General features: G+C 32.0%; 10 protein-coding genes across 10 annotated transcripts in view; 6 read left to right on the top strand and 4 right to left on the bottom strand.

Moving 5' to 3' along the window:
- The window catches only part of HELRODRAFT_98055 (hypothetical protein), a 29,631-nt gene extending 27,123 nt beyond the window's left edge, over positions 1–2,508 (bottom strand). The window contains exon 1 of the mRNA XM_009015317.1: positions 2,279–2,508. Within this exon, the coding sequence (XP_009013565.1) occupies positions 2,279–2,454 (176 nt within the window). The 5' untranslated portion in view covers positions 2,455–2,508. The remainder of the gene's footprint in view (positions 1–2,278) is intronic.
- Positions 2,509–9,291: 6,783 nt separating this feature from the next.
- On the bottom strand, positions 9,292–10,370 carry HELRODRAFT_169513 (hypothetical protein; the record flags this gene model as incomplete). Its single annotated transcript, XM_009015316.1, has 3 exons — positions 9,292–9,478; positions 9,820–9,895; positions 10,268–10,370. 3 exons carry the CDS (start codon positions 10,368–10,370, stop codon positions 9,292–9,294), a joined length of 366 nt encoding a protein of 121 aa, XP_009013564.1.
- Positions 10,371–14,683: 4,313 nt separating this feature from the next.
- On the top strand, positions 14,684–15,100 carry HELRODRAFT_169512 (hypothetical protein; the record flags this gene model as incomplete). Its single annotated transcript, XM_009015315.1, has 2 exons — positions 14,684–14,807; positions 14,901–15,100. 2 exons carry the CDS (start codon positions 14,684–14,686, stop codon positions 15,098–15,100), a joined length of 324 nt encoding a protein of 107 aa, XP_009013563.1.
- Positions 15,101–15,345: 245 nt separating this feature from the next.
- HELRODRAFT_169511 (hypothetical protein) lies at positions 15,346–15,690 on the top strand (the record flags this gene model as incomplete). The annotated part of the gene is made up of 1 exon (XM_009015314.1): positions 15,346–15,690. The coding sequence occupies one exon, from the start codon at positions 15,346–15,348 to the stop codon at positions 15,688–15,690; it is 345 nt and encodes a 114-aa protein (XP_009013562.1).
- A 4,812-nt stretch (positions 15,691–20,502) lies between these two features.
- On the top strand, positions 20,503–21,147 carry HELRODRAFT_74904 (hypothetical protein; the record flags this gene model as incomplete). The annotated part of the gene is made up of 1 exon (XM_009015313.1): positions 20,503–21,147. A coding segment is annotated over one exon (645 nt), but the record flags the coding sequence as incomplete, so codon positions are not given.
- Positions 21,148–21,411: 264 nt separating this feature from the next.
- Positions 21,412–21,972, top strand: HELRODRAFT_151403 (hypothetical protein; the record flags this gene model as incomplete). The annotated part of the gene is made up of 1 exon (XM_009015312.1): positions 21,412–21,972. A coding segment is annotated over one exon (561 nt), but the record flags the coding sequence as incomplete, so codon positions are not given.
- Positions 21,973–24,070: 2,098 nt separating this feature from the next.
- On the top strand, positions 24,071–27,013 carry HELRODRAFT_110162 (hypothetical protein). The gene is made up of 5 exons (XM_009015311.1): positions 24,071–24,115; positions 24,248–24,427; positions 24,832–24,961; positions 25,854–25,963; positions 26,245–27,013. Exons 1-5 carry the CDS (start codon positions 24,098–24,100, stop codon positions 26,335–26,337), a joined length of 531 nt encoding a protein of 176 aa, XP_009013559.1. The 5' UTR covers positions 24,071–24,097; the 3' UTR covers positions 26,338–27,013.
- A 13,089-nt stretch (positions 27,014–40,102) lies between these two features.
- On the top strand, positions 40,103–40,405 carry HELRODRAFT_169508 (hypothetical protein; the record flags this gene model as incomplete). The annotated part of the gene is made up of 1 exon (XM_009015310.1): positions 40,103–40,405. One exon carries the CDS (start codon positions 40,103–40,105, stop codon positions 40,403–40,405), a length of 303 nt encoding a protein of 100 aa, XP_009013558.1.
- A 7,788-nt stretch (positions 40,406–48,193) lies between these two features.
- On the bottom strand, positions 48,194–50,652 carry HELRODRAFT_169507 (hypothetical protein; the record flags this gene model as incomplete). The annotated part of the gene is made up of 3 exons (XM_009015309.1): positions 48,194–48,490; positions 48,653–48,790; positions 50,638–50,652. 3 exons carry the CDS (start codon positions 50,650–50,652, stop codon positions 48,194–48,196), a joined length of 450 nt encoding a protein of 149 aa, XP_009013557.1.
- Positions 50,653–55,927: 5,275 nt separating this feature from the next.
- HELRODRAFT_74701 (hypothetical protein) lies at positions 55,928–56,254 on the bottom strand (the record flags this gene model as incomplete). The annotated part of the gene is made up of 1 exon (XM_009015308.1): positions 55,928–56,254. A coding segment is annotated over one exon (327 nt), but the record flags the coding sequence as incomplete, so codon positions are not given.
- Between the last annotated feature and the right edge of the window lie 9,394 nt (positions 56,255–65,648).

The raw sequence follows: 65,648 nt of genomic DNA, 5'->3' as shown, positions 1-65,648 counted from the left end.
TAGTGTAGAGTAGTAGTAGTAGTAGTAGTAGAAGTAGTAGTAGTAGTAACAGTAATAGTAGTAGTAGTAGTAGTAGTAGTAATAGTAGTATAGTAGTAGTAGTGGTAGTAGAAGTAGTAATAGTAGTAAAAGTAGTAGTAATAGTAGTAAAAGTAGTAGTAATAGTAGTAGTAGTAGTAGTAGTAGTAGAAGTAGTAATAGTAGTAGAAGTAGTAGTTATAGTGGTGGTAGTAGTAGTATTATTATTATTAGTAGTAGTAGTAGTAGTATAACAAAATTTTAACAATAGTTTTCGAAATGTTGAAATCATGCGCCAACCCAGAAGCTCCATTTTTGTCAATCTAGAGACAGATGGATTTCAAGCCCAATCTCGCCTTTTCGAGTCCTTGCGACCAGATATCGCATTGCTACGAGACAGGACGATTGAAATCCCGAAATTAACAGTCCGTCACGAGACTATCTTATTTAATTTTAAAAAATAAAAACTATCTAAATACTCTTGTAGCTTGCAAAAAACTTTATTGACGATTTTAAACATTTACAAACAAAAAAATGAACTCATTAGAAAAGAATAAAATAATTGTTTGAATTATTTTTCTTTTATTTGAAACTTTTACATTTCAAAAATCTTTCCCCTAAATCAAAATCTTTGTAACTTTTTGAAGAAAATTTATCTGAAATGAAAAAAATCATAAAGACGTATCGTAGCACGGTGAAAAATTCGCCTATTGTCGTTGCATGTTATTATATTTTTGCAAAATTAAATGAATTTTTTGGTGTGCGTATATAAATTTATTGATATGTGATTTGACTGCTAGGAAATTTAACTATTTAAAAAATTGTTTTTTGATTAGAAAAATTGTAAAAATTTAATTAAAAACGTTATAGAATCATCTTTCTCCTTATCGTCCTAATCTGGATAGCATTGAAAATTCAAAATGCATCATTCATCAATCACATTCACACTGTTCTTTATTTGCTCATTTTCCTGTCTGACCGCAGAAAAAAAATTCACATTTCAGTAAGGGCATTTCTGTATCTTTATATCTGTTGGTTTATCTTCGTATGACGCGAGCCACATGGTGAATGGCGTAAGTCACGTGACGTATGATATATATATATATATATATATATATATCACGTGACGTATGACGTAGACAAACTTGAATGATGTTCACGACGCACGTGACCACGCATGGCAATTATGCGGTCCACATTCTGGAGTATTGTAGATGTCAAACAATGGAGCCGACCGGGTTGCACATTCCAATACGTTATTTCATTCGTCACGTGATCACATTTGTCAAACAAAATCATGTCAATGGTGATGATGAGGATTATTGCAAAGATGATTATTATTATGAAGATGTTGTTAATGATGGAAAGGTAGAAAAATATGATAATTTGAAAGCGGATGGGGAAAGAATGGATTCGAAAAATGAGGATGATGAAGATGGAGATTAACATATTAATTGATTGCATCAGACAGAGTAGATGCATAGAGGAAAAAATGATTAATTTAATATTGAGAATAAATCAGCGATGACCGTGCAGTCATCACTGGAATAGAAACCAGACAGCCAGGATGAGGAAATGAAAGCGACGATGAGGGAAGCAACTGTCGGGTGATTTTGGTGCGGTTGATGCAATTAGACCTGATGAATGGCAATTAAAGAGCATTAAAAAAGGGTAATTATCGTCTGTTAGTTAGTGCACCGCGCCTAATTAAGATGGATTCTTTAACGAGTTTATCTCCGTTTTATATGCAACGCAATTTTTCAATTTATAACTTTATATTTATGAAATTGATACACGTTTTTATACATAAAGTTAAATGTTTTAGGATTAGGATAGATATGGATATGTATGTGTGCGTGCGTGCGTGCATGTGTGTGCATGTTGGGATATATGTGTTTTAAACCTCAAAGCCAGGCAAACAGTGTGAATGTGAGTAAAAAATACACAACCCAAAATAACACTTCAGAAAGCCACTCCCAACTGGTTGAGCCATGGAACAAATGATATCGAATTAAATCAAATAAATTATGGGTTACATAAAGTAATTTAACTCATCTATAAAATCTATGTTTCAGACAATCAATTTGCTAATTTCAAACACCTATGAAGATTAATTATTGAAATCAAATTCGCTATTCATGTGTCTACTTTTATGTTATTTGTCTACTCGAATACATTTTTAATCTGCACGTATCAATCAATCATCATTCCTCACATAAGCATCTTCCTCACATAAGCATTCACCACAAAAAGTTGAAACCTGAAGTTACTGCAGGGATGGATGATCCAACTTCCAGCTTCCTTCTGTCTCTGCTTTTCCTTCATCAGGGCAGTCCTGTTGCCGAACAGCTTCATGGCCAGTTTGTTGTCTGAAACTTGGAAGAACGACGAGATGTGATCTCTCAGAGTGTAAGGGGCAAATTGCTGAGGGGCCATGTGTGGCAGGTGTGGAGTTTGAGGGGGCGAGTGTTGAGGTGCTTGGTGGTAGTGGTAGTTGTAGTATGGTTGGCTGGGAACTTGCTGGAATCGATAGTCGAACGATGACATTTTTTTTTAAATTTTCTCTCCAACTAATGAAGGCAACTTTAAGACAGTTTGATGAAAGGCTATTCAACACACTATATCATTTTGTATTGTAATTTATTATCGTTAATTTATAACGTTAAACATTCGAATATTTCAATTATTTCGTTATATTAACGATAATTTCAAATGGTTGACATTTTGTTTTCAATAATATTTTCTACCGATGATAGATGGAATCATTTTAGTGTTTCACCCTGGTTACTGCAACTTTAAAAATGTTCTGCCCTGGTAATCCGCAACAACATACAGCGCGCGCCTCTGCTCCTATATGCTTCTTTTATATTAAACAGATGTGCATGCATTCACATAAACCTAAATTTACAGCATTTATCTAACAATCTACATTCATTTATTAAAGAAGTAGTTCTTTCATCTTTTCATCTACTCCTCCTTCCATCAATCTATCTGTTTATCCATCTATCTATCCATAAATTCATCCATCTATCCATCAACCCATCCATCCATCAATCTGCGTGATGTTACCAGATGAAATTAAATTAATAAACCCGATTAAAAGTCCGAGCCAGTGTTGAGATCGTTTCGAAAATTTTCTTCAAAAGAAGAAAACACACGTGCTTCAAAGAAGTCGAGAGAGATAAAAAGGAGGAGTGGGAGGAAAAAAAGATGAAGGAGAAAAAAGTGAGGGTACGCAAGTGTTGAAGTTCAAACGATTATAATTTCAAACAGAACTGCAGGTTTGTATGTTTGTTTTGGATTGGAGTACTTAACATAAATGAATGAATACTCGCTTGAAGATGAATGGTAATGTTGGCGTGTGTGTGTGTATGTGTGTGTGTGTGTGCGTGTGTGTGTGTTTCCATCCTTCGTCCTGTCATCGTGTGAATGTCCTGTTGTTGTTGTTGTTGGCCCAGGTTGAAACGTTCACATCTTGTTTTAGTATTTGCATCGAAAGTGACATGTGACAAGTGTCAACGAGTAGAAAATTAATTGGTTAGAAGAATTTGAAACTGACTCATTTTAAAATGTTTCAAACAAACTTCGTTCACTTATTTAAAAGTTTGAAATTAAAATTTCAATTCAATTGTATGCGTCGTTGTCATCACCAAAACTAAAACTTGTGACGTAGATTGAAACTAATGTAAAATTCTTTTTTTTTATTTTATTAGAAATAAGAATATTTAGCTTTTCCATTTATAAAAAAATTAACTCAATACAAAAACTTTATTTACTTTCAAAATTACAAAATAATCATCAGTGTCAGGCATCAGAAAGCACAACCAACTTCATACTCGCTATCAAGCACACAACACACTCGCCAACACACTGTGCATTAAACACTATATAAATGACTCCTAAACATGCAATTCATATCATACAAGCCTGTTGCAAATATTTCCATACTACGTATGATTATGATCCTGTTAAATCAATGGATCATTATATACTGCAAACGATATTTTTATATGTGAATATATTCCATCTATTTGTTTTTATATGTGAATTTATTCCATCTATTTGTTTATTTTATTCTTATTTGTTCATTAATTTACTCACTTAATTTTTTCCAATAATTTTTTTATGCTTATGTTGGTTCATTCATATGTTTCTGTATTTGTTTATTCGTGTTTTTATGTTTATATACATGTTCGTTTATTTGCATATTTGTTTTAGAAAACATAGCAATGCTTTCGACATTTCGTACAATACGTACTTTATTGACAGCTGCATCAATCATTCCACTCATCCATCCATCCACACACACACACATACACACACACACAGATATATATTTATTTATATTATAAAGAAATTTATATCAGTGTGTGTGTGTTTGTGTGTGTGTGTGTTGTGTATGTGTGTGTTTGTGAATTTATGTGTTTGTGGGTGGGTGTGTGTGTTGAATATGCATCAATGAATGCCCTAATATGAATTTCAACCATACAATGCAATCTGCAATGGAGTAGCAGACAGACATGTCACAGTTTACTAAGTTTGATCAATTTTACGTCATTCAACTGAACAATGAAACAAACCTGCCAATCCTCAAACTCAAATATAGCGAGGAGAACATATCTTGTCTGCGAAAATAATTCGTCTAGGTAAAAAAATTGGTTAGTTTATTTATTTTCTCTTAGTTCTATTTCGATTTTTGATAAAGAGAGAGAGAGAGTGAGTGAGAGAGAGAGGCAGTTTGACTGCTACTATTATTATATACTAATACAGATCATTTATTAAGCGCCAATTAATTATGTATTCCATATCAACGAGTTAAACAACTATAACAAAAGTGGTACCCTAAAAAATAGAAATAAAAAGCTAAACTTGAAACCAAACAAAGCTGAAAATGCTGTGATGTTTCTCAATAATTGTTTTCAAACCGCAAACTCAATTCTTCTGATTTATATATATATATATATATATATATATATATATATATTATTTTTACAATATTCTATAAATTCTACCGAATGTTTGGCGTAACTTCTAATTCTCGAGAGAGATGGAGCAGTCGCTGCTCGCGATCTTGTTCGATTATTAGATTACGTCGGTTGGTCGCAGAACTTCGAGTAAATGTTGGTAATAGACCATAATTTTTACAATATTCTATAAATTCTACCGAATGTTTGGCGTCAATATTCTATAAATTCTACCGAATGTTTGGCGTCAATATTCTATAAATTCTACCGAATGTTTGACATATATATATATATATATATATGTCTAATATATATATATATATATGTATAATATATATATATATATATATGTCTAATATATATGTATATTTCTAATATATATGTATATTGCAGTGCTAGGAACAAAATTGTTCGCATCGTCCTATATGCAAGAACGTTTGCATTACCTCAGATATGCATTTTTGTTGATTAAAAAATCGGCCGCATACTCCAATGAATTTTTATTTCGCCAAAAGTGTTTGTGAAGCATTTTCCGGGGCACAGCGGTTAAACTTTTACAAAAATTTTGCAAAAATTTGTTCAAATGATTCTCATAATTTCCACATCATCTGATTCCTCAAGAGTTGTGTTGATTATTTTCAATTTTTCGAAGCGCACAAAAGCATTTGTCACACTGCTGATGCTTGTTCCATGTTTGGACGCTCTTCCAGATTAATTTTCAAACATTTTTTAAAAACATTTAGAGTTTGTCTGAAATAGTATTAATATTTGCATAACAAAATTTTTGATAGTTATGTTTCAACTATATCATCATTCTTTCACATGCGTAACGAATGAAGTTGATATTTCCAATTAATTATATTTGATGCTGGTAATGGCAAAAACTTATTTTAAAAATGTTTAAAGAGAATCCAATCAATCGATTGAAGAAACGTTAAACAACGAGGATAAAAGCAACCGACTGCAATGCAGTGATGCCATTCTATTTTTTTTTAACTCATAAATTGTTCTCAGCATCACAGACTGTCCTTGTTCTTATGCTTATGTTTCTTCTTCATAGTGGCCACCAATTAATTTCTAACTTCTTTGAAGTTTGTTGTTGATTATCTTCAATTTCGCTGGCTATTTATATTTCCATGCATAAATGTCTTTGTGTTTTCGTTTTCTGGTTTAAAGATATTTGTTGAGATGTTGTTATTCACCTACCTTTCAAGTATTTCTTTGTTCTTTTGAAAAGCGAATATAAAAAATTTATTTAAATACTCAGGTAAATTAATATAAATTATGATATTCTTGTAGAATCAGGTCAAACCATTTTTAAAAACTTCCATTAACATTTTAATTGAAATATTATAACGATTTATATCGCAGTTGTTAATATAAAACAACAATGAAATATCAATAAAGACCGCTTATGTATCATATTATAGATAAATGTGTGGGTGTAGGTTTAGATGTTCCTGTGTACGTGTGGTGTGGTGTGGTGTGTGTGTGTGGTTTATGTGTGCGGTGTGGTGCGTGTGATGTGGCGTGTGTGTGGCGTGTGGTGTATGCGCGCGCGTGTACTTGAAAAACTGGCGTCGTTTTTGGTTCAGCCGACGAAATTGATGCTGGTTGTTCGAGAATGTGTTGTTGATGGGTTGACATCCATCTCACAACTGGAGCCCTCCCTACCTGCTCTGCACATTCATTATTTCTCGTTAACATCTGTTCGTCTGAACTGTTGATTAATTTTAACAACATATACCGAACACTTATATAACCAATAACCATTCCAATATATTTCTTAAGTTGATTGAATGAAAAGAGAGTAGTTGATGAATATAAATTTGTCTGAATTAATTTCGCTTCAAATTTGTTTTTTATATTTTCACATAGTACAGGTTTAGGTGCTAATTTTACATGTTACGGTTATACATTACAGTTACATGTTTCAATTTTATTACACGTTACGTTATTCCACTCCAACTGCAGCACTAATTACAAAGGGGAAATAACATCCACCACACAACACACGCTAACATGAGCCGAGCAGAGCACTGCGAGTTGAATCCACAACTTAAAAGATTTACACTGCCTGAATTCATCGAGTAATAAAATCTTCGGCTGACAAATTGAAACTAGACTCAAGGATGACGATGACGATGTTTGGCATGGATACAACCACCCCTACTGATGATTAAGATGATGACGACAATCGTAATGATTATGACGACAATCAAAATTCCGAAAATTATGACGTAGATGGTAATGGAGGTGGCAAACGTAGAGGAACTGTAATAACGATGATGACGTTGAACATAGTAACAGCCAACAGTGACGTCACTAGCATGGATGAAATCTGCAATGATAAACATTTCAATATTTGCAAACTCGACGCATCTTACGATAAATTTTATCATCCCATTCATCTACTTGCTGCTGTTATTATCGTTGTACAAATGTTTCGATGGCGGAATAATAATGTTGTAGAGTACGTAGTAGTACCGCGCAGGCGTGTTGTAAGGTTGGCTGGCTGGCACTGCTGCAATATTAACGATGTTTGCAGTTCGGGTATTTGAATTTTCGAATTTACGGCTGCTCATTATTTTTTTACTATTTATATCGTTATTATTATTATTGTTATTATTAATTTTATTATTATTCTCATTGTTGGCTGCCATAACTCTTAAATAACGTCTTATATAACAATCATTTTCAGTATAATTTATATCTCCTTTTCTAGTTAGTTAAGTTCTGATAGCATAAATTAACTACAATAATTATTGTGTTATTTTCATTATTTTATTATTAATTTTCGGCCCTTAGTTATAACAGTTGTGATTGTAGAAAGCTTTTCCTAATTCCTTTTAGTCGGGCCAGCATGGTTTGCCTGCCTGACAGCGGCCACATTGTTGCGCTGATGATGCTGCTCAGTCTTCGACGAAGTGAGCTAGCTTGCAATCTGTCTGTGAGCGTTTCAATCGATTTATCGTTTTAATTTTCATTTGTGTGGATTGACATCTTATGCTATTAGTAGTTGAGAAAATGAGTTGTTGAAATAGAGAGAGAGAGAGTGAGAAAGAGAGAGAGAAAGAGAGAGAGTAAGAGTGGGAGAGAGAGAGAGAGAGAGAAAGAAGGAGAGAGAGAAGTAATGTAAAAACGGTTGCCATTAAAATGTTAGGTTATAATAGCTTATACCAGGAAAATTACATATAAAAAATGAAGACTAGATTCATTGACATGGAAAAAATGATACAAAATGATGAATAAAATGCATAACATGATGAAGGTATGAAGATGAAGATGAAGTTAAGGATGAAGACGGAATCAATAAATTCATACTGCAACAGTTTTTAGGGTAGCAGCAAGATGTGAAACATCATCAATGAACATGAACAAGTTCGATTAGCTTCGTTGTTACAATATCACATTAATTAATGTACGAATTAATACCATATTCGTACCTACCACCTGAATTGAAGAAATTTAGACTTAGCCTTCCTCATCATCAACGCCGCCTAGATCCGCTATTAAAAACAGCAGCATTCAGTGCTAATCAAATACCGCTAATATAATCGTTATGCAAACCATATAATGACTTATGTATGTGATCGTGATGTAAATATGCATTGCTGCGGTTAACTAGGTAATTGAACATTTCATTAAAAATTATTCCTTAATATTAGTTTTCTATATTTCAAACTTTCAAAAGATCCCGATTACGCCAGCCCATTATTAAATTATTGAGTTAAAAAAAACCACGCGTTTAAAATGACAATTACATAATTTTGGTGAATTTATTTTTAAATATTTTACGAACAAAATGTTTATTAAAAATAAATTATTTTTGTTATTTTATTTTATAAACATTTTACGCTTAGTAGGTACGTAATCAAAAAAGAATTTTCAAATTTAAAGAACTAATTTAATTAAAATTTTTGAGTGAGTACAGAAAGGTTAAAAAACGGTAAATCGAGAAAAGAGAATGAAAAGAGATGAGAGAGAGAGGGAGAGAGAAAGAGAGAGAGAGGGAGAGAGAAGGAGGGGAAAGAGAAGGTATTTTGGCTGGAATTCAATTAATTAATGTCAATGGACATGAATGTTTGATAAGATGAGACTTATCAATCTAAAGATTTTTATAGGCTAGTAGAATTTATTCAATCAAAAATAGCTTTCTCTTTTTGTCTATAAAATACAAATTCGGAGCATCATTCATCTAGTTATTATTTATTTCGTCAATATAATCATTTATTTTAGGTAATATAAATAAATTAATTTACTAAATTACAATTCCATTCCACATGAATGCTTCAATTTTTACACAATTTTACATCTCGTTTTTATCGCAGCTCTCCCCAGTGAACAATAAAAAATGGGACCTATATAGGTCACAGGTGGGCTGACATATAGGCCTCATATGGGCTGCCCACGTGGGACCGGTAACAAAATGACCGCCCAATTCGCGTGGGACCCATGTGGGAAAATAAGAGAATGTAAAAAGGGCTTTACATGGGCTAAATAAGAGAATGTAAACGGGCTTTACGTGGGCTAAATGGGCTTAAAAGTATGCACACACACGCACACATGTTGCATTTTTTGAAGTATATTTTATTTTGATAAAACTTCCACAACAAAAAATACTAAATGTTCAATGTTCAAAAAAATAATTAAATGAGAAAGTCAGGTTATAAATACTAAAAATAAAATGTTATAGTATAAAAAATTTCATTTATGCACAATTATCATTTTCATCTTCTTCATCTGATGCCTCATCTGAAAAATTTCCTTCATTTGTTCTTACAGATGAATTTGATTTGTTCAACCGAAATGCCTTTTTACCATCTGTCTTGAGCACCAGTCAACCATTTTGCCACTGCTAACTCCACATTTCTTTTCATGACCTCTCCAATTGAAGCATTTTTTGACTAATCCTGTTATAAGAATAAAAAAATTATTTTACAAAAATTATTAACATAAATTTATTCCGAAAAGATGTAAGGCTGAGTTGGCCAGGAGTCAGCTATCCGAGATGAACCTGCAGTAGTTATGATAAACATGGAGTACTCCATATGTTTATTGTAGCTACTGCAGGTTCATCTCCAGGTTCATGTTCTCCAAAGCTGAGTCCCTTGGTAGACTCTACCACGGGATTCAGCCTTGGAGAAATGTGGGGATTACAATGGCTGGAACCGGGCAAGACAAAAAAATAACTTTAATAAAAAAAGATTAATGAATACTAAGGAAAAAAATATTAAAATTGAAGTAAAACGAATTGAAGAAAATGGTTTTTAAATTATACTTACTGTATACAATCTCGAATAATTTTGAACTTCCAAATGGCATTTTCCCTTTTTTCCCAACCATGTTGAATCCAAAGGCTACATCATTTTTCATTATGTGAGACATCACTCTTCTTATTACTTCATCCAAACTCAGAAAAAATTTTCAATAATGCATTTTGTGCTCTTTGGCTAATTTTATATTGTACAGCCCATGTAGCTAGATGCTCTTTGAAAGTTCTTAGGTTGCTAGATGATGAAGTGCTGGTTGATAAGCTTGAAATTTCTGTATTATTAGAACTTTCACTATATTATACATAAACAAACTGGAACTTTCATCATTAGCACCATCAGAATCTTGAAATTTTAATATTTTTGATGGCAGACTAAAAGATTCTTCTAGCTGATCGTTGTACCTTTCATAATTTTCATTAGCATCAATATTATTGATGTTCCTAGTAGTGCAATCTTGCTCATTATTTTGATCAACTAATGATGCTACATTTGTTTCTTCCATAGGAATTTTATTAAAAAAATCTTCCACCTTCCTCTTTATGTGTCTTGTCTAGATAAAGTACGCTTGTTATAATCATTCGAAGAATCCATTTTTTATTTATTCTTTTGTCTAAGTTATGATACTATAAAATAAAATAAATTAAAATATTATTTATACAATAAATTAAAATATTAACAAAGTTGAAACTATGTTATAATCATTCAAAGAATCTATTTTTTATTTATTCTTTTGTCTAAGTTATGATACTATAAAATAAATTAAAATATTATACAATAAATTAAAATATTAACAAAGTTATGTTAACACAACAAAGAACAAATCAAAGGGGCATTCAGATCACAAAAAAATTATTTAATTTATTAAATCATTACCTTTCTATCAGTATTCAGCACGCCAAGACAGTTGAAAAAAATTGAATAAAATAACTGATAAATTATATAATTATAATTTCTTAATACTGATATATCAACTTTAACGCGATGAAAAGGAACAAAGGAACACGATCAAAATTTCCGAGTTAGTATTGAAAAGTAAACATAAAGCGTGGCAAAATTAAGCGATGTCCTAAAATTTAAAAGAAATAAAACAGCAGTCATAAAAATAGACCCAATTAAGTTGATAAAAACATAAGTATAAAACATTTCATAGTATACCATAACATACAAAAAACATTTAGCTTTGAATCATCACATATTTTAATTTTTGACTACTAGCCCAGATAGCCCATAAGGGACCCATGGTTGTCCAATATAATTTTTAGAAACCTTGTCCATTTTATTAATTATTGAAAAAAAGCATTATATTTAGAATTTTTATTCAAAATGTTCATTAAATATTACAATGGAATAATAAAATGTCACAAAATTTTGAATTTTATATAGTTGCGAAAGCCTACACAACCCTTATTGAGCCTTTGTGGAGCACATACACATAAAACCCGCATTGGGCCCACAAAACACCCATGTGGGTAATCATTTGCCCATGAAGCCCATATTGGACCAATAATCTCATGTTCACAGGGTCATTACCGCCTTCACAATCAACATTACATTAGAAATTACCTAGCGCATAAAACGCTTGCTCGGGTACTTCACAAATGACTTTATATAATCATCGTCGTCGTCATCACCATCGTCATCACGATAACCAATATATTTTGAATTTATGATGTTTTGATACTTTCTATCACTATATATCATTTTTTAAAGTTTGTAAGTTTTCTTTACTTTTTATTTTAAATATTCTAAAACATTTAAAAAACTGCAAGCTCGTTGGCCTAATTTCAAAGCCTTTGTTGATACTGATACTGATTGAACATTTACCATAAGGAAAAAAGGAAAAAAATTCTTTGGAATACAATAATAATATTTGTTAACTTTTTCATAAAAGTGGATTAAATATTTGTTTGAGTTTCTGGTTGTGTATTTTGAATGTTTTATCAAAGCAAAGATAGAAAAACATCGAAGAAGCATGTTCAAAACGTGAAGTGTGTGTTTAATCAATCAAACCCGTCAGCTCTTCGCATGCCCATAAAATATTGACTCCTCTTCTCTGTCTGCTAAACTATTTTTAAAAAAGTATTTTTTTTATCTATATTTTTTTTTGTTCTCTTATATCGAATATTGTAACGTTTATCGATCTTTGCTTGAACATTATGCGATCTTTCATCAATTCATCATTTCAACTAACGTTGTATGAACATTCATAGCCTAATATAAAGTTTTTATATATGAATGTATGTGATTTAAAAATTGTAAATAAAATAAACTGACCACGTTTAAAGAACTTGTTTTATAGCATCAGATCCGATAAACAAAACAATTGTTCAACAGGTAAAATAAAATTTGTTAGTGCAACTCGCCTGTTCGTCACACACAACTTACGTGTTCATTAAAGATCATTTGTTCAGTGATTGGAAAGCAACAAAACAAAAAATTATTAACAAGAAAAATAATCAATCACTTGACATTTTGATTGTCAATGAAATTTCAAATATAACATGACATGATCTCTAAAACGTTAAAAACAGTCATAAGGCAATTCTTGTCGAATAAATTAAGTAACTAAAATTGAAGTAAAGTGCTTTATAACATGATTATTCGTAAAAACTTCAATTTTTTGTAAATTCAAAAAATTAGTTTTCAAAGCTTTTCATCGAATGTATGATCGTGTCTGAAAGCTATGGGAAGCTTGAAGCAGCCAAGATCTTTGTCGAAAACCTGCAAAGTTAGAAGTTTTGTAGTCATGAACTGAACATCCTGGCACTTTATTTCATATTTAATTTTTTTACACATGTTTTTTTAATCATAAACAATTTTGCTTATGTGACTGAATTGATTTGTAACAAATTTTTACATTTTGATTACATCCATTACATTTCAGTAAAAGTTTTGAAGTTTTCAAAGTGGCTTAACATCTACTGACCTTCACTTTCTCCAGACGAAACTCAACTTTAACACATCCAGTAAACTCGTGCGAGGCAATGTCAAGGTCGTAGAATTCGATGCAAAGGGACAAAAACCTTTCAACGTAAGGCAGACCGAGACATAACGGTGGAGGGTTTTTAGCTGTTAAGATTATTAAGAATTGAATATATAATAGTCGGTACGTACATAATAAATTATTTTTAAATATATATCTTATTTGTCTTGATACATTAAAATGTATTCTAATTCCGTTATTGTAATCAAAAATTAATCAATCAATTGTAGTAGATTATGCCTATTTGACTGGAATTTACATAAGTACAATAGTTGTGGCGATTTCGTTGATGTGGAGCATAATTAATAAAGCAGCTTACATGTTCATAACAAATTATTCGTTCAACAACACGATAAAAATTATTTGCTAAAAATAATCAATTATTTGACATTTAGATATTAAATAAAATTCCAAATGCAACACGGTTTCTAAAATGAATAAAAACAGTAATAAGGCAATTCTTTTGAAGTAAGTCAAGTAACGACAGCGCGATTCAGGCATTAAGCACCTGCAATGACTCCATCATTTCGGCAATGTTAACAAGTCCAACAGTTTTAACATTATCGACCGAAAACTTTCTTACTTTTCGTTTGTCTCACTCATTTCATTGCTTCTAATATTATTTATTACAAAATGCGATTCAAAGTTATTTTTCTTCAGTTAGCGGCAGCACTGTTGAACGAGCAATACATAACTTAATGGATACACATACATACACGCAGTTCATGCCGAGAAAGTACAATGAAACTTCATCTGTCGATTTTTAGACTCACAATATATTAATGCAGATAGGTTGCTTAACAGCATCTTCGACATCAGTAGTCTTATTTTTAATTTTTACGTCGTCGGCAAATTTTAAAACAGATTTGTAATAGATTATCAGTGTTTTAAGTAACACATTGTAAAACGTAATAACATCATAAGATCTGTGTGCAGTTAAGAGCGTGACAGATGAACTCCGTAATCAAATATTATCATATCAATTTTCAATTTATCAATTTCAATTTTTAATTTATCGAATTCAATTTTCAAACTGCCCCACAAAAAACTGAAACAAATCAGTGACAATGTGGATAATAAATTATATTCAAATGCAATATGCACCCCAAAGCAATTTCCATGGTTACTACATTTTTATTAATTAAACTACAGCAATCATGCTCTAGGACATTGTTAAGATACCATTTTTCTATCATTTCTTGTCTTAAATGATAAAATAAACATTTGCGCTGATTTTTACCGAAATATTTTTATTGGGGGTGCATTTTGCACCCCTAATAAACCATACTTGGTTTATTGGGGGTGCAAAAAAAATTATTATTGCTAATAAATTTTGTTAATTATGATGAAATAATATTTTACTAACATTTAGCTATCAGTTGAACCTTTTTTTGAATGTCAGTCATTTCGTTTTATTTGCATTTCATCTAACACTACGTGACATGGCTAGTTATTCAACAGCTGAAGCTCTTAGACTGATTATGCAGGAAGATACAGAAAGTGAAGAAGACAATGTTACAGAAAATGATGCCAGTAGTGAAGATGGAGATTATTTGCTAGGATTAGGTGCTGATTTTGATACTGAAGATCATGAGTAAGATGAATCGGAAGATGCCATTACATCTGATGAAGAGTCGGTAAATCAACTTTCTACAACAGTGACTAAAAGAGGTAAAGGTATAGCAAGTGGAGAAAGAGGAGGTAGAAGCAGATCATGTCGTGGAAGGGACACACGCGGTACATCCGATTCAGCACAACAAACAGCTGTAGATCAGTCCGTTGTTAGTATTAATACAATTGTGGATCGAAAAGGCAGACAAAACCACCTGCAATCCACCGACGGCAAGTTCAGGACATAATTCGGCAACAAACGGGCGTCACTTTTGATGGACGTAAAAATTTAATAAAAGAAGTGTTTCAATTGTATTTATCTCGAGAGATTCAGTCTGTAGTTATTAGAAAAACAAACAGAGAAGCAGAACGATGTTATGCCAAATGGAACTCTACTTATCCAGATAAACAAAAGCGCTGGAAAGAGTTTGACTGGACCGTTTTGTTTTTTAACATGCTTGACTTAGCTGCTATTGCTAGTTTTGTGATCTAGATGTGCAACAACACTGATTGGAATAAATCTTCTAAGGCTATACGTCGTCGCCAATTTATCATAAGTCTCGGGGAGTCTCTTGTTGAGCCACTAATTAGGAAACATTTGGACAATTCCGTTCGGCTCAGAAAGCCAATCATGGATGCAATCCCACTTCTAGAGTTGGACCTTGGAAAAAGAAGAATCAAGAGACCAACTAAAGAAAAGAGGACACAAGGACGTTGTCCTCTGTGCCCGCGCGAGTGTGACAGGAAAACTCGTATGTTCTGCAATGGATGTTTCAGGCACGCTTGTCCGGCACATTCTATGAACATTTCAAAAATACTTTGTGAAATTTGTTCATAACAATCTTGTAAATTATTTATAACTTAAATTTGAAAAAAGAACATCATTTGCATTTGATTTATAACAATTTAAAATGACAATATAGTTAAAATTTTACTTATATGAAGTTTTTGGGAGTCTCTCATTACTAACATCTTTTTTAGTTGATCGTTTGAGAAAATATAATATGCATATTCTAGTTTTAAAACGTATTTTATCTTTATTAAAAAAAATTTGAGTTTGTTACAATTGTTTTACATACGAATATTGACTGGGGTGCAAATTGCACTCCAAGGTCCGGGAACGTAACCTTTTAGCAAGGACCCATTGAGGGTTAAACAGTGCATGTATGTTTTCCAACCAAAATCATCCAACCGACATACACATGTTAACGAAAACACGACATCATAAAACAAATCTTACCAACCTGAAATTTCTCTGGAGAAAACGACTCTTCCATTAACAATGACATCCACTTCTATTCCATACACATCGGGCAGGTATGCAACAGAAATACATACTAATAGGTGATGATTTATTTTCATGTCGTTATTTTAAATAGACTATTATTAACATAATTCAATATCATTCTTAAGTTTAATTAATTGTGAATTGCTCAACACATTTTGAAAAAAATTATTCTATAAAGACGATATGATACATCTTTAAAACACAAATCTAACAAAGTTTTTAAATAAACCAGAAAAACTGTGAAAAGTAAATACAAAATGAAATGACCATCTGCCTTATAGTGTACACAACACTGGCATTTGTTGTTAGCACATGAGCAGACAGAGCGTTGCGGAATGTTTGAATGAATGGCCTCGAACAACTTCTCAAACATCTCGATTGTTCTCTGCTTGGCTTTATTGTATCCTGTATAGGCTTTATTGTATCCTGTATAATTTAAACTTTTGTATAAAAACACACACACAGACACACAAAAATTATTATTTGTTCATTAACTTTCATTTAGAACTTCATTGGTGTGAAAAATGTTTTTCCAAAGAAAAAAATGTCAAATTCATGAAATGGAAGAAAACTCATATAAAACAAAAATTGTAACCTCCAGTTAGGTCATCTTTTAGATTTTTCTTGAAACTATCAGTGTAGTTGTTACTGGTCCTGCCGTCATCAAAAGCATGATTGTAGGCAAACGTGTCGTCAAATTGTTCAAAAGCTGCAGCTTGTTTTATTAGAAAATGATTCAAAGATAAAAAATATTGAAGATTCGTTAATAAATATTATTATAACAATCAGTTTATTTCTATTATTCCAATTAAATTATTATAGGTTCCATAAAACAATGAAATTAATAAAAAAAAGTTTTATTATAGAAAAAAGATTAGTCTTAAAGTTCTAATTAAATTAACTGTAGGTAAAAGTATGAATGAAATCATATTAAATTTTGAAGAAACATAAAAAAATTTGCAACCATTACTCTATTATTTACTAACCACTAGCAACAAAGAACAGCATTGATGAACAAAACACCAGCAACAGCATGCAAATGTTAGTTTTAATATTATAGTTCATTGTTGGTTAAGTTTTAATTTGAAATTATAAAGAAGAGAAATACTACAGGTGATATTTACAATTTACTGAAATGTATGAATATCTTTAGACAAGTTTCTGTTTAATTAAAGATTATTTTGTATCTGTTGTTTATGTGTCACATGAGATGAATCAAGGAACATAACCAATCATCTGCCTGTTGATCATTTGCAATGAATGAATAAATAATAGAAAAAATTATATAAAATAAATACTACAAATACTAATATGCTTTTTATATACTACAACAATACTGAAACACATTAGTGTAAATGTAAAGTAAACTCTAGCTAGATTAACAATCCTTCGCATTTTTTTATGCTTCCTCTCTTAGTTTCCATTTAAAACCAAAAATAGAAGGCAATGTAATTTTAAATATTTTAGTTAAAGTTAACAAAGAGGTTAAGAAGATAAGAAAGAAAAAACGAAAGAGTATAAGAAACTAAAAGTAATTAATCCTGTAGAAATAAACTAATCAATAATAAATGTAAGTAGATAAATACATTTATCTTATGTTTTATAATATACACTACTACAATTATTATACAAACAGATACACAAATATACAAACACATGCATGTCATACATACATATATTAATACATACATACATAACATACATACAGCATACATAAACTCCCTGTAAATATGAGATATCATTTAAACGACATTTTAATTTCGGAGCGCAGATTGCGACGTGAAGAACGTCCTGCATCGCAAGAAAACATCTGCTTTGAGAGTGGGGAATCCCGAGCTTTTTTCAAACTGGTCGGCGCGTTCATTAGAATTCAGTGACGACAGTAATAAAATGTTAGCCATATATAAACGTATATATAGAATAAAAATATAAATAATAAATATAAATAGATATATAAATATATTATATATTTATATGTTGAATATATATTATATATATATGTTTGACTATATACATTTTACATGTGTTTATCCCTCATATACCTAAAATACATGATGTACGTTTATTCAAATGTAGAAAAGTATTTTATGCTTATTTATAGTTACTGTATTACCATTTAAAAATGAATTACTGAGTTTTATCAGAAAACAATTTTTAACAAATTATTAGCATTTAGTTACATGAAGGACAGCCTTAATGAAACATATTTCGCTAGTTCAATGTTCATACAGAAAAGTATTTTATGCTTATATATAGTTACTGTATTACCATTTAAAAATGAATTACTGAGTTTTATCAGAAAACAATTTTTAACAAATTATTACCATTTAGTTACATGAAGGACAGCCTTAATGAAACATATTTCGCTAGTTCAATGTTCATAGAGCCGGGTTTAAGACGAGGCAACTGTCCAGAGGTTTTCGGGTCACAAATCCTAACGAATAAAACTAACAATCCTCAAAATAAATAAAAGCATTCGTGGGGCTATATAGGAAAAAAACTGCGATATAATTCTGATAGGTAATCGAGCTGCTGATGAATCTCCGGTAGGGACGAAACACGTGTCCATCTTGTCCAAACGAATACTATCCTTTTCTTCTTTTCACTTCTGCTCTTCCTGGTTTGGTGTTCTCTTACATTAGCTCATAACACCAGGATCGCCATCCCTTCCATGGTTTATGCGTTATGTAATTGTCGAATTGAATTATATTGACATATTTTATTAAAACATTTATAAAGCACCAATTAAATCAATATCTCAAAGGCGCATCTCAAAGGCAATATCTCATATTTAATCCACGATCACAAAAATAACAGCAATATATCCACGAAACAAAAATCAACATCACTCATCGAACCTGTTGAATAAGTTTCAATCCCAATAACTACACCTTCAAATAAACTCTTCTCTAAATAAATGCCTTCATACTAACAATCATTCACCAAATAATAGAACCAGTTAAATAAGTAATATTAACTATAACCTCATTCTAAAGAGAATCAAACATCGAGACCAAAGTGATATATACATATTGCATAAAAGTCATCTGCGGATCAGGTATGTAGCTGCACAGCCTGGTAAACATTTAAACTTGATGACCATGGTTATAATATATATATATATATATATATATATATATATATATATTATAACCATGTTGATGACTGATATTAATTTTGAACTTTTCTATTGTCAGCCATTGTTATTATTTGAGCAGAGGAGAAACATGTTCAAACTTTGCAGCACCAAAAACCAATTAACCTCACTGATTCTGTTTTGTCTGCAATATTGTGATTGATTTGCCAGGAAGGCCATAAAAATACTTTTGCAGTAATCTACCCGCGAATGAAAACATATGCGTGTCAAACCCGTCAAACCGTGTCAAACTGAGTTAATAGCGCATTTGTAATTTAAATCCGTTTTTCGTCTTATGATTACTAATCTTTCCATAATAAATTTATCTAATTGGATTGATATGACATAAGAGTTGGCTGCCAAGTAGTCCATTGTTCCTAACGAAGATTCCTCGCTCATTGGTTCGTCTGCCTCTCTTGCAAGATGGAGATTCCTTTGGAAGATCGCGGGGAATTAAATCCAGACAGAACTGATATTATTGAGGTTCTTTATTTTATTAAAATTAATTAATATAATAATTATAATAATGAATGTAATGTAAGAAAGAATCAGGGAGATGTTAAATTTAAAATTAAACTATTTAACTTTAAATTTTAAAGTTAAATATTATGTGAACTGCAAAATTTGAACCTGTTGTTAACATGGAAAAATGATTCATATGGTTTGTTATGCATCAATTGAATTTAATTAATATAGAGTCCAAAATGACATGCAAGTGTTGAAAGTCAGTTTATAAAAGATTTCTAGAAGAAATATTCTTCATGGATTTGCTGTTTTTTAATCAGCTGTCTTTTTTCCTAACCCTAACTAACACAACTAAAAAACTTTTACTCACTGCTACTACATTGTTAAACTTTTTTCACTTTTATTCAAAACAATGAATAAATTTTGAGAAACATTTTATTCCATGGTTATTTTAATTCTGCTTTATTTAATTAACTAATTTTTGTTATATCTTTTGATGATAAACATGTGAAATAATTTTTATAAACTTTTTAAAAATTGTATTTCTTACTTTTTCATTCTTTTTTTTTAATTCAACACTTGGTTAAATGAATTCATATTTCTAAGATGAAAACCATAGTGTGAACTTATGTTAGTCATCATCATTAATAAACATTTCTTATTACTACATTTTATAAGATAATATAAATTTATTTTCTACTTTTCTACAGCTCTCCAACGTAAAAGTTAAGTATGTCAACCTGAAGTTTGAAAAAGTTGGTCTGAAGATGTACGACTACACGTGCGACATCAAGCTGATCGTCGGCAGTGACACGTTCAAAGCCCACAAAGACGTCCTCGCAAAATCAAGTGACTACTTTCTTGCCATGTTCTCCCACAACATGCAGGAGAAGCAGATGGATGTCCTGGAATTGAAGGAAATCAGCTCTCTCGGTTTCTCGGCCATGATTGAATATTTCTACCATGGCTATATAACGATTGATCATATTACAATCAATGGTATCTTGGAGGCTGCAAGATTTTTTCACATTGATTGGCTAATTCATGTCTGTAGACATTACATGATTCATTATTTAAGCATCTTAAATTATGAAAATGTTATCAACTTAGCTGACGTTTTTTGCATGGATGTTGCTTCTATTAAACACGAGATATTGCTTTTTTTTTCAAGCAGTTTTATTCCTCTGTCAATGAAGTCTGATACTTTTAAAATGTCATCAACCATACTTACAGAACTGATGGATGGTACTTACTATATTGAGGCAGATGAAAAAACTATTTTTGATTTTTTACGAAAATGGATTTGCTACGACTTACCACAGAGAGAAGGTTTTAAACTTCGCCTTTTAAAATCAGTGAAATATCACTTATTTGATTTGGATGATCTTGAAAATATTGACGAAAGTATAACATCTATCCCCGAAATTGATTTGGAAATAACTTCAGCAAAAGATTATCTGTTGAATCCAAGTAGTCAATGTCTGAAAGGTTATGAACATTTTGGCGCTAGGGGTTCAAAAGAGTTCTTAGTTTTGTACTCTGGGATTGATAACGACACATGCATCAGTTACAAGCTGAAGAATGTTAATGGCGTACTCACAGAAAATGTTGACACCAGTTTTATAAGCACAGTCTTTGAGTTTTCATCCATCACAAACCTGGGCAATTTTATATTCGTTGCTGGTGGTTATGAAAGAGGGAATTGGTGCAGTAGCAAGGCATTTTACAGCTACAACCCCAACATTCAGCAATGGGTAGAACTGTCAATGATGAATGAAGCAAGAGTTAGTTTCTCTTTGGTTTCAACAAATAATGGAATCTATGCCATCGCTGGTATCGATCACATTGTATCCAACAACATCGATAGGGAAATAATATTACATTCTGTTGAGTTTTACAACCCGATAGATAACGTGTGGTCGTTTTCTGCTCCGTTAACACATGGTTGTTACAACATGTCTGCAGTATCAAATAACGATCATTTGTACATGTCTGGAGGCATAAGTGACGATCCACAGCACTCTGTACCCATCAATAACTTTTACACAAAGTCTATTCATTCAGGAGATTGGAGGGAACTGGCTCCATTGAACGTTGGTAGGCACAGTCACGTGATGATCTTTAAAAATGAAAACCTCTTTGTGCTAGGTGGCTTCATGGAAAGTGAGGCTGCCATGGGATTTAACGATTGCCACCAGACAGAGATGTACGATCTTGAAACAAATCAGTGGACACTACTTGAAGTTGCTGGATGTGCTGGTCATCATATTTATTCGATGAGCTGCTTATACGATGATACAATCTATTTGATTGGGGGACCCAGTAAGGAGGAATTGTTTCTTCTTACGTTTGATGAGGAGAAGAAGGTACTGAATGAGGTGGCCCCTTCCGATTCGTTCGTCCACAAAATGGTCGTCATGTATACTCCGATGCCGAACAGAGTAATTGATGAAATTTCCTTGATGTGACTTTTTCATTACAAATTATAAATTTATTTTTCATTTGCCATTTTCAAAAATCATTTATTGTATATAATTTATTTGTAAGAAAAATTGTCAAGAAATCTCAGCCTCTGCTGCTCAACGTCTTATTGAACGAGTTTGTATGTACTCTTTTAATTGCAACCTAGCTTATTCGAAAAACATTTCGTAAAACTTTTCAAACATACAATACGCGTTTACACACATTCCACACTTCCTTTAATGTTTCCTCATTTACTAAATTTTCATTACGTTAGATTATTAATAATTACTATAATAGATTTCCATCCCAATGCAACGAAAAATACATAGGCCGTTATTATTTCAACCAATCTGTGAAATTTTCCGGCTTCTAAAATTTTTGCTTCGTTTTTGCTTAAAAATATTTTTGCTTGAGAGCTTTTGTGGAAAAGTCAACTCAAATGATTTTACAAACCAGTATTCAATTAATGAATTGTTATTTATCATTGCAATGATTTTTGTTTTCAGATAACGTATTGTTTTTATATGTTTGTTATATTTTTAACGTAGACTCATTTTTTTTAATTTTTTGTTATATTAGTTATAGTGCAAACATAGTTACAAGTTACCGCTACCATCTGTAGTGAACATGTTACATTACCACAGTTAATGTATTTTTAATATTTTTATAGTTTTCGTATTTCTCTTATAGTTAGCCCTAAGTTTTGGCTTAGTTTTTTTCGTTTGTCATTTTTATGCTCTGGCTATAATATCGATTAATGCTTTTTTTATTGAACATCTTTATCACAACGATAAATGTTTGTTATATATTATTCTATTTCCTATATGTGTTTATGTTGTTTTCTGCGTGACAAAATGGTAAACCAGTGGCACTCACAGTCATATGTCTACATTAAATTTAATATATCTCTAAAAATATTAAAGCTAGCTTGGTGTTTGTCACTGGCATCATTCGGTTCAAAGTAATAGAAATATCGTTTAATATTAATCAAGATGTGTTACACTGATGAATCTGGTTCAACCTTCTTCTAAAGCTTGAGTTGTGTGATATTTTTCTGTGTCTTATCATTTCCAGTGGTTTTGTCTAAAAGTAAGAAGCACCGGTGATATATCTGCTTTATTTTCCTCGTCAACGTTTTTAGACACTTGATTTTGAATAGATTTCTACTCCGGCAACGATAACCTCGAGTTTCCTTATTTTTGAGGTTGCATCTCTTAATTCTGGTATATCCAGTACCATGTGTTATATATATATAATTAGCGTTAAGACTGTCGTAGATACAATTTTTTAGAAATATAACTGCATTTTCGTCAAGTATCGTATTTTTATCAACATTTTTCAATTTATATAATATAGAAAGCAAAGTTTTTGACTACTTTTTTCGGTAATCCTTTCAATGTAGTATGTTATCAACTATTGGTTGTATATTATACGTACTTACATACGTATGCTACTTTATTTGCTTCAAAAATTGTGTTTGCGTTCCTACGTTAAAAGCTCCAAAAATTGACTTTATGCTTTATACCTCCCAGTCTGGAGGCAACCGTTAAATCCCACGGCAGCCTCACTTTCCATGAAGCCGCACAGCACAAAACTATATATGTTTTAATGATTGTAACTACCTTTTGTTAAAAGTGTTCTGTGGTTTTTTCAAGGTTTTTTTGACCCCTGAAACTCTGCTTTTAACAAAATATCTATTTTATTTTTAAAGTGTTATAAAATGCACCGAGTCAGCTAGTTTTTTTTTATAAAATACAAAATAATTATCTTCAAATTAGCGAAGTAACCCGGCAGTTTTAATAGTTTCACAAAAGTTCCGCGCATAAAAAGTTATTTTTGTTTCTATTCAGTGTTTTCAAATACCAATTTCTTTTTCCTTTTTGATAAACCAAAATGAAGGCTAAGGGAGATGTTGGTATTATTTACACGTGTTTTATTTTATTAAAAATCGTTGTTGTTCAATTTAATTTCGTTTGAGATGTCGTTTTTGTCAAGGGGCGATTATCGAATCAGATTGCTTAGTTAAAATTTTTAAATATTTAGTTGAAAGAGTACAAAGTTGTCGGGCGCATGATGCCTACCGACAAGATGAGGACGCCCCCCATCTACCAGATGAGAATATTTGCCCCAGATCGTCCCCAAGCGAAATCCAGGTTCTGGTTCTACGCTTCCTATCTTAGAAAAGTCAAAAGAACACAAGGCGAAATTCTTTTGTGTCAACAAGTAAGTCACAGTAGAGATGTCATGATAAAATGTTTTTCACATTTTCAATGTAAAATTATTTGCAAACCAGAAATTCACTCAAATTGTTGGATGCATGTGAATGTCCTAAGAACCTTAATTTATTTTTTTTTTATGGGAGTCAGGTCTCATTCAAATGACCAAAAAAGTTTTGATTTATTTTCATTTTAAAAACTAAAAGCTACCGATTCTGTTTTTAACAATTTATTTTGATGTGTGAACAACAAAATGTTTAATGATAAATGTGCCATTAAATCCTAAAATTGAAATTTTTTTAGATTTATGAGAAAAGGCCAACTTCAATTAAAAATTTTATTTTGATGTGTGAACTACAAAGTGTTTAATGATAAGTGTGCCCTTGAATCCTAAAATTTTAATTTTTTTAGATTTATGAGAAAAGGCCAACTTCAATTAAAAATTTTGGAGTTTGGTTGCGTTATGATTCTCGAAGTGGAACTCACAACATGTACAGGGAGTACAGAGATTTGACTACAGCTGGTGCAATTACACAGTGTTGTATGTAGTTTTGTTTTTTGTAATTTGTTGAAATTATAAAATTTATTCTCCCTGATTAGGGTAGAGCCTTAACATTCCACACGTGAGTTTTAAATTTGACTCAACACCTAATTGATATTTTTGACCAAGTGCTTAATTTTTTTCAATTTATAATTTTTAAATTAAATCATTTTATGTAAAAATTGTATTTAAAATAAATTTTAAAACATACGCGCACATAAGTTGTTCATTGAATGAAAAAAATAATTAATTGTGAAACAAAATAAAGTGTCACAATTTCAAATTGTGTGATAATGTCAAATATGTTTCTGAGCTTTCTGGAATCGTTCTTTACGATCTGCAATGGTACATAGCCACGTGAGATCGCCAATGTTTGATGATATGCAAGCATTGCACATACCAGTCATCTTTTTAAATTTTTGTTTGGCGCATTGCCACAAATTTTTCACTCCATTTGTGTGCAGTTCGTTTACTGTCTGAAATGTAATGAATTGGTTCACAGTTTGATGGTTTAGTTCGGTTACGGGTGTGATGCTGTTACAAGCAGCCCACTGATCGGACCTGCAAAACACACTCTTGTGTTTTCAATTGCACTGCAGGCACTGTCCTATGATTTTGCCATACTATTTAATATATAACATTTTTTAAACTATTTATTTAATAACAATAATTTCCTTTTACTTTCAACATTCAAACAATTTATCATAAAAATATCAAGCCGTTTTGTTAGAGGCAGAGTAAAATTTAAAGGTCTTCAATATTATTCTATGTAAACAACTAAATGCTAAGGTTTTACTCCTAATGAGATTGAATTAGATTTTATTATAAGTTCATATTTCTATTAGTAATAGATAGAAATTTAAATTAATAATTTAATTTGTTATGTTGACAGATAGAGACATGGGGGCCCGTCACAGAGCTCGTGCCAGTAGCATCCAGATCATTAAGGTTAATCCTATTCCATCAAGCAAAGTCAGATCCAAGAACTTGAACCAGTTCATTGTTAGTTTTTATTCTTGATAACCATCAATCTTATTAATCCCTTCTCTATTGTATATGCCAAAAATCTGTATTTAAGTTTTCTCATGCATAAGTTAATTGACAGATTTTAATTTATACCTCATTGTCATAAAAGTTACCAAATTATTTTATAATATAACTACTATTGTAGTAATTCTCTGTGCTTGAGAATTTCCATTGTTGGTAAAAGATGTTTTAAATTTTGTAAAATATGTGAAAAAAGCTTTTAAGAAAAATTGAATGGTATGTTATTGTATTAACAGGACAGCAGGATCAAGTTCCCTCTGACCCACAGAGTCAACAGGCGACTCCACCATCCTCGCTTCACAACCACGAGACCACACACCACTTTTTAAAGATTCATTTGTTGTTGACATTTGTTGTTGACACTGAGATGCTCTGTTGACAGTAATGCTGTCTAATATGATTGCAAAATTTCTCAAATAAATGAATGATTAATTATTTGCAGGTGTTTTTTTAATGTAAAGTGGTATCAAAATTTAACTAACTTGAGACTAGTGCTGTCAGATTATGAAGTTTATATTGGGTGCTGGTTGGTTGTTAACAGTCATTTGTTTGTTGATCATGCATTACTTGCTTTGATCCAGACATGTGTGTTGATGATTGTAAATGATTGAATGGTTGTTGGCCATTAATCACATATGGCCATTAAATTTTATTGTGTTTTGTCTGCCTTCTATGTGTAAAGCATATCGTACTGAATTAGTTGAAATTAAAATTTGTTGCCAGCCTGTTTCTAGATAAAATGGCAATGGAGTTGGAAAGTATGCAGTGCTAATTTATGTGTAGAACATTTACAAGTGTTTGCATGCAGGCAGAGTTTATTGAATTCTATGGTGGTGCGACAAGATTCGTTTTCAAAATTTTATGTGGACTTTTAAGAGCAGTTTTAGACAAGTGTTAGCGGTCATCACTACCCTGTTCAGTTATATCTGATATTGTGTAGCGCCTTTTTCTATTTCCGGTTTGTAGTTATGTTTGAATCATAGGGAGGTAATGACCCTCATGTTGCTATTGTTGACAATTTATAAATAGTGTCGGAGATTTTGATCGGAGTCGGAATTTTTTAACTCCACAAAATATTTTTTATTTGTATGTAGCTACTGGTCAAATATTTAAAAAATTTATTATCTATATGTATATATTGAATAATTGATCATGGGAAAAGTGACTAAGACGGCCATGGAATCAAATTTTCAGATTTATATCACATTAAAAGATTTAGTGAACAATAGAATTCAAGAAACAATTTAGCATGTTGTGTGCAACGATGAGAGATTAAAGTTATGAAAAGAAAAGGAAAGTAAACGATGTGTGAGCGAAAAATTAACCCATATTAAACCATGACAGAATTTTATAAAATTGTGTACTTATTTTTTGTTTTTACATTCAAACATCATAAAAAATTTTGAAAAAATTCTAGAGGCAAAACTTTTTTCTAGCCAAAAATATGACCGTCAGTTTAAACTGACGCTAGCCACAGATGGTTGGGTCTTTTTTTATGTTGAAAAATGTATAAAAATGAAAAAATGACCACCATTTGCTTAATTTTTATTAGTAAACCATTTATTTGATCAAGTAAATTTATTATTTCTAAAATCAAATTCAAAAAAATTTTGTTCGATAAAACGTTCATAAGAAATATTAATCATGTCAGCAAAATTATTACGGTTAAGTATGGCTCAAATGAAATGACTTGAAACAGCCTGGATGTAACCCAACATTACATTTTTCGCATGCAAATATGGATGTCCCTTTGCATCCAGCAGCAGCACATCGTTGCTGAGAACTTTGGATAATCCAGTGTGCAAATCCGTCTGTTCGTATATCAGACAAGACGTGGCCAAGTGAGAGTCATGGAGCAGGACATAATAATTTTTGAGTTTTTCTTTGAGACATGCTTCGCATATACACTTGTACAATTTCACGTTGTAATGATAGCAAATCATGAACAGAAGTTCCAGTATCTATTTTTTGCAGACGATACAACTGAAAGGCATTTTGAACTGCCAAATCTAAACAGAACCTAAAGATTGGCCAGTACCACTTTTTTGATCAATGCTGTATCATATAGCAAGCTAAATTTTGGTCAAAACGATCTACTCCCCCCATTCCATGATTGTATATCTGAATAACTTTGGGCTGGTCAACTTCAATTCTTTTTTTCTGTTGACTTGAAAATCGCTTTGCTTTCTGTAGCGGATCAACTCCAGCATAAGTTGAAGCAGTAGTAACAATTTTATTGGCATGCCATGGATATATTGTTTAGACCCATGACGGCCAAAATAAGGGACCATACTTTCGTCTATGCTAAGTACTTGCTCTAATTGAAAATTTCTCTGACATGAAGCATTTATTTGGTCTAGTAATGGACGCACTTTTCCAAATTTGTCTCCTGGGTTTAATCGCTATTGTTAGCAAAGTGAATATTGCTCATTATGGCACTGAATCTATTTTGTGACATGGCACTAGACACCATTTAATTGTGAATATCATGTGCTGTTTCCCAATACATTGAACGCCAGGGAAGTGAAACATACCCACTGAGCAGCAGGATCGAAAAAAATAGTATCACCATTTACATTTGTAGGTGGAACAATTGTGACATCTATGTCAAGCAAATTTTCATCGTTGTCGTCTTCTAGCATCTGAATCACTTCATGAACGTTATAACTTTAAAAAAAATTATTATTACCACCACTTTAGCAAAACAAAAAATGTTGAATTTTACTAAATTTTAAAAATAGAAACAATATTGACCCATAAAAACTCAACTTAATTAGTTACTTATGATAAAATAAATGACCTACGCGTCTGTGCCTAGCGTCAGTTTAAACTGACACATCAAAAACAGCTATACCGTTAAGATAGCTTATTTTATTAAAAAATAGCAACAACCATAAGTTTAAGGAAATATTAATGAAGACTTTTCTAATATATTATGTATTTAAAAAAAATAGTTTGACTCACGTTTTCTTTCTTGTAAAATCTATCTCGAAAATTTTAAAAATGTCCGACAATTAACCCATAAACAAAGATTATAAAATGATTTAAAAAATTAATATTGGTTTTTAAACACCGGCCACATCTGTAGAATAAAATTAAAACAAAATAAAAACTATTTCAATTTTATTGATTCCAAAATCGTTATCTTTATGCGTGTCAGTTTAAACTGACGCTAACCAAATATGGGTTAATAGTTTTCTGTTAGACCAAGGACCATTCAAGTTTGTTATCAATGATTGCAAAGAAAAGATGACCATCCTAATATGAAATCGATCTACCTCACTAAGTTGTTGTCATCAAATGATTGGAATTGATGTCCGCCTGTTAATTAAAATATAAATATGAAATTGGGTTAACTAAAATTTATTCTTGATTCTTCAGTATTCATTTCCTTATATTTACTCTGTTCGTATCAAAGTTTAACTTATTTACATTTTAGCGACTACATAACAGGTATTGAACTACTACGGGCTATCGTTAAAACACTTTTTCGCGTTCAGCCGCTCTGCTTTTGAAACATCTCAAATGAAAAAAGAATGTTCTATAAAAACATAACAAACAGCATAAATCACCATAAGCGAAAACTCTTGATTAAAAGAATTATTTTCAAAAGAGACTTGATAAAATTTACAAAAATGTTTCCAGGAATTATTATTAGTTTGCGGCGTTTTGCTTTCTCTCTGTGTTCGTTTTTAGTACTCTCATTTGAAATAGTGGGCCGTTGCCGACTGCTTGGTTTGTGTATGGATCTATTTAAATTAATGAATTGTGTGAAAACTTCTGAAAGTTCTCGGAAATTTGTTTTTGTATTGAAAGTTTCATTTTTCTATGATGTTTCAGCTTGCTGTGTTTTTATATTAGGTATGCAAGATACAATTTTTTAAATAAAATGAAAACGAAAATCTAACAAATCATAAAAAAATGAACGAAAAAAGCTTTGAATAATTTTTCATTTTTGATAATTATGTTTTAAATATAGATTGCACAGAGGCGGCCCTAGTGGGGTGCGGGACCCAGAGCGAGTTACGGGGTGCGGGGCCTAGTAGTACAAGTTGGGAGTGCGATGCGAGCCATAACAAACGAACGAGGAACGCAATAATTTACATAAAATTACTGGGGTATAACTAATTAAAAATAAATTATTACATTTTATCAAAACAGGTTTATTTCTGGACAAATTGGTAATATATAAAGGAAGAAAAAAATTATTTAAAAGATTTGACTTGTTCAACTAAATTATATAATATATGAAATTTAACTACAATAATGTTCATGAGATAATCACAGCTTAAAATCCACTTTCCTTGCCTCTTTGTTGGCAAATTCTTGAATCAATTCTTTGTAGTCTAATGTAGAAGCAATTTTTTCTTCTATGGATAACATAGCTAGACCACACAATCTTTCCTGATGCATTGTAGATCGGAGATAATTTTTTATCAATTTGAGTTTTCTTCGCTCAGCTGTAGTTACAGTGACTGGTACTGTTAAGAGAATTTTGTAAGCTATAGCAGCATTTGGGAAAGAATCTACTAGATGTGCAAAAGATTCCAGACAACCTAAACCACTATTTGTTTCTTTAGGAATCAATTCTCTTAACATTAATTTGTCAAATAAATATAAGCCATCCAGATCTCTCGAATCATCAACGTTTGTCAAAACCAATTCCAGACACATATATTTCAGATTTTCTACAGTCATTTCACACGAAGAAGTTGAATGTTAAAAAAAATCCCAAGTTGCTGGAATATTCTTTCAACTGATGGAAACGATTTTTTAGAGATTTCAAAGCTTGCTTATTATCAAATCGATAATTTTCACTCATTTATAAAAATTCTATTACTTTTTGATGTTTTTTGGTTTCTGGAGAATTTTGAGTTCCATTTATAATTTGATAATAACGTTGATGGACATCCCCTCAAAATGTATAAAATAAAATACTTAAACTTCGATTATATATAATATATAATATTGCTTTTGAAGGTTTTTATCGAATTTAAAAATACAAATTCATCAAAAAATTTGGATATTCAAAAAATAATTTTCAAAGCGCGGGGCCTCCCAAAGCGCGGGGCCTGGAGCGGCCGCCCTAAATCGCCCCCCTAAAGCCGCCTCTGGACTGCAGTAGCAGCTGTGGAAGCTTCATCGACTGCATCTTATTAAAGGATGAGTTGATAAGTTTTTTGTGGCTGGCTTCCTGTTTTTTTTTTACTCTGACCTGAATGCTCACGTTAAATGTTCTTGTATCTGGCTATGCAAATTTAGAAATAAATAATTCCTTTGATGCGAAACCAGTAAACAACGGTGGATAACAATTAAATATATATATAATTCATTTTTAGTTTTTCTCAAATAAGTTAAAAAGATCAAAATAAATCAAATGTGATTCAAAGAGTTCTTCGAACGTTCGAGTATGAGATGTTTCTGTGTTAATTTTCTCATATATTATATTCAACTGAGTAGATGTTACGACGCTCTGGTTCAAAAATACTTACATTTAATTAGCATCTCTAAATAATGTTTGTTCTAAATTGTTTTTAATGATTAATTTATAATTTTTTTTAATAAAAAAAACTTAAGACCTCTCATGCTGCGAATAAATTTTTGCAAACTTCACTGAATATATAAATATTTTTTATTATTGCTTTTTGATTCCATGAAAATTAATTAATTTTTTTCAGTTTTTCTTCATTTTATTTCGTTATTAAATTCATTTTCGAGACAATGAACCAATTTTTAACTCGACTTTCAACAATTTTTTTTAGTTGTTTATTATATTTCTTTATGTTTGTGTTTATGTTTATATTATAAAAACACTCGAACAAAGATAAATCTTTCAGTGACTTGCATCAAAAAAATTGAAAAAATTATTTTAAGCGATTGCTGCAAAAGTTGATTAATAGCTTTCATGAACAAAACTATGTAGCAGAATCACCATCTTCTCGATTAGAGAAACGATTTTTTTCTCTCTGCCTTACTTGGGCTTATCGGGATGGATAATTAAATGGATACAAATCCACTTTTTTTATCCATCCCATGTCAACCTTCGTTGAACAATTACTCAAATTAACATTGCAATAATTTCTCATTCGTTTTTTTCATTTGTTTTAAATTTACCTAAATGTGTTATAGTTAATTTTAATTAAAAATCTTGAAATTAATATATTGCAATGTAAATGTTTTATATCCAATAAGAATCAAATTTACCTCATTCTACTTATTTAAAGGGCGTTATTGAAGATAAACTTTAATCTCTTGATGAATCGGTGCAATTAAATTATATATTCAATAAAACTGCAGATAAATTGTATAGGTACACACATACAAAACCATAAATATATAAAATTAAACATGTATATATATATATATATATATATATATATATAAAGATTTAGGTTTAGATTTACATATAGTAGCTACATGGGTGCATGCATGAATCGAAACGAAGGAAAAGATGACGTGGAACTATTGTAAGCCGATGGTGTTGCTAGGTGGAAGAATTTCACTTTTTGAGATGTCGGTGGTTGATATGGATGATGTCGATGAATGATGGTTTTGATGTTGATGACGTTGAAAATATTCATGACAGAATCACTGAACTATTTGTTCATTACTTCGTCAATCGCTGTCCAAATTGAATTAATCAACCAAAATTTTATAAAATTAAATAACTTATGATGATTTATAAAAGAGCTTTTGTGGTGTTTCAAAAATATTAATTCAACTTAAATTTTTTGGTAGTTTATTAAAAACAATTTTCGTATTAAATTTTCCATCTAAAGATAAATAATTTGATATGAATGTAGAAATAGAAAATTGCTGTTTCGTTCTAATAATTTATTGAAAAATTTACGTCAATCGGGACAGTTGATTCTTATAGGAAGTGATTCAACGACAATTTATATGCAAGATTTGCTGTCTGATTGTAAAAACTTCTCCGAACACTTTTTTTTGTTTAAGTTTAAAGTGAACTTGAAGATGAAACTCGAAGAGAAAGCCATGGATGGGGATACATAAGGACCTTCTATGAAAAGTTCAATGTTAGTGTAAATTTTTATTTTTATGCGCGAGTGGGGATTTTGTGATTACCTATTTGTTTTTTTCACGTTTGTTTGATAATTAGGAAAGGAATTGCTAGCAATGAACAAGCGTCTTCATCCTAATTTATATTGTAGATACTGCAGTATTATAATTTTTTGGCCTTCCAGTTCCAAAAACGTTAACATTCCGAACTTATACATTTAAATTTAAGACCAGCAACATTTTAAAAACAATCAACTAACATTCATTTGATAATTCGCCTCCAAAAACACTGTGAACAAAAATTTTAATTAAAGATGAAAATTGTTTGTTCTAAATCATACAGTCCTGACAAACACCAAGTAGCTTACTAATCGTTCCTTTCTTTCCGTAATCTGAGATGACTCCCTGAACCCTGCTAACACATTTTTCATTTCATTTTTTGTTTTCCTTAGTAGCTTGGACGTATGAATAAAAAACGTTATTGAAGGCACGACTTATAAACATTGCGAGCCTTGCGTGGAATGTGCTGTGTATGCAACCCTTTATTTCACATTTTCATTGGATAGGCGATATCTCAATTTAAATTCATGTGAGCATCATAATTCGGAATAATGAAAACACCAAGCTGTGGTTAATGACAAAAATTACAAATTTTCTAGCACTCCAACAACGATTATTTTAAAATTTTGAAATAATTTTCAGCTAAATAACTGCCAAAATCTTGGGCAGATTTGTAAAATTAAACTACAAGAAAAATAACAAGCTAAACGCAGAAAATAAAAAATATTACGGTGCAGTAAAATAAATAATTTTTTCTCTAGCCTAAATATATTGAAACTCGCTCTTTGCTTGAGTAACGAATATGCATATGAATATGCATCTCGCTGGAATTCAAATAGAGAGAAGCAGACGTGCCAACAATGAAACATCTCAATAAACTTCTGCCTTCAATTCAACTGTAAGTCAAGTTAATCGAAAAACATTCTGAATGAATTCAATTAACTGGATTCTTAGATGGAGAAGTTACAAAATGAAGCAACAAATTACAAATGAACGACCTATAACAAAACAATTTCATAAATATTATCATAAACATAAAAATGATTTTAACTAAAAGTAGATAAACAAGCGTTTCTATATATAGAGTTTAGTTTTACAGAATTCAAGGGAGGGTGTGGAAATGCATTCCTCCAACAGACCAGGAAAGTAGAAAATGTTTATGAATCTGTGGCAATTTTTAAAATTAAATGGGAAAAAATCTTATGATGCTTTTAAAGTCTTTTGCTAAACTATAAAATTCATTCAGCAGTTTGAAATCATCTCATTTTTAATAAATTACTTAATGCTTTTTAATTTTTTTAAATTTATTAAAATTACAAATAATTTTGAAAGTATCTTTCATCTAGTAGTGGCTTTGGGTAAAATTATAAAGCTATATTGAAAAATATTTGCTCAAGCGGTATACATTCGTCATCTGATGTATTCAAAGCGTAGGCAGCTTCAATGCAATTCATCATTACCTTATTTATGAACGGCGGAATATTATTTCCATTAAATTCTATTAAAAAGCAGATATCTATCAAAGAATGTATCCAAGGCAGATGCATGCATGGCGTCTCTTGTCTCAACAAGCTGCTTCTGATTGGATGATTTTTAAAGCCGACCAATCTCATTAACATTCGCATGGAAAGTTTAGAAAGAAAATGTCGCAAGTTTTATGGCAGACTTCGCTTATTCGTAATAACCAATTTGTTATACATATAAAAATTCTGTTATATATACATTTATATGTATTACATTTTTTAATTTTTGGTTTAGAGGCTATCTTATTGACGGTGTTTGTTGGCACTCTTGAAATCCATCAAAATGTTCTTATCGGGCCACAAATTCAATTCTAATATTAGAAACATACATCACGTGAACGATAAATAAAACATGTTTCGAAATATTTACAAATCCATGATAGAATGCGTGGATGTAACTGTAACGCAAAAACAACGCGTCCGGTCTGCTTCAAAGCCCATTTTAGGGCATGTCCGATGAGAAGTGGATACAAAAATATTCTTGAAATATATAAGCAACAATTTGTCCTTATGTACGAGATGAGTATGATTGGTTGTGATGTGATGATGTGATGAGATGCGGTGTAATCTGATGTAATGTGATGGAGTGTGATGTGATAATGCGATAATGTTATGTAATCTGATGTGATGTGTGATGGGATGTGATATAGCGTGATGGCAAACAAAGTGTAGTGTTTTAGTGTGGCAGGATCTCGTGTGACTGTTGATGACATTTCTTGATTATTTATTTGGTGATGGTGTAATATTGATGGCGCGTCTTGGGAGTTGTTGCAGTTTTGATTATTTAATAATGTTTTCTTAAACGCTTTTACATCGTTATTGCAATCAAGATGGTTTAGTAATTTATTCCAGCGTTATTTATAAAATGTTTGTTTGATGACAAACTATAACTATGACTAATTATTTCATTATTATTTATTATTAATTATTTTATTATTGCAGTGCTTATTTCAAATAATGCTTCCTTCTCTTACGATCGCAGTTAAATTTTCTAAATCAAAACATCTGTCTGCTCAACCATTTACATTTCTTCATATACACACATCGCTCTTGAAGCTAACTCACGAGAAGTGCTGGACATATTCAGCAGGACAACTAAACAACACATCTGAGTTCTCAAGCTTAACACAGAATTGGTGAATGATATTCTTCGTTCTCCTTAGAGACAACGTTCGTTCAAACCGGGTCATGGCGCAATAACAAGTGAGTGAGGCAGGATGGCACTCCTACTGCACGAGCCTACTCGTCAACAAACTTGTTAGACTAATGGCATAACGTTCGGGTAAATTTACTCATGCGATGTTGTGAGCTGATTTTAAGAAAATATTGATATAAGTGTTTGTGATTTTATTAAGAAAGCGTAATGTTGATGAAACCTACTCCACATCAGCTGTCTTGTCGGTGTTGTGTTGTTGAATGTTGAGCTGCTAAATGTGAAGATGTGTCGTTCCGTCGTTTGGTTGTGTTGAGATGTTTGCCGCCCCCTGCAGTGTCCAGCGAGTTAGATGGATGGGTCTGCAATATTGTGCACATTTTTATTATGTCGGTCACCGTTTGATGTTGATGCCGAGCTGATGAATGACTTCCGCAGATATATTTTTGTCGCCTGTTTTTTTTTTTTGTGTGTACTGTTAAGAACTTGTTTCATCATTCTCAAACAAAGTTGATATAATCGTTTTTTTGCTTCCGGAATTTCTATTTGCATTTGTAGTGGTTTCTGTTTTTGTTCTCGATTTGGCTTCTCAGAGTTGCAACGTTCAAAAATAATTGATGTGGTACTTACGCTTTTTCCGCTTCCTATTACCGAAAAACTTAAATAAATTTTTGCAAGTGTTTTGTCAATTTAATGTCGTAGTAAGATTATTTTTTGTTGTATTTCTGTATCGGCTTGATGTAATTTTGAGTAGTTGTGTGGAGTTGATGTTGTTGTAATGATTTGATGTAATGTCATGTGGTTGTTTTTTAGTTGACGTTGTTGGGACAAGTTGATGTGATATCGTGTGCAAGCCGTTGTAATGTAACATTATACTTTCTTGAACGTTCACTGAAGACATGACAATAAATCTACGTCAGAGTAAAATTGAAAACAATAAATCACACGAAATATCCATCAAACACAGTCTTTCCGCGCTACTACTGCTTCTTTTGTTGATGTTCATGATGCTCTCCTTATGTTGATGATGTCTTTGCTCGTCCGGTGATGTCATTCTTGTCATTGACGTATGATGCATTATCGTTGTTGTTGATATATGATGTATTGTTGTTGTTGTTGTCGTTGTAGCCACAGAGGCACAACGTCATTCTATTTGAAAATTTGTTGTTTGTTTGTATGTTGAGACACATCGATGAAGACATTGCGGTTGTCGTTGTAGATGCTCTATCGCATTTGAGACTACAAAACTCAGTAAGTTTTTTTTGGTTCCGTTTTTTTCTATTCTAGTAATGTTGTTGTTTTTTATGTCAGAATTAAGTTTAAAGTTAGGGTTAATAAGTGATTGTAAACAACTGGTCATTCAATATTTTGTCATGCTACTGAAGATGATTAAAAAAAAATATATAATTTTTTTCAGAAATTAACAAACTCCATCTCTTAACCAACTCTCTTTCCTAACCAACTCTCTTTCCAAGCAAACAAGAGATATATTTATTAACAAGCCCAACAATGTGCTTTGAGGAGATATCCCATGAATGCATCTGTCCTTACTTGTGGGTTTTTCAACTTGCCACTTCATTCTTTCAATCAAAATTTTTTTACTAGGTCATCAATTGATATAACACCATGAATTTGTGTGTGTGTGTGTAAAATGCACCGGTTGCAAATGTGATTGAAGAATGATTGCATGATGTTTAAACGACTTCAGTTGCTATTTATTATTGATAATTGACAACTACTTGGATCTTAGTCGATGAAATGCCTATCCTATTTTTTTATGTTTTATTACTGGACAAGTGTGGCATGACTGAAACAAACATTTGGTGCATAAGTTGAAAACATTCAATGTATAAGTTTAAAAAAGTGTTTCCATGTTTTTCTTCCATAATCGCTGCGATGTCTTCCCTTCCATACCCTTATAAATAGCACCTAATTCATTTCAAGAGACATCCTTCTATTTTTTCTTCAGTTTTAGTTTTTAAGCATCAATAATCAAGATAAACAACGTTCACGAAGACGATTTAATGAACATTTTTAAACGTTTAAGTAGTTGTTTTTAAGTTTTCTCTAGCGTTCGAACCCGATGACTGAAACGCAGTACCGAACACTTTACCATTCAGCTATCTTTTGCTAATCATCACTATCGCCCATTGGCGTGCCAAAACGAAATAGAAACTTTTTTAGCTTAAAAAATATAAACATAATTTTTGTAAAAATTTTCACTTGACCGAAAATTAATTTTGCATAATCTCTTGGTTTTTCATTATTTTTTCTTCTAAAACTACAAGGGTGTCAGTAATAATTAATCACAAGGCATTTTTCTTGCATGGAAATTAGAAAAGACATAAAAGGAAAAATGTATCCCGACAGAGGTTTCAACACTAAACATTTTATTATCAGTGTTATCATTTGTTTTATAAAGATCACAAGCAATTTAGTTTAAACCCTAGCGAAATTTCCCATTGTAGGAGGCGTGGAGGCTTCAGCTCCAAAGCCCCCTCCCCCCTCGCCTATGCCTTCGACCATCACCATCACATTATCCAACCTTTCCAACAACATCAGTATCTTTAATCTCTTAACATCAGAGAAATATCTAAGAATATCTAAGAGGGTATAGTGATAATGTTCATTATTATCAGCAACTCCATTGTCGTTATCACATCCTCATTATGGTCACAATCACGAACGTTTGCACTACATGACCGACGTTCAAGCATACCATGGACACACACACACACACATGCACACGCACACACACATACACAAACAGACACACACACACATACACAAACAGACACACACACATAAAAATATACACGCCAAGAACTTTAAACATCTTACGAAAAATCAACAGCTATGCATCGTTCAGCTATCATTTCAAGATAACAAAAATTTTCAAAAATGCCGCAATTATATCAAAGTTAATGTACCTCAAATTGCAAATGTTTAAAAAATTGTTTCGCCCAAAAATTTAAAAATTATTTAAAACATTTTCAACAAAAATATTTTTATTAATATAAAATTTTGAAAAAAAGAATGAATTATTTAATTTTATTAAACTTACAAATTAGAATGGGGTGAAACGTTATAGCTAAAATAAAACTATCAAAATTAATACCATCGGCCATCCACATCACCATTGCCTGCAAAAAATACAATCCCACCAAATTAAATTCTCATCTTTTCCATATACACAAACACATCTCTCCTTTTCTATCCACAAATCTCAAACTGTTTTGCCATTTTTCTTTAAATCTAAGATTTTGAATAAGTATTAATATAGTAATTTGTGGAAAATAGTGTAGCAATGTATAAACGTGATAAAAATATGATAGAGATATATATTTGTGCGCGTGTGAGCTCTTGTCTATATGTATGCACGTGCATCTCAGTGTACATGCGTGTGTGAGAGAGAAAGAGAAAGAAAGTGTATGTGTATGTGTGTGTGTGTGTGTGTGTGTGCAGTGCGATAAACTGACATTGAAGGAGTCAGGTGATTTACTTGGCAGATTATCAATTCAATGCACATGTGGGTGGCACGTCACATATCTTGTTGCTTCATTTGTCCCCCCATCCATCTGCCTATCTATACTTCTATCTATTTATTCCTCCACCCATCCAATTATAAGTAAATAAATAATATCATCATCATTACTATCAACATAATTTTACATTATTACAACTATTATCATCATCATCGTCGTCATCACTATCATCGGCCCCAACGCCGTTATGTCTGGTTATATTTATCGCGTTTTTGGAGAGCGATTATTTTTTTCGATGAAGATGTTGTGGAGGCAATTATGATGAATGTCAGTGATTATTATTACGATGACGACGACGATGATGATCACGATGATGATGATGACGACGACGATGATGCTATGATGAGGTTCTTGATGATGAAGACGATGATGATGTCGTTTGTGAGATTGATGACAGAAACTGTGATGAAGAAGACGATGACGATGATGATGAAGATGTCGATGATGAAGAAAATGATGATGATGAAGACGGTGGTGAAGACAATGATCATGATGATGACGATGATAATGATGACTTCATTCAGTTTGATGACAATAATTATAATGATGAAGACGATGATGATGAAGATGACGACAATGAAGATGATGATAAGAATCATGATATATTTATTTATGTTAATTATGATAATGTGATAGTGGTTTTTTAATGGTTATAAGAACAGAACATGCATGTTGCCGGTTATAATGACATTCTCTAGCTGGGATGGTTGACGAATGCATTGACGATGATGATGATGATGATACACATTATGATAATGATGATGGTAATGATTAAAATTTAATTGATTTTAATATGAAAGACAATGATGTTGCTTGTAGCGATCGTAATCATGACGATGACGAAGATGATGAGGAAAATGACGAAGAGGATGATAAAGATGACGAAGACGATGATGAAGATGACGAATATGATGATGAAGATGACGAAAACGATAGAGAAGATGATGACGAAAATGGCGAAGATAGTTTTGAAGATGATGATGACGAAGATGTTGATGATGAAAGAGAAGAAGAAGAAAAAGAAAAAGAAGAAGAAGAAGAAGCCAGCAGTAGGCACGTTAATGAAGTTCTTCATAGATTATCAGTAATTTCATAAATTACAAAATGATAGATGACGACCGCCGACATTTAGTCTCATGGAAGTGAGAGCAATGCTGCATGTATTAATGTATATGTTTCATTTGATAATTTTAATTGTATGTGTGTGTGTGTTTGTGTTTGTATGTGTGCGTGTGCTTGTCTGTGTGTATGTATTACTATGTATCATTGTATATGTTTCATTTGATAATCTTAATTATATGTATGTGTGTGTTTTTGTATGTATGTATGCGTGTGTGCGTGTGTGTCTGTTTTTAGACCTTATGAAAAAATGCTATGGTAAGGATTTCATTTAAATATCAATCGGTAAATTAATTGAATTTCTTGAATTACGTGTAAACATTAAGTTCAATTAATTCAAATGGTTATTATTTTTTTAAATTTTAACTTTAAAATCTTGAATTTTCACTAACGCTACAACACACACACACAAACACAAACAAACATACGCAAACGCACACACGCGCGCACACACACACATACATGTAATGAAAATTGACAAACTATTTTTAGAAACACAACTGAAATAAATCTCGTTTATTTTATAAGAAGTAGTTGTCATTCTCATTTTTCATTTTAAGTTGGAACGCTTTTTGAGCTCATTGTCATCTTCTTCATCATTGTCGTCATTTTCATCATCTGTTTCTCTCTCTCTCCCTCACTCTCTTTTTTTTCTTTCTTTCAGTTTTTCTTTTATCTCTAATTTTTAATTCACAGCATACTGTATTATGCTGTACATTATATTTTATTATTCTCTCTCTCTCTCAAATATTTTCAGAATTTTTTCTTTTTCCTTATCTTGCCTCTTTCTCTCTCACTTTCTCTCTCTTTCTCTCTCTTTCTCTCTCTTCCTCTCTTGCCATCACCATCTCTCCCTTCCAACTGGTGGTCATTATATAGAAGAGAGAGATATCCGGAGGAATGTTATTATCTGGAACGTAGGCATGCGTGTAACGTTCAAGTATTAATATTTATGAATGTTTAAACTACTTTCTTCGTTGTTGAGGTTAACACTATACAATTGTTTGCCAGATCATTATTATTTTTATATGTTATTATTTTCTTATTCAGTCGTTTTTATGTTTTTGTTGACATATTTGTTTGTTTGCTGGTTCACCACCTATCTGTTTGTTCGTTCGTTTGTTGGTTCATTCGATTACGTGTTGCTCGTCTGTTTGTTTGTTCATATGTGTTTGTTATCTATTAAAATATCCATATTTATATTACTAATTTGCCAATTTTTTCACAGATTCATTCATCTATCTATCTAACTATCTATCTATCCATTCATTTATCTATGCATCCAACCATCCATCCATTCATCATCCAAAATATTTCCAAATACATCACAGAGATAATCTTTCAATCGTTCAAATGGAAAACGCGATGAAAGCAAAACAACAACACGGCGACAGTTACTATGACGAAAGCGAAACTTCCGGTGCGTGTAGCCAAAAATGCAAAAAGAGATGTTTGGCATTAGCGGATGCAGATTCGGCATCGGACGTGACGTCATCGCAACGAAAGGACACGTGGTGGTCGGAGGATCATGTCGATGTCAGAGAGAAGGCTTGTGTGAGTTGTTGTTGTTTTTGTGTTGTTGTTGTTTTTGTGTTGTTGTTGCTGTTCATATTTGTTGTTGCTGTTGTTGAATGTGTTTGTTGCCGTTGTTATGTTGTTGTTGTATGTGTTTGTTGTTGTATGTGTTTGTTGTTGTATGTGTTTGTTGTTGTATGTGTTTGTTGTTGTGTTGTTGTTGTTGGCATTGTTGTTGATACGTTGGTTGTTGTTTTTGTTTGAAATGGTTGTTGTTGTACATACAATGTATTTGTTTGTTGTTATTTGTTGGGTTAAGTTATGTTTTTTTTACGATGTTTGAAGTTTTTTGATTTTTGTTTGATTTATTGTTTTAAAAGTTTTGCGGATTGAATGGTTTTTTTTGGATTGTTCTTTTGTTTAGTTGTGGAAGTGTCTGTCGTGACTGTTGAATCGTTTTAATTTAATTTAATTTTGTTGGTTAATAATGTTGTTGTGTTTGTTCATTTGTTCGTTTGTTTGTTGAGTTTGTTTGTATGTTTCGATGTTCTGTTTATCAATGGAACGATAAATCATACATAATTAATATTGTCATGTAAACAACTTTGCTACTAGGGACATAATGTTTCCATATGAAGAATGATGTTGTCGTTGGTCTTGGATGGTGATGTGGTGTGATGTGATAAGATATGTTGCGACGATACGTGGTGATATGAAACGTTATGTGATGCTGAAGAATGTAAAGGGAACTGATATGAGGAGAGAAAATTTACTTTGATGTGATGTAATGTAATGTGTTGGAGTCTGATGTGATGTTATGTCGCGTAGTAAATTACAAAATATCCGAGCAAGATAGGATAGGTTGGATACTGCTCCATTGCAAACAGGTGCGGAAAATAAGAACTTATATCCGATTTTTAAACATTTAACTTTCATTAAACAATAAAAATTTAATAAAACTTGATATAAATATATATAATTAGTTATAATTGATGATTTCAATGAAGAAAATGTAGATGCGATTATATAATTTCACAAAATGGAAGGAACCGTTTGGCTGCGGTTTAAAAAGAAAACTCATCTAAGAAGATTAAAGATAACTGATAATATGTCTGTAAGATTGATTTTTAATTAGCTTGTTTGTCTGTCTGTCTGTCTGTTTGTTTGTTTGTTTGTATGTTGGTTTGTTGTAACTTTGTTTGGAAGCGGGGCGTGGAATTAAGTGTTGAGAAAAAGCGTTATTAGTAGACAGTGTCACCTTGAACGAGAGGGGCCAAGCAAGATTTTCAATTTCTAGTAAACGTTAATGAGCGGGAGTTGGCGGAAATTTTACAAATTTGTCTGAAAAATGTTTCAATTTTCACCACCGGGGCAGACCAACTTTTATAGCAATGTAGTCAATGTAGTCAAAATTTTAATTAACATCGTTTTTGGGGCCTATAATGGCAATTTTCTTTCAAAAACACAATTTCATCGTTAAAACAATGACTTTTAATAACTTTTAATACAAATAATGTTCACAACTGGAAAGGGCAGTGGTCTTGCCCGCCCCTTCTAGATCCGCCATTGTGAGTTGGTTACATGTAGAGGAATGGTATGTACGGAGTTGTAAATTAGATAAATAGCTTCAGATGTCTATTAGGAAAAAAATAGTATAGACCCGGTGTCGAACTAATGTAGAATTTTTGAAGAGGAAAAAAATTAGAGTTAACCAGAAAAGGTTTCTAGAAGCTAAATTTGAACTTTGACAAAACCCAATTTTGAAGGGCATTGTAGGTACTAGTGGTCAGTCTTTAAATTGTCAAAAAGCTTGCTCTATTTAAACGATGCCAATTATTTTCTACGCATCACATTATAAAAAGTACAATGTTATTTTAACGTTACCTTATTTTCATTTTAATTTATATTATCGTCATGATTATTATTTCCGTGAGTTATTCTGGAGCACAATCCATCGACAGCCTTAAAGTTATCACCAGCAGCAATGATATGATAGCACCGATCTTTTGGTAATATTTTTTATTGACGTTGTTGCTATCTTTTTGCTGAAATTCATTTAACTGCCATTTAATGGTCTACGCCATTACGCTCGATGTGCTTCAAGTACACTTACTGATACATTTGTATAGAGTTATTAAGATTAAGATATATATGTAATATAATACATACATACATACATACATACATACATACATACATACATACATACATACATACATACATACATACATACATACATACATACATACATACATACATACATACATACATACATATATACACACACACATACATACATACATACATACATACATACATACATACATACATACATACATACATACATACATACACACATACATCCACTGCTTTAATACACGTACCACCATAGATACAGACATGTATTTATTTGAACATAAGCAATTAAAAGTGGTAATAAAGTTATACATTCATGCATACAAATGTATTTACACATATGTCCGTTCTTGCAAAGTGCATACAAATATGCACATGCATGTATATGAATGTACAAACACATGTTCAGCAGTTACGTCAAACAATGCATATTGATGAATTCTTAAACAACATGCTGCAGATTAGCCGTACGTTTGCTTCAAATCCCACATCTCAACTGCCCTTTCAAACATTTCTCTACATGTTCGCAAATGTATTTAGACAGACATGCTCGTTTGCAAATGTTTGTATACATACAAGTTGTTTCAGCGTACATACGCAAGCACACTCACACTGCCACATGCCACATAGCTATTATGTTATTATTATATTTAACATTACTGAAATTAGACTCTTGCAAAAACAGTCAGTCACAACATGCGAACAAAAATGATGAAAACGTTTCTCTCTCCCAAAACGAAGTTGTGTAATAGAACTTGAATGGGTGTGATTTAATTAATTCCGCAGTTACGTACTCACTCATGCATGCACATTTTTTTATAAAGCCACACATACGCACACACAGGTCCAAACAAATATCTAACTGAAAATTTTTTTTTTTTTAGATTCCAGGCAATATTTCTTCACAAACACAGAGTTGTTCCGTCCTCCCAAGCTTACTGGCTAACTGGCAACAATTTAGCATCCACACTATAACTTTTGAGATAATTCATGAATTCTATTGATATTGTTTTGTATTTTAAAATAAGAAATAAAGTACGAAGCTAGTTTATTCATGCACCAATCTGATCTACTCACATCTGTATAGAAATAGAACCACAAACAATGTGAGATTGCTCAACGCAGTACGCACGAAACGAAAAGAAACACAAACGCAGCACATTGTTGCACTGCACATGGCAAACCCGAACATTCAAGGAGGATATGCGTGAGATTAAAGAATGAAACGAATGTATACGCGAACAAATTTGTGCGTGTAAACTTCTACGTGTGTGCGTGTGTCTGTGCATATGCAAACGTGTGTTTAGATTTTTAACATTATCTTTGTTTACGCGTTTGAGTAATGGTTTGAATGGATTTAACTTTTGTGAGCGCTTATGCCAATTGTTATACCCATCGTGTATTTGTTGGTTTACTGAACTTGTTGCTGGAAGCATATTTAATTTGAAAATCCCCTGCTGAAAATAACCTAATTAATTATTTTTTTTTCACAAATTATTCTTTTTATTCAAATGATGGTTTATAAAAGAATCAACAATTTAGTTATGAAAGAATTTATTAAACAAACTTACGTAAAATCATTTATAGGCCTATGATCTTACTCTACTAGTTATTATTATTATATAATGACTCAAAATTCACATGTGGCATTCATTAAAACGAAGGTAGTTATTGAACTATTTCCTTTATTGAAGTAACATTTATTTACCCTAGCAGGTCTTACACATTCTGATTGTGATTGATCAATTGTGACGGATGACTAACGATAATGATTTTTATTTCGTTTATTCTAATGGTCTAGTTAAACATTTTCTGCCTGTCACATCGTGCACATAAAGTTTATCTGATCTCATCTAAATTTAAATCATAATAAACATATTATTAAACGCCTCTTTTATAAAAAGAAATAATATGTGTGTATTTTTTTTCTTCAATATTTGCAAGTGAAATTAATTAAAAAATAAATACAAAAAAACAAATTTAAAAAAATCAGTTCATTGAAAGCCTGGAAAAATTTGGCACGTTGTCAATATTTGGAAATGCTGTTAAATTAATTTATTCTCACATAAATAAAAACTAAACAGACCAGCCAATTGAATGTTTATACTGAGAGAGATAGTAAAACAAATGTGAGGTTACATTGAATGATCAATTTTTTCTTTTATTTCCGAGCTGTTGATTAAAATTTAAATGAACGAACTCTTGGCGTAGCTAGCTGGTCGGCTGGCTGACTGGCTAGATGGAGACTGGCTGAATAGATGGAGAAGTTGTGTGGGTTCAAGTTGACGATGACCGTTATCATGTTAAATTAGAAGTTGATGAGTTAATTTATTGGCAGAAAAAATGATTTCAAAATAATGAAAAATGAAAAATTGTCACAATTATAATTTTTTCTATTGAAATTCAAATAAAATGTTGCTTGTACAAAACTGAAAATTTATTTAAAATAAAATTGAAAGGCTCCAATTCAATTATTGAAGAGAAGCAAGTTTGATTAGAAATATTTGATTGTACAATTGAACAAATGTGTGCACATATCAAAAAAATTTGGCTTTACTCCATTTAGACAACGAATAATTTAAAAGAAATCTGGCAAAATCGTCGCGATTTAATTGAACATTGATGCGAAATGAAATAAGCGAAACTGCTTACAATGCAGTAATCCACACACGCCTTTCTCCATTTCTTCCTTCCATTCATTTATTTTTTCATTTCCGCTTTGCGTGGCAAAAACATTTTTAGCTTGGATCTTTGATTTCTTTGTCAATGAATGATTTGTTGGAATATACTAAATTCTATGAATAGGGAGTTTGTTGAAAAAATATCTTGTTCATACCAATATTTACAAAAAGTTTGCGATTTCTCTATATTATAGCGAAACATGAATTTTATTCGTTCATTCAAACAAAAAACCTAGAAACAAATTAATAATGACGTAGAGGTAATTAGAACAAAAAATAGTTAAAATGAAGTTATTTATTGAAATATTTGCAACAACATGCCCATGCAAGCTCACACACAAACAATACCTAATATTTAACATTCTCATTTATAAAACAATTGAAAACGGACGAAACAATTCCAAATAATCAGCAAAACAAACCTGCAAAACAAACCTGTAGATACTTGTACGTATTTTTTCCACTGTGTTGCTATATAAAAATAAGCTTTCTAATACAAATCTCTCGCCAAATTTTAGAGATAAAATATCAACATTGATCTGTAGCACTATAAATTATCACTCCAGTCAAATAGATTTCGATTATGCTTATTTTTATATTAACCTTTTATATTTCATCAGCGTTCGTGTGTTTAAAATTTGTGTTCGTTTGTTTGTGTTCGTTTGTTTGTGTTCATTTGTTTGTGTTCGTTTGTTTGTGTTCGTTTGTTTGTGTTCGCTTGTTTGTGTTCGTTTGTTCGTATTTGTTTGTTTGTGTTCATTTGTTTGTGTTCGTTTGTTTGTGTTCGTTTGTTTGTGTTCGCTTGTTTGTGTTCGTTTGTTCGTATTTGTTTGTTTGTGTTTGTTTGTGTTCGTTTGTTCGTATTCGTTTGTTTGTGTTCGTTTGTTTGTGTTCGTTGTTTGTGTCGTTTGCGAATGTGCGCGTTAATCTGGCATATAATTAATGAAGCGTGCATTTGTTTCGCACTTTGAAAAGAGACAAGTGATTAAGCGCTGCATTAAGGGAGATTAGCTCTGTGTATGAAGAGGGGCAGGCTCTTCATATAGGTCGTCTTGTACTCTTATAAATAGAAGCATTGCCATCAGGGAGAGCATACATCATCAGGCTGGTATCGGACAGCGCATGAATATTTTTAATGTTCTCCCGTGCCGCGTTGCGTTCTGAGTTTTTGTGTTTTCAGTGAGATTCAGCATTGAGAGTCAAGCAATAAAAATGTAATGTGCTTATTTCAGCTGCAATTTAGTGGAGTTTTATTAAAAATGGTCACGCTATATCCAGCGGAATCTGCTCTTATATAAATCAAGGACGCGTGTTGCCAGCCATCGTTTATTAATTTTCAATATAGCTCTTTCGATTGCATCTTTTTGCTTGCTCCGTATTGTTATGTTTTCAAAACATTTGAGCCAGTGAAAGTGTTTTTTTGATTGCGTGTTTCAAAGAGTGTCAGTGTAAATAATGTTGCAAATGGTCTTCTTTGTAGTTCCCTGGATCAACATTTTGTTGCTGCGAGTCTCAGGTTTCTGTTTTCTCGCCGTAGTGGGTGATTTCTTCGTAGTGGTTAAGTTGCTGTTTCTTGGCTGGGAAAATAACATGGGTCTTGGGCATTGATCCTGCTTTGTGTTCATCCTTCTGGGTCTATAGAAATAATAATCTTGAGATGTTCCTATTTCATTGGCTAATCTGTTCGAGTTTTTGCACGCTGGACTGGATGTGCTGCAGATGTAGGGTGTCTGATGGTGGGGTGTTTAAATTTTATTTAATTTCCAGTGTGTATGATAATGTGTTGGTGTGTATGTTTGTGTGCACAACGGGGTGGATGCGTAAAGATCTTGTGTTTTATGATTTTCATTTTTCATAAATATTTTCTGTTTCTCATTCCGAAAATCACACACCACCATTAAAACGATGCATTTTATTATTACGTTAACACAACACACGAACATGTGTCTGATAAATGTAAAACTCGTCTGACAGACTCCATAGCAATCATGAAACTTCAAATTACTCTCCACTGCTGAAGGACATTGCAGCTGAGGAATGATGGATGGAACGAATAAATCTTTAATTTAATTTCAATCTAATTATTCATCAAAACTGGCTTTATAACATTTTGTGTTTTTGACTGTTAAATTGAGCGAACGAGTGCCACGATTGATTGATAGATGGAACGAACTTTGCGATTGGCGGGATGAATGTTCTAATGGACGAGCACGTGCCGTTAAGGACAGAGATGTGTAAGAGATAGTTATTGATCGTTCGTTCAGGCATCATTCCCCTTTGAAGCAGAGTCTTGAATGATCTGCCGTCCATCATATCGTGATTGCGTTCGAGATTTCATCTTATAAATCATTAAATTCATTCTGATCCAATGTTCCGTATTTAAATTTTGTTTTCAAACGTTGTATGAACCGTAAAATTTCACAGTATAGCGCGAGTTTTTAGTTTTATTCACTACCGTCTATATTTTCACGAATTGCTTTCAAAAGGAAACAAACAAAGCAGTAAGAAAATGTGAATTTGTCGTAACTACGTGATTAAGTCTATTTTCAAGTGAAAATGTTTTTCCATGACAATTGTCTGTCAAAATATTTGCTTCTGTTTTTTCCGCTCTGCGAGGAAGTTCGTAACGCAGATGTTACCGATCCCAATTCAATTAGCGTTGCCCTACACTTCATTCGTTTGCTTCAACACAGGATATCTTACTCTCTCAGGATTTTTGCAATTTAAATGTTTTATTTATTTTCCAGAACAAATTTTAAATCTACTTTTTTTATTTTAATTTTTTTGTTCCTAATTTAAGTAATTAAACAATTATTAGCATGGCATATGTGCATGTGAATATTCCATTTATGTGTGTGCATAACATGTTATTTAATATTATATAAAAATTCACATGTGTGTGTATGTGTGTTTGAGTGTGTGTATATGTGTGTATGTGTGTGTGTTAGAGTTTGTGTGTATGTGTGTTTGGGATTGTGTGTGTGTGTTTGAGTTTTTGTGTGTGTTTGTAAGTATGTGTGTGTGTGTGTGTTAGAGTTTTTGTGTGGTTGTGTGAGTATGTGTGTGTGTGTGTGTGGGGTGTGTGTGTGTGTGTGTGTTAACAATGAGACCTTGCGTCAGTCCGGGTAATTAGTTTTCATTTCTTTCAAGTACGTTACTCGCCCGCCCGCCTTACATTCCATCAGACCGAACCGTCCACACTTTTCGCAGCGTTAATTTAAAAAATTCAACGGTAACTTTTAACAATTGATCCTTTTTTCATTCCAATAGGACCAGTTTGTGGAATGAATTTATTTCGACGCGTAAAAACAATCAGTTAAAAAAATACAATAAAGCGTTCTGCCGAAATTTGTTTTCATTATGAGATAATAAAAAAATCGTTAGAATTAAATTAAAAATATAATATAACATTCCCTTCTAAGGTTGCATCTTTTTACTTTCGTTTGCTTTTTTATTGAAAAATAAACCTGTAATACAAAAAAATTCTTTTTCGAACTGACAATCTCACAAATCAAAATAAACAAACAACACGCACACGCTCGTAACATTCATAGACATTTATTTATTTCAAAACATTATGAGACGTTTTTCATTATCATATATTTTATGCCAACATTTTCTAGCTTTAGAAACAACGTTCGAGTGTGACCATCTGATTTTATTCGATTCTTAAAAAAAATTGTTACTTTACTACCATAACAACACACACACGCACACACACGCACACACACAAACACACACGTACACAAGCCCACACACTATCTCACAATGTTGATAGTCAGTTGCAGAATCGTTCCCATCAACATCTGCCGACCGGAGCAACACTCTCAGGTTAACACTTTTTGTCACCTGAACACGTTCACCTGCAATTGCTTACCGCCACGTGCTCCATGATAAGTAAGCATGCAAGCACATGTGATGGAAAGTTTTTACATCTACAGTCATCCACATCCATCCGCATAATACTTTCACGTTAAAATGTGATGTGTTGTCTCGACACTAACTAACTTCAACAACAAACAACTCGCGAATAATTTCTGTTTTGGTGATAAATACTCTGACGTGATTACCACGGAGAGTTCATGGTTTGCTAGATGGTAGGGGTCAGGGAAAGATTTTGAAGAGCAACAAACATCACAATTGATTGTGGTTCATCAACTGCCTATGAAAAAAAGAAGATGGCCTTTCATTGTGTGACATTTTAATGAATTTTGAGAACCAATTTCTGGTATTGATGATAATTTTAAAACGTTTTCTGTATAAATAACGTTTCTTAAATGTTACTATCAACAATATTAAATATTATTATTGGGGAAACTTTATTTTCCCGTTATGGTTTTGGGAATAATACTGGCTGTTTCATCTCACTACTGCTCCACTGAGAATTTTATAACTTAATTGTATGGTTTGTAGGCATGTAGGAGAACTGAGAAATACCAACAGCACATACACAAACACACACACACACTCTCTCTCTCTCTCACACACATACAAACTCTTACACACATACACACACACACATATAAACACACAAACACACTCACACAGAGTCTACAACTTTTTTTTCAATATGTATCAACCACTACACTTCCACCAGACATAATTCTTGCCGCTTCATTCAGATGCTCTTTTCTTCCATGTCATACAATTCTAAGTGTGAAACACTTCAATCAACCTTAAAGGTTGGGCCGGATTGTGATGCTTAATTGCATCCACTTTGTAATGAAAACTAAAAATTGTGAAAAAATATTGCTGTTGGTAGATATGTTCAAACAAATATAGATAGACTTGTAAACTTTGACCCTCATTACTACAGAAGCCGATGTAACAACTTCAATGATCTATATTTCCAACACCAGTGTTGTAGCTTCCAACGATCGTCAAGTGTTCGTTATTCCGTAGGTTCAAGATTTCAGATAGATGAACACAACTGCTTCAAACGCAAACATTTTGTTGAACGTTTATTCAAATGCTAATAATAATAATAGAAACACTAAACTAATCCAAGTAACTACATAAATCACAATTACAACTTCGCTTCAAACCTCAAGTCCTCACATAACCTCGACAGTAGATCAAAAGGTTCTGTGGTTTAACAATCAATGTTAAATAGCAAAGATAACAAATATAACGAGATAACAATAATTAATTGATGATAACTAATTCCGTCCATTCCAGCGAATATAACAATTTTATGTTCTGGTTTGTATGTGTGTGTATGTGTGTGCGTGTGTGTGTGGTGTGTGTGTGTGTGTGGTGTGTGTGTGTGGTGTGTGTGTGTATGTATGTGTATAAATCTTCTAGCGTTATCATTATATGCAAGCATATAATGAAACGTTCATATACTTAGATAGATACTTGTGTGTGTGTGTTTAATGTAGGCTGTGTTTTGAATAAAGTTTCTATTGAGGAGATTGCATTGCGGCCAGGGAGGAATTAGCGATTGTGCAAATGTCCTCTCCGCTTCCAACATTTATAGGTTTATAATTCAATTTTATTGGCCAGTTTGTTGCACTGGCCTCTAATGATGGAGTCCTATTTTTAAGTTACACTGTGCTGTGCTGTGATGTGATGTGATGGGATGTGATGTGATGGGATGTGATGTGATGGGATGTGATGTGATGTGATGGGATTTGTTGTGATGGGATGTGATGGGATGTGATGTGTTGTGATGTGATGTACTGTCATAAGATGGGATGTGATGAGATGTGTTGTGATGTAATGAGATGTTCTTAAAAATCATGTAATGTGATGTGCTGTAATGTGGTGATCTCAAGCCGCAATGCTTTGCGATGCAATGTGAGGTAAAGTATTTACAATACAACTTAATATAATACAGGTCAATGTAATGTAATGCAATGTAATGTAATGTAATGCAATGTAATGTAATGTAATGTAATGCAATGTAATGTAATGTAATTTAATTCAATGTAATGTAATGTAATGCAATGTAATGCAATGTAATGTAATGTAATGTAATGCAATGTAATGTAATGTAATGCAATGTAATGTAATGTAATTTAATTCAATGTAATGTAATGCAATGTAATGTAATGCAATGTAATGTAATGTAACGTAATGCAATGTAATGTAAATGTAATGTAATGTAATGCAATGTAATGTAACGTAATGTAATGTAATACAATGTAATGTAATGTAATGTAATTCAATGTAATGTAATGCAATGTAATGTAATGTGATGTATTTACAATACAACGTAATATAATGCAATGTAATGTAATGTAATGCAATGCAATGTAATGTAATGTAATGTAATGCATGTAATGTGCTGTTTCCTTCGGGATGACCCCACGAAAAGTTTCTTAGAAAGAAGTCTTTCTCAGTAGTCCCTTCATCAAGTAATTTTAATTTACAACAACATGATGAAAGCAGGAAGAGGCTCTGGACGACGGGGTGGGTGGGATTGTGACGTCATCGTTAAACTTTATGAAACTATTTATTAACCACTTTTCTAGAAACAATTTATATATATATATATATATATATATATAAGCCATATACGTTTATATATATATTTATATACACATATATGAATGATGAATGTATGTAATCATAGGAACAAATAAACAAATTGAAACACAGAAATACACACACACTCACACACACACATACACACACACATATATATGTATATATATAAATATATTTTCCAATTGAAATGGAATGAAATTTATGTTAATGAATTAAAAAGCTGTTATATAATTTAATAAAAAGGATTATTGGTTATTGCAACAAAAAACTCACAAAAGAATAAAAGAATAATATTTTAAGCAAATGAAACCTCATGAGTTGAAAAAAACACACTAAAGACAAACAACAAAAAGAAACAAACAACAAAAAGAAACAAATATTTTTAAAAATTAATCCTCTGGAATTAAACTGTCCTCCCACTTTTAAATCTTCAAATAATGAAATCGAATTTATACTGTCATTTATAAATGAAAGAAAAAAAATCAAGCAACTAAAAAATTTTAATTAAAAATTGAAAAAAACTTTAGTAAAAGATAAAAATATTCGAGAAATGTTGAAGAAACAAAAAAATTGGAATGATGTGAACGTGTTTTTGCTTCATTACGATGCAAAGGAAGAATGGATGAATGGATTGGAAGCTGGGTGTCATTCTTTCTTTCTTACTTTTTTTCTATCATGTCTTTGTTTGCCTTTGCCTTCCATCCTTCAGTGTTTGTTTTGTTGCGAAATATTTTAAGCCTTTTGTACTTTCTCGAATGGTGTTGTCTACAAATGTTGTTGTTTCGTTGTATACGAATGCTGGCAACGGTTGCCGCAAAAATTTTCATTGTGTTGTTGTGAATGTAATCTGACGTTATTGCGATTTTGAAAGCTTCAAAGTATTTTATTTGTTAAGTTGTAAATGAATAAATGGTGGCATGCATTTATTCTTATGTTGTATGTTTTGTTTGTTGTAAGTTTTGTAGCGTTGATTGTTGATTCATGTTACGATGTCTTACTTGTTTTTATCCTGGCCATCCTCGTAGCAAAATAAATCTAGTTCGTTTCGTTTCATTTTGTTTCGTTTCGTAGGCTGTTAGGTTGAGTTTGGATGCTAAGTGTAGTGGCAGAGTGATCTTATTCTCAATTACTCTATTTTTAAAGAAGCTTTTTTTAAATTATTCGTCAACTTGATTCTTGCGTCAGTTTTTTCATCCTTATGTTGACGCATTTAGCTGGTTTGCTGTTCGACAGAATGGGAAAATGAATGTTAAATAAAAAATTTGAAGTTTTTTTTTGTAAAATTGGAAAAGTTTTCAATTTTGTAACATTATAATCAGAACAAGTTAAACGTGATAAGTACAACGATGATAATTTAAGTATACAAATTTTTTAATAATTTGCTCTAATTTATCCGAAGAAACATCCTCTTAATTATACGATCGCGCTGCAAACCAGTGAGTAAGTATTTCAATTTCAAGAGAGAGGTTTGTACAAATGCTGTCTCTCTGATTTTCTCTACTTTTCTCTCTATTATTTTTTGTTTCTCTTTCTTTCCTTCTCTTTTCCCTTTATCATTCCTTTTATTTTTTCCCTCTCTCTTCTATCCTCTATCTCCTCTCTCTTTCCTCTCTCTTCTCTCTCTTCTCTCTCTTTCTCTCTCTCTTTCTCTCTCTCTCTCTTTCTCTCTCTCTTATTTATCTATCTATTTCTGATTCAAAATACAAAATATTTAAACATTACCCAAAAATATCTTCTGTTATTCAAAACCTCTGGAGCCAAAATTTAATTAATTTCTCCTTTAATTAGACACGTCTCCGGGCATAATTAATAGAGCAGTCTCTTAATTACTGCAAGTTATTTTAATTTCAATTTTCGATTGTCTTGATGGGATGAAATCATTTGTGTTGGTTTTTGTTAGGAGGACTATTGTCGTTGGCTAATTAAAATATAAATATAAGTTGGAATTGTTTTCATTGTTTTGCAATCAAATTTCAAAAAATAACTCAGACATTAGTTAAATAGAATGAATGGCGTGTCACTATTCAATTAACGAACTGTTATTTTGCAAAAGATGTTGTTTATGAAAAATTTAAATGTTATAAAATTAAAAAAAAACAATTTGAACACCATTGTATAAATATAAACGAACGAGAAAGAAGCCTTCATATCATCATCATTGTCATCATCCCACACTATTCTTACCATTACTACAGACCCAGTCATCAGCATAACCATCATCCAACATCTTAATCACGATCATCTTCATCATCGCAACTCCTACTCACTCACTCCTCACTCTGCAATACTCACTCATGCTAGTGGCGAGTGTAGTAGTAGCAGAACGCAGGCATGCTTCCTAATGACTGTCACATGAACGTCACAAATGAATTAGAACTGCTGCCAACGTCATTACATTATAAAATTATTGCTTAACCACTGCTGCCGCTGTCTATCCGTTACTTGTTTCACATGTATCTTCCTTACTTATCTTACATGTATCTTTACATACTTCACATGTATCTTCTTTACTTATCCCACATGTATCTTCTTTACTTGTTTCACATGTACCTTCTTTGTTTCACATGTATCTTCTTCACTTATTTTACGTGTATCTTCTTTACTTATTTCACATGTATCTTTTTTACTTATTTCACATGTATCTTTTTTACTTATTCCACATGTATCTTTGTTACTTATCTTACATGTATCTTCTCTACTTGTTTCATGTGTATCTTTTTTGTTTTACATGTATCTTTTTCACTTATTTCACATGTATTTTCCTTACTTATCTTACATGTATCTTCTCTACTTGTTTCACATATATCTTCTTTATTTATTTCCCATGTATCTTCCTTACTTATTTCACATGTATCTTCTTTACTTATCCCACATGTATCTTCTTCACTTATCTCATATGTCTCTTCTTTACTTATCCCACATGTATCTTCTTCACTCATTTCATATCTATCTTCTTTACTTATCCCACATGTATCTTCTTTACTTATCTCATATGTATTTTCTTATCCCACATGTATCTTCTTCGCTCATTTCATATGTATCTTCTTTACTTATCCCACATGTATCTTCTTTACTTGTTTCACATGTATCTCCCCTACTGATACTACACGTACATTCCTGCAACCACCGAACACAACACAACGGAACTGGCACACCCCATCCATCCTTCCATATATCCATATAAGCGCAATGTATTGCTTCATTGTTTCAACATCTTTTCCTTTATATGCAATATCTTACGGAACATATTTCGCAAATTTTTTAGTTATAGCAAATGTCTGATAGCATTTTTTCCAGATGATATTGAGACTAACCCAGAGAGAGTAAATTACTACTTAATCGCTGAGTAACTTCTCAAAAGAATCATATTTTACAACATTTGCTGCAATTACTATATTACTAGCTGCATGATTTCTAGTGCTTCTGTGGCCGCTACTGCAGCTACTGATACTACTGCAGCTGCAAATACTACAAACATCCTCAACTACTGCTCATTATTACATTCCTTTACTCACAGGCACACACATCCTCTGCTTCACTTTATCCTTTCACATTTTTTTTATCACTATCATTCTTCTTATCATCATCATCATCATCATCATCATCATCATCATCATATGTTCATCATTATTTTTATCATCACCATATTCATCGTCATAATCATTACTCTATCTTCATCATCAGCATTTTAATCATCTTTTAAACATCATCTTTTTTTATCACCACCATCGTCATCATCTTCAATCACCGTCATCTTCATCTTCATCATCACCACCACCACTTCATTTTTATCATCACTGAGACGCACAATGCAACAAACAATAATATTTTGTTGTGTAATAACATTAAGGAAAGCCAGTGCACTACCTAATTGCTCGCATCCATCAACATCGCTACTCTACGCACATGCACAACTAGGCACAAAAAACGTTTGTGTGTGTGTGTTTGTGTGTTTATGTTTGTGTGTGTATGGCTGTGTGTATGTTTGTATATGTTTGTGTGTGTGTGTATTTGTGTGTGAGTGTTTGTATGCGAGTGTGTTTGTGTGCGTGTGTGTATGTGTGCATATGCTTGTGGGGGTGTTTGTATGCGTGTGTGTTTGTGTGTTTGTGTGCGTGCGCGTTTGTGTGCGTGCGTGTGGCGCCTTCGATTAAGTGCGCCACAACAATTGTTTATGTTGTATATAATTTCTATATTAATATCATTTATTAATACCATTTATTAGTTCGGTTGTTAGTGGCTGGAAAAATGAAAAAAAGATTCTTTTATTCATTAATTGCCACGTTACAGCTACATTTGAATCTAAGATATCAGTTATACAAACACAATTGCAATCTGTCTTTTTTTCATTTTGTGTTTTTGAATTTTAAATAAATAGAATTTTGGAATTAGTGAATTCTGACTACAGGAGCATTTAGGGACCTTTGAAGATTGTCGGAATTTGGTTATATTTTAAATAATGAGATAAAATTATCGTAATGGTAATAACGATAATGATGTATCTTTTCAAAAATGTTGGCATACATGGTGGCATTGCTGTGTTTGTTACTAACCGGAAAAAATCATCGTACTAATCGTTATCACTACTACTACCATCATCACAACATTATCACCTCACCTTTATATCCAACCACACATTATTACAGACTCACACAAATGATCACTGAACACATCTACAAAGACAATTATCAAAAATTTTCAGAAAATTTAACACGCACGTACTCACATACACCCACATATAATTTACGTGTGTGTGTGTGTGTGTTTGTGTGTGTGTGTGTGTTTGTGTGTGTGTGTGTGTGTGTGTGTGTGTTTGTAAACCTCTAACAAAATCAAACCTGAAAAAATAATAAATTATTATTGCAAAAAACATTCAGTGTATAATTTCTCGGATGAAACTCTCGAGCAAAAACCTTCAAACAAAAAACTTCAATAAATTTTATCTGTCATTCATAATAAAATTTCCAAATTATTTTCTTCAATAATCCGGCGAAATCTTCCATCGTTCCGGAGAAAGCTCCAGTAATCACGAATTTTCAGTAGCAGTACTGTTAATTATTATTATAGATGTCAGTAAAAATAATCATCACAAATATCAACCGGTGATGATTTGCATGTTAATATATAGCAATAACACCAACAGTACCAATATCGCAAGCTCTCCATGTAAATATTCCGTTGGTTGAGTGTCTTTTGGCCTCTTGCATCGTGCAAATGTTTCTCCAGAACAAACCGCCTGTCGGCATAATTCATATTGATCTCATAGAAATACGAGCGGGGGTCTTACAGAAGAGCTCATCCAGTTCTAAACCCTGCATCATGTTTATCGCCCTGCTCTTCTTACCGTAGTTGCATGGCTACATTTTGCATGACGAGTCAAACTTTTTTCAGATGAATCATGTCGGCTTTGTAAAATTTATTAAAATAATGATGTCCATCGAGAAATGTTTTTAAAAGTTTTTATGTTGTTATAATGAATTGTTTATAAAAGCTGTCCAAAATGAAAGTCATTGTCTGAAATGAAAGAATAAATATATTTAACAATTTTTAAATTTGAAATAAACTCAATTATAGTTCTAAGAAAAGAATTTTTAATTAGTTTTTTCTTTGTATGCGTTATTTTGCTTCATTCGAAGATATATATTTAAATAATATTGTGTTTATATATAAAGAAGGAACAACATACAGTGGCCACACCTCATGGGACAGAAAGTTTCTCTTATTTGACTGCAGAGTTTTCATGTTTCATGTTCAAAAATACATCACGTTTATATTCAAACATTTTATTTATCGCGTTCTAAACGTGACGGCACGTGTAGTCCGTTGAACTTGACATGCATGAACCTACATGTTCACACATATATACAGACTCACATGAACATACGCACATATAGAAATACACTTATACATGTGCACATGCGCACGCACATACGCGCGTGCACATATACATACGTACAAATGTACAATAAGCCCGTACGAACAAATATAAGTATAAACGTATATATGCACGTACACATACATTTACGCACAGACAAAAACACACGTGTATTTATATTATACGCACATACATCAGACAAAGCATACGTATGCTCACAGATACCATATAAACATTTATCGTCGACCGCTGTACAAAAACTGAATTGAATTTCAAATGATGTTTTCATGTGCCCGTCATCATATCTGCGCGTCGCTTGTCTCTCTGTCTGCTTGTTTTGGGAACGTGGTTGTTTTATGAAAGATAGTCTGTGTGTGCGTGTGTATGTGTGTGTGTGTGTATTCATAGTAAGCTGACATTTTATACGTGTCTATGTATGTGTAGATGTATGTCCTTGTAACGTGCTTGTGAGTGTTTATATGTGTATGTGTTTGTCTTATATACGTGAGTTTAGGCTCAAACTTTAAATATGCAAAGATGTGTTTGGGATGATTTGTGACATAGTGATTGAAAGTTGGGACCAGAAAAGAATTCATTCCGATTGAACACTCTTTACATTATGACAAATATGTGCTGAATTTAGTTTATTATTTCAGTGAAAGAACAACAAAGAACCACGTGATGCAATTGCATTTAATCATTTTCATTTTTAAAGACACTTGCAAAATTCCTTTAAGCATTTAAAATATTTTTTCTATAAATTTTTACAATTTTTCGAAATGAAGCGTAAGAGTCACGAAAATTTAAAAGTTGCAACCCAGAGATAGAAGTTAGAAGCTATATTATTAAATTATTAAAAGTGAATTGAAGTGAAATGAAGGAAAGGAAATGTGATGAGGAATGAAGTGAAATGAAGTGAAATGGGATGAAGAATGAAGTGAAATGAAGTGAAATGTGATTACCGCATGACCGAACGGTCTTCATAGAGTTAGGTTGTCATGCTGTTTCTTGCCAGTCAAATGCAGGAATGTTGTTATGGGGTTGTTGGGAATTGTTTGTGGGGTTGCTAGGGTGTGTCTACGTGACAAAATATTATTTTCAATATCGCAATTTTTATACATAGAGAAATAATTCTGAATTAAATTAGTCTCATGCAGAATCTTATTTATTCGTGAATTGCGCAATGATAACGAGCTTGACGAATTTGCCATTCAACTTCTGTCAATCTTGTTTGCACGGTCAAGTAGAAATTATTTAGGTGAGATGTTGAAATGATCATGCAACATCTGTGGAGATGTTGAAATTATCATGCAACATCTGTGGAGATGTTGAAATAATCATGCAACATCTGTGGAGATGTTGAAATTATCTTGCAACATCTGTGGAGATGTTGAAATTATCTTGCAACATCTGTGGAGATGTTGAAATTATCTTGCAACATCTGTGGAGATGTTGAAATGATCATGCAACATTTGTGACAACACTTTTGCAACATTTTGAAAAGTTTTTATGAATTCTAAATAATTCGATAAATATTAATGTTCGGAAATAATATTTAGTCACATTTTGCAACAACCCAACATAGCCACATTTGGAACGTTACAAATTTACAAATTCATAACAACAAAATAATACACTGCATATGCATTTTCACTCAACATTGCAATATTTTATTATCACAACAACACAACATTTCTCATAAAACATTGGCTGGTTGTGGTTAGTTGTAGTTGATTGTGGTTAATTGTGGTTGATCGTGGTTAGTTGTGGTTGTTTGTGTTTGGTAGAGTATTATTTTGTTAAATAAACAACACAACATTACAATTTTTTTTCAACATCCCCAAATCCCAATATATTAACATATCAATGACACCTCACGATTTCAGGCAACAATTATTTTCAATTCACTTCTCATTTTGCTTTTAATGAAGATCAAAAACCATTATCTACGTTTGAAGTTGCTAAATCATGCATACGTACACAATAAATGCCAATATTATAAGCGTAACATATCATCATTCTAATAAAACTTTAAACTTATGCGGAAATAATTTTAAATAGTAGTTGGAAATGTGGATACGTCTAATACCATCACGCAATGTTTTAACATGCTGCTAGTGCAATCCTACTGAGTGATATCTCAGACTATCATCTAACCGTAGAAAATTTTATCATATAATTGAAATAATTTGTATGAAGATATATATATATATTTCTTGGTATGCATGTTTGTGTTTGCGTCAGTTTGCTTAGTTTCACCTTTAACCAAAAAAAATTTACTTTTAATCAATGTTTAATCAAAGAATGAAATAAGACAGCCATTATGTAATTGATCTTTTGTTAACAGCGCATAAACAATGCCCAAAAAATCTGTGGCTGCTTAATTAATAAAATAATGCTCTAACAACCACAAGCAACCTCATACAATTACAAACTACAACAAACCTCAACCAACAACAACCACCAACAAACAAACAAACAAACACACACTTAGTACATGGTAACAGTTAAATAAAACGAAACGACGAAACGAACTTTAAAAATCGGAATTTAAAATTCAAATTAGCCATAATCAATTAAATAAATTTTAAACAAGAACATAGCTGAATGCAGTTCAAATAAAACTTTTTTGCCACTTAAATTGTGACAAAATATTTTAATTAGTTTTTGTGGTTTTACAGTTTGAAAAAATAACAAAACATGTTTGAACGAGTCATTTCATTGTTTAAAAGCATTTGACTCTCCGTTTTAAGACCTGCTGTGAATGTTGTTTATTGTGGTGAGTGCCATCAATAACTTCTTTCCAATGTGCCAGGAAAATGGATGAAGATAAATTGCTAAACTCAACCGGTGAACAAACAGCAGGAAGCGGCACGTTCAACCAACGACACACCACCAACAACAACACGATTTACAACACATCAACAACATCAACAAGAACATCAACAACAACAACATGATTTACAACGCATCAACAACAACAACATCAACAAATAAAATTTACAATTTATAAACAACGTAACGTAATGTTAAGCTAATAAATAACGGCACATATTTACCAAAGCTTAAGTTAAAAAAGACACCAGAAAAAAAAATGATCACATCAGTTTCAAAAAGATAGAACAAAAGTTTTCAAATATGTGAGGGCATCTGAAGAACTTGAACAATTAAGAGCTGCATCCTAATTTTTCTACTGAAACATAACCAAAACCAAGAAACGCACATAAATAAAGACTGCACATAAATAAAGACTGCACACAAACATGCAACATAGACACTCAACATAGAGATTCAATATAGACATTCAACATGAACATTCAACAAGAACATTCAATATGAACATTCAACATAAACATTCAACAGAGAACATTCAACATGAACATTCAACATGAACATTCAACATGAACGTAAACAGCAAAGGGTAGCAAAGAAATCATACAAACAGCAGCACGTAAACACACCCTCTAAAAAACAACGACATCGAAAACCACTGAAACACATAAACAACACCCCGTAAACAAACAATACAACAACAACATTACATGAACAGTGTCATACAAACATCAGCAGCAACAACAACAATGTTATATAAACTACAGCCCATAAACAACAACAACCAACATCAACAATGCAAAAGGAAAAAGAAAGAGGAAGAAAGAATGAAAGCCATCAGAATTCATCAGCTTAGATTTCTCAGCAGGTTCTCTAGAGTGCAATCATTCTGCCTGACCATCTAGCACAACCTTCTTTAATGCATATTAACCACATCAAAACAACAGCCACACCAGCAAAACAACAACAGCAGAAGGACAATTCGACGATACAACACAATTTACATCCATCAATTTCACAAGTATCATTTGCTGGAGATTGCAGCTCGAAAAAACACAAATCATTACAACGCATCACAAACACAACACACACAACACACAAACAACACACACAAATACACAAACAACACACACACATATTACGATGCATCACACACACCGCACACGTCATACACAAAGACACACACACACAGTTACATTACTTACAATAACACACACACACACAAATCGATCAATTACCAGTTAAACAGGTAAAAAACAAAACAGCAACAACATTTGCAACATGTTGTTGTTGCGTTTCTTTGTGGAGGCACAACAAACAGCATATAAAAAAATACACAGAGTCACAAAGAATGCAAACACAATGGCACATTAATTGTCCGGAACAAGTTAAAAGTTCCTGGCATTGAGATTTATTAAGCTAAACCATGTCTCACGTGTGGCTATTTAAGACCTACTGAACTGACCACTGGCCACTGACCACTGAACAACTGCAAGATGCATTTTGGCTATGTTTGATTGCTCTGTGTGCTCAGTTCATGTACACAAACCAAAAATACATGATTAAAAGTTTAAAAAACATACAAAAGTTCATCAAATGATTAATATACAGAACAGTGTTAGCTACATAATAAAATTAACTTGGCATGTTACAAAATCAGATAATAAATAATTCATGTAAAGTTCAAAGATGGAATGATATGGGTTGGAGAGGTTGAATGGAGACGAAATTAAATCCACTGGACTGAACAATGATTGATCGATGGATGGATTGATTGATTGACGACAGCAGTGAAAGAATGATGAAATATCAGTTTGATTGATGAGTGGAAGACGACGCGATGCATAAGAAATAAATGTTTACGGAGGTTTGTAGAAGGAGATTTGACACTGGACAACGACACTTGGCCGATGCGGGCTGGAGATGCTGCGAAAAGAATTTTAATATTAATTTATTGAAGTTTCATTGAGAAAGTAGACGGCGCCAACATTTTTTAAGTTTTTTTTGAAGAAAAAAGTAGGATCTTTTATTTGTGGCAAAATATCCAAGCTTAATTAAATTTTTCGAGTTTATAATCTTCGATTTGTGACACAGCAAGCAAATTTTTGTTTGATTGAAGATTTCTTTTCAAATTACCCGCAACGGCAAATTGAAATTTCAAAACTTCGACAAAGATAACTTTAAACTTTAAAATGTTTCATAAAATTTGTTTGAGTTCTTAGAAGACGATAATATTCTTGCAAAGAAAGGAATGCGCCTTGAACCTTTATTTTAAAAAATATTTCTTCATGTATTGCTGCTAGTGATAATTTTTCTCAATTATACGCTTATTGAAATAATTAAACTGTAAAAACAGTTTATAAAAAAAAACTGTCGAGTTTAAAAATAAAATATTTAAAATTCAGAAAATAAAAAATTTTAAGTACTACACAGCCTGTAAGAGTTTTGAAGATTTTGTTCTGAAAAACCCTTATCAAAAAAATCAATACTATTTGATTACGGTTGCTTCTATTCATATTTTTAAAGAATGCTTAAAATTTATTTAATTTTTATTTACAGAATTCAACTATATTAATTTAAAATGCAAATCTGTGTGTATTGATTCGTGCCTGTTTGCTTATCAAGGCTGTTGTCATTTTGATTCCTTTCATTTTTCATCTGCTGTTAGCGAGTCAACATTGGTTGGAGTAAGACAGAAACAAAAAATTCATAAACAATACATAAACAAACACATAAAAAGAAACAATTTCACATTTTTTTAAAAAAGTTAAATTTTATTTCATTACGCGATTCAGCAATTTCTTTTAATATCGAATTCGATGGTAGATATATTGAACGATTTTTAGTATAATTTAAAAGTGAATCAAATGGTCACATTTTATTTCTATTTTATATTATATTTAAATGGAGTTAATGTTGGTTATGAATCAATCCCCAATTAGGCATAGAATAACGTTGGATGGTAAAAAGTTTTAACTAATTGAAATTTTAATTGCATATTTTTTAATATATACAAACTTGTCTCAAAACATGTACATACATACACGTACAAACAAAAGGCGAATACATGCAAATGTAAAAATTGCATCTACAAACATAAAAGTGGACAAGTTGTTTATAAATTCATTCTTGTAGAAATAAAACGTAGAGTGGAGAGTTGTTTACGTTCGACCAGCACATAGGCCGATTGATTAACTGGACAGGACCAGTCGATACAAATCGCCCTTTAAAACCAGTCTTAATTTAAGCAGATTGAATTTAAATTTAGCGTCTTTCTCTGACTGAGACGATGTTCATTCTTGCGTACATGCAATCACGGTCCTGCTTGCTTTCTTCATTCATGCTCCCTGCGCTCTTATTCTGCGGAAATTATTTGCTCTTGAAAAATAAAACCTTCTGAAAGCTTTTGAAATTTTAATTTATAATTTTTATTTGAATTTAATTGATTTATAAAAATTAGAGAATATCAGTTTGCAGTACATATAACAGATGATAATTTTATTGAAACAACATTACCGTGATGTAGAATGCAATAAAAATTATACAATATCCAATATCAACGTGTAATTATGAACTAACAATGCCGGTCGGCATAAATCAAACGATAAATAAAATGGACCATTCTTCATAATATTTGACATTGCGTCCTCTGATGGCAGGCGAACGAACGACTCTGGCGTGTGGGCTAT

This window comes from Helobdella robusta, assembly GCF_000326865.2.
Source record: "Helobdella robusta unplaced genomic scaffold HELROscaffold_15, whole genome shotgun sequence".
Classification (NCBI taxonomy): Eukaryota; Metazoa; Annelida; class Clitellata; order Rhynchobdellida; family Glossiphoniidae; genus Helobdella; species Helobdella robusta.
Note: the sequence above shows the minus strand (reverse complement) of the source record. Positions and strands in the feature narration are given on the sequence as shown.

What these genes read in the sequence shown, in the direction of transcription:
- HELRODRAFT_110162 (XM_009015311.1), top strand. An exon ending in AAATTCTTTTGTGTCAACAA is followed by an intron (nt 24,428 to 24,831) that starts GTAAGTCACAGT and finishes TAATTTTTTTAG; the next exon opens with ATTTATGAGAAAAGGCCAAC. An exon ending in TGGTGCAATTACACAGTGTT is followed by an intron (nt 24,962 to 25,853) that starts GTATGTAGTTTT and finishes TTATGTTGACAG; the next exon opens with ATAGAGACATGGGGGCCCGT.